Here is a 60,948-nt window from a genome sequence, read left to right on the forward strand (position 1 = left end):
GTACGGGCCACCACTTGTCGCTACCATCTCTGACCAGCAGAAAAGAAGAGACGAAACCGATGTCCTTCTCAAGGCAGTTTATTCAGGAACTTTACAATGTGCAGGAAAAAAGAATGCCCTGACCTCTCTCGACCATCTCCCTTTATCCCCTCTCGTTCACTCCCCATCACCCCAGTCTACGTAGGCACAGTTCACTGGCTCAGGACTACATTTGTCACATCCAATCTTGTCGTGGTGCATCTGCGCAATGCAGCTCAAGGTATGTGGCTATCTTGAGGGATATGAGGAAGTCAGGTGCCAGGCATAAGACTTGGCAGCAGTCCCAGGCGCCTTCTTGGGGCCGAGGCCACACCTGCTCCTCACACATTTCCCCCTTTTTCTTATACAAGCTCCAATCCTGGAACTATGCTCAGGAGTCTGGGTAACTAATTCTTCAGGTCCTGTCCTCAGGGTCTCATACTGTTGGCACAGGACCATCAGCTGTACTGTCCTTATTCTCCATTTGATCAAGGCTATAAACTTGTTCAATGTGCAGGGTCCAAGGGTCAACAATAACAGGAGAACAATTAGGGATCCTAACAAGGTGGATATGAGGGTGGTTAACCAAGAGGAGGAGTTAAACCAAGACTCAAACCTGCCTTGACTGTTCTCTTTCTCTCTTCTGCTTGGCTAACCCTTCTCTCACCTTGGCCATTGAATCTTTAACTACCCCCAGAATGGTCTCCAATATGTGCTTCCTGATGTTTCATAGCCCTGGGTAGCACAGAAAAAGTGGTTGGCCCCTAACACTGGACCTGCTGCTGGCTTCTCTCATCTCTGGGGCACACATATATGGGGGGTTCTCAAAGAATACTCCTTAATTTTGGGTGTCCACACCCTAAGCCCCACCCTCCAAGGCTGCTTCTGAGACACAGCTTAGATTTACAAGTCCCTCATTCTCAACATTTGGACAATCCCTCTCCCTGTGTCTCCAGGGCAGGGGCACCTTAGGAGCCAGGGCCCACCAATAAATCACAGAGATCAAAGACAAGGTCCAGCCACCAGATACAATGCAGGTATTCCTCTGTAGTGGACCAAGCCACATCCTCAGTGCCTGAAAGCACCTGCCAAGTCACCCTGATAAGTTTGTGGGAGCTGCTGAGTATCAGCATCGGAAGATACATCATAGTCATCTTGTAGTTTCTCTGGTCTTGCAGAAGGGGTTGCTTGGGTGTCTGGTTGCTATCTAGTTGACTTTAGGCATAGGTTTTGGTATGACATGAACCCAGACTTACTCCATCCACTTTAACAGAGGTTGAGATGGTCAACAACAGCAGGAATAGTCCTCTCCACTTTGCTTCCAAGTTTTTAGCATGTCTCTTAACACATACACAATCTCCAACTTGGTACTTGTGTGGAACCTCTGGGGTACCTGTGTTGTACAGGGCACTAAGTTTAGGCCACAATTCCTGATGGCTGATCTGGGAAGTTTGTAATCGAGTCATAAGACCCCTGTCAGCCTGAAAAGTCACTCTGGCGGGGTCAGTAGCTGGGGCTAAGGGAGGAGGTCCCATACAGGATTTCAAAGGAGGTCAGGTTAAAATGGTAGGGAGTGTTCCAAGCTCAGAACAGGGCCAGGGGAAGGAGCACCACCCAGTCAGTGTCAGTCTCCACAGACAAGTTAGTTAAGGTCTATTTTAGGGCTCTGTTCATTCCCTCTACCTACCCTGAGCTCTGGGGACAGTACGTACAATGGAGCTTCCAATTAGTCCCCAATATCTAATCCCTGACTTACCTTAGAGACAAAAGCAGAACTGTTGTCCAATCCAATTACCTTGGGCACTCTGAATCTCAGGAAAATTTCCACTAATATCTTCTTGGCTACCACATTAGCTGTTTCCTGCTTGGTGGGAAAAGCCTCAACCCATCCAGAGAAAGTATCCACAAACACTAGAAGGTATTTGTAACCATATTTTCCTGGCTTAACTTCTGTAAAATCAACCTCCCAATAAACCCCAGGCCGCTCTTCCCTAGGTCTCTTACCCTGTATGGCTGCATAAGCATTTACTTGCTGACATGCCTTACATGCCTTACAGGGTCCATTACATATACCTTAGATTCCTTGACTGCTTGGATGATCTTCTTATCCCCTATATGAGTCCATCTATGCATCTAGTCAAGTAAGTCCTCAGCTTGTTTTCTGGGGAGTACAGTTTTTCCTTCTTGTGTGGGCCATTGTCCTTCCTTCTCTAAGTAGTAGTCTGTAGGGTTCTAGCAATCTGAGTCCTTTCTTCTTCAGTATATTCTAAGAAAGGCCATCCCTTAGTCCAGTCCCATTTCCCAGCAGGTGTCTCTTGCAGGCCCATAACCAGGATAGGCTCCTGTATAGCCATTTCTTGAGCCACTTGATCTGCCTGGTTATTGCCTCAGGCCACTGAGTATCTTCCTTTCTGATGTCCTGGGCAGTGAATAATACAGTTTCCAGCTTCATCAGAGCATCCATGAGATCCAAGATTTCCTGTTTGTTTTTTATTTCTTTTCCCTCTGATATAAACAGACTTCTTTCTTGATATATAGCCCCATGGGTGTGGGCTGTGGCAAAGGCATACCTACTAGCCATGTAGATGTTAATTTTCTTGCAGGCCCCAAGTTCCAAGGCCTTAACGAGGGCAATTAGGTCCAGTTTCTATGTTGACATGCTGGGGTGTAGAGGTTCTAACAAGTTGACATTTGTGCCATCCCCCATGGCAGCACCCACTTGTCTCTGACCTTCATGGAGAACACTGCTCCCATCTGTAAAGCAGGAAGCCTCAGCTCCCAGCAGGGATCATTCAGAGAGGTCTTTCCTCCACCCATGGGATCTCCTTTTGGGCTAGCTAGTTGTGGTACAGCAGGCAGGAAGTGGACCTGGGTCCCCATTTGGAGGGGAAGTCTCGCTCCAACAGAGGGTAGGGATAGTCTGAGATGACAATAAATGAATGGGATATCTAGCCCATCCCTAGGTCCACTGTTCTTCAGGTAGTCCATGGTCACATTTTGATGCCAGTGACTCCTTGGACCCAAGATTTTTTTTTCTTGGGAATGAGGCCATTGACTTGCAAGAGGACCAAGTATTGAGACCATGTCCACCAAGATTTGAATGGGTTTCCCCTCCACTCTCAGAGTTACCCTGGGTTCAGGGAGGGGATCAGAACCCTGTCCTCTCTAGGTCACTATCTTCCTCCAGGGCTAACACCTTTGCCATTTGGGGACACTTTTCCCAAGGCCTGGGATTTCCCACCCCAACTTCCATTTGTTAGGACACTCTTGGGCCCAGTGACCCATTTCCTTGCAATCTGGACACTGGTCCTTTTCAAGGGGTTTTCTATCTCTCTTTGGTTGGAGTCTCTCTTCTCTGCTTTCCCTAACTACTGAAGCCAAGATTCTCTGTAAATTCCTTTCCTGTCACTTTCCTTTTTTCATCTCCCTTTCATCTTTTCTTTCTCTTTCTCTGTTCCTTCTCCTCCTCTGTCTCCCTGTTATGGTAGACTTTCTCAGCAACCTGCACTAAATCCCTCAATGACTTATCCTGTCCCTCTAGCCTCTGAAGCTTTTTCCTGATATCTCTACTAGCCTGGTCTATAAAAGCCATAGTCACAGTAGCCATGTACTCCTTACTGCTAGAGTCATTGGATGTGTACTGATGGAATGTCTCTATGAGTCACTCTAGAAAGGCAGCAAGCAACTCATCTGATCCCTGTCTAACCTCATGTACCCTGGTCAAATTTGTGGGTCGTCAAGCGCCGCCCCCCCCCCTTGAGACCTGCCAATGGAGTCTGCTGGTAAACTTTCAGGTGCCCCTTACCTTTTGCCATATTAAAGTCCCAGTCAGGTCTCGTCAGGAAAAACCCACTGTTGAGCACAGCCTGGTCAATCAATGGTGCCCCTTTGTCTGAGGGAGCATTCTTTCTGGCTTCCTGCATTATCCTCTCTTGCTCTTCGGTCATGAAGAGCACTATCATGAGTTTTTGGATATCATCTCAGGTAGGCTGATGAGTAAATAAAACAGTCTCAAAGAGATTAACTGGTCCCTTGGGGTTATCTGAAATGTGGTGGGTTGGGCCTTCTGGTTGCATAGCCTGATTGCCCTTATCTAGAGGTCCATATGCCCTCAGTGGGAGAGCCACCATGGTATTAGGAGAGGTAACACTCAGACTTTGGGTCCCTATGGCAGAACCAGGAAATTTGGGTCTCCTCCAGCTCCTCCCTCCAGTAAAATGGGGGGGTGTACAATGGCCCTGGTCCTGTATGGGCTGAGGACTTCAGGGCTGGTGCTGGCACTGGCGGGGAAAAGGGTAAGGGAATATGGAGGAGGAGGGTCTTGGAGCAACAGGTCCATTGTTGCAGGGTCTTGGGAGAATCAACTTTTTCTCAGGTCCAGATCCCTCCTCCCATGTTTCCTTTTTCCTGCCAGCCAGAATTTGTGAGGTGGATCTTGGGGAAAAGGTTTTTAATCTGGGGGTGGGGGGAGTCCTCCACTAGATTCTTCCAAGTAACTATGTAGGGCACTTGGTCTGAGTGACTAAGGGATCCTGGATAAAGACTCTTTCCTCTACTGCTTTGATCACCTGCAAGCTGAAGGTCGCTACAGGAAGCCACTCTACTCCGAAGGTGGGCCATTCAGAGAAGCAGAGAGTAACTAACTTGCCCTTCTTTGCTACTACTGACAAGTTTTCTCCTCCAGTGGTTAACAGGGATGTTTAACAGGGTAGATTCAATCTGTCCAATGTTCAAAAATGTTGTCAGTCCAAGTCCAAAAACACAGAATGAGATAACCAACACCAACAAACACAGAGAAAGACAATACACAGTTCACCCCTGCCACGGGCACACAGAAACCAAGTTATAGCAAGACTCAGTTGGCTCTCACCAATACTGTGTCTTGCCATTTCCAAAAGGAGCATAGCCCTCCTGACTCCCTCCAGGAGGGCCTGAAGTGTCCTCTAGGCTCCCCACAATCATGTCTATTCTCCACAATTGACTGCACCAGACCAGAGGCTTTCCAGCTGACACCGTGTTCATGAGCCAAAAAATAAAGCAAAAGACAGAGAGACAAACACTGACAAACACAAGATGGCACCTGTTGCTGAGCTCAGTCTTTTTCCCTCCAATCAGTAAAACTAGTGGTTACTGGGGAGTGGGGGGTAGGGGGTTCTCCTCGAATCCCAGACGAGCCCCCAAATGTAAGACACACACACCCCGACTCTCAGACAGTAGTACTTACTTTGAGATACCCCTGAGTGAAACACCAAGATACAGATCAATTCAAAAGTAAGATGTTTATTTTCCAGAGCATCAGGGTCAACCTTCAAATAGTCCCTCAAAACGAGTTACTAAGAAGGTGACACTGAATGACTATTAAAAAGAGGTTTTATAGTTTCTAGGGGCATAGGTTATATCAACAAGGTTACAGTTAAAACTTATTGGCTAAGCATATTGACCTTTAAATCTATTGGCTAGCAAGCATGACATACATTTTAACTCTACCTGAGACTTTCCAGAGGGCGGGGTAACTATCAGCCAGTATATTCTGAAAATTTTTTACTCAAGAATGTTCCTGTGGGTGGAGAATGGAACTTGGCCTAGCCTTGACCCCAGACAGGATGCAGAAGTTGGAAAGATGGTATGGAACTGGAAAAAGTCCTTAGGGTCCCTCACAGGCAAACTAATGGACATAGGAGAGAGAGTGAGAAGAGCCAACCAACCAGCTATGTGAGATCTCTGGTGGAGTGGCCATAGGCTACTTTTCCAGACAGTTGGAGGCACCCAACAATTAAGGAAAAAAGGGCAGGTTAAAATTGAACGTGTGTGTGTGTGTGTGTGTGTGTGTGTGTGTGTGTGTGTGCGCGCGCGCGCGTGTGGAGAGAGAGAGATTTTCATCCACAAATCCAACATTCTCTTGATGAGGCCTGGTAGCATAGCCCATTCTCAGAGTATTATCCAATAGCTGAAAACTAGAGATGACTCTAAAATGAAAGAATTCTATAAAAGATTATTAGTAAATAATGAATTGGAGTCTTCTTAAAACATTTTGGTCCCAGATCTATACTTCCTTTAGCTGTGACTGCAACCATATGAAAATAAAATTCTAGTATTCAACTAAACATAAACTGTTGGGGGAACTTGGAGGGTTGGCTTTTTTATGATGGGGATCTTGTTATGTTGTTCTAGCTGGTCTCGATCTAATAGACTAAAGGGATCCTCCCACCTCAGCCTGCCTAAGAGTTGGAACTACATGCAGAGCCCACCAGTTTAAAAACAAGTCTTAACAATTATCAGAAAAGCATAAGTTGTACTACTTAACATGCAAGTTGTAAAATTAAATGAGGATCCTTAAAAAAATGATACCTTTTTCTACAAAATGATAAATAAAACTATAAGTTCCTGTTTCTTTTTTATCTCCATCTTCATATTACTGTTTTATAGTATCACAACAGAGCCTCTATGTCACCTCACTCTATGTCACCTCTATATCACCTCACTGTCCATTCTCCTTAGCCATAATTGGGTGACTTCTTCCTCTATTACTTCATTCCCATCCAAGTGACCTTTTGAGAACTAATGTCACTCCAGAATTTTTACCTAGATGCTCCAAGTTAAGAGTACTATTGCTTTAACAAAACACCATGGCCAAAAAGCAAGTTGGAGATCAAAGAGCTTACATTTCTTCATTGTAGTCTATCACTGAAGGAAGCCAGAACAGGAACTCAAACAGGACAGGAATCTGGAGGCAGGAGCTAATAATGCAGATGCCATAGAGGGGTGCTACTTATTGACTGGCTCTGCATGGCTTGCTCAGCCTGTTTTCTTATAGAACCTAGGACCAGCCAAGGGATGGAACACTGCATAAGGGGCTGAGCTCTCCTCCATCAATCACTAAGAAAATACCTTGCAGCCAGATTTTACAGAGGTATTTTTCTTAATTGATATTTCCTCCTTTCAGAGAACTTTAGCTTATGTCAAGTTGACATAAAAATATCCAATATACTGTATTATGTTGAAAATGTTTAAGTCAAAATTACATTAATTATGTTGAGCCTACCAAACATCTTAGTACAGTCTGGTTTACTGCATGATTTTTTTTTACTACCCTACTTTTGGGCAAGATCATCTATCAATAACAAAGTGTTGACTAGTTATGCAGTTTTTCTTATGCTTCTCCCTTTATCAAGGCTTTGTTTTCTTTGCTGCCTTTAGTTTGGGTTTCCTATCATTGATCATGACCTTGAAAATATTAGCTGGAAAATTCCAGAAAGTTTTAAATTTGTGTGGGGTTTTTTTTTTTTTTTTGAGGACTGTGATGAAATCTTATACCATCCTGTTCCATCCTACTGAGTCTAGGAGTTGAATTACACATTTGCCTTGTGTAAACATGTATGCGTCATCACTAAGGTTAGAGAGGCACTGGCATGCATGTACATGTGTATGTGTGTGCATGCGTGCACATGCACGTGTGTACACTTTTGTAGCATGCATAAAAGCTTCTTAGCTGTTAGTAAAATTAGGTCCTGTAGGTTTTTGGTAATGGAGATCCAGTTAGTTGTGCCAATGTCCATTTTCATTTCATTTTGCTCATCAGCAACGTTGTTTTCTTCCACTCTACAAACATTTATCAAGTATTTACTATATGCCAGATGCTATACTTGGAGCTGAGAATACAAAGGTGAATAAAAACAAGTATTACCATTCCCCTTTGGTGTTCACATAGAGTGGACAAAGCAGCAAAAATCTAATAATCATAAAACAAATGGAAAGCATTAAGTATAAAATGCTACAAGGTGAGAGTACATGATGCTGTAAGAAAGCCAACTTACCAAAAAATCAATTTGCAGAAAGCTAATTTGCCGAAAGTCATTTTTCCAAATCACTAATTCACTGAATTCCCTAACAGACAACTCTCTGGAAACTAGTTTGCCAAATGCCAGTTTCTAGAAAATCAATTTGATGAAAAGTAGTCTGCCAGATTGTTGTTTCACCAAAAGATCAATTCATTGAATTGCTGGCAACTTTTGAAGTCTTCATTCCACACTTTTAATGCATTTGTGACAGCTCTTTAACCCTGAATTTGACTGTGTATCTGGGCTGCCTGTCAGTTTCACGTTTTCACACTTTAAATGCCAAGCCCTACTCTGCTACTGCATAGAGACATAGCATTCCAATGTAAACAGCTCCTTTAGTGTCCTAACTCTGGCTTCTGCCAGTCTCACACTGCCAGAAAGGCAGCTGCAGCAACCCTCCTGGATCAGAATGATGAACTAATCTGCAGATTGTCTGTTGCCAAACTGTTGTCAGCAGATTGGTCATTTGTAAAACTGACTCTGCATTGTTTCTCAGTAAAACTGCTTGAAGTCTATGTGCTGAGGGACTATAGCAGAAGTCTTCAGACACATGAAGAAGACTTCATTAAAGTACACACAAACAAACAAAAAACTTGAACTCAGATGTGAAGAATACATGAGGCTGGGCAGTGGTGGCACGTGTCTTTAATCCCAGCACTTGGGAGGCAGAGGGAGACAGATCTCTGAGTTCAAGGTCAGCCTAGTCTACAGAGTTCCAGGACAGTCAGGGCTAAACAGAGAAACCCTGCCTTGCAGAACAAAAAAGGATAAACGAATACATGAAAACAACCAGGAAGAAGGAACACAGGACAATGTCCAAGCAAAAGCAAGAACAAAATAGAAGACCATTTGGAAAGGAAAGTGCTGAAGCTGTAAGATCTATAAGAGCCAGTGGGTAGAGAAGAGTGCAAACCCGGGATAGATACAGCCAGGGATTGGGAAGATTCCTATCTTATTTTAAGGCTTGGAATCATTAATGCATTTTAAGTAGGAAAATTACACCAACAGTCTTGTGTTTTGAAAAGGTTGTTTTACAAATTCTATAGATTTTAAGTGGACTAGATTTTAAGCGCATTCTTAAATAGTCTAATCTTTTACCTACAATTTTTTATTTTGATAGTTTAGGGAAGAGATGATATTATTCAGACAAGAGAATGTGGAAGAGATGAAGCAAATTATAATAAATCACCTGCCAAGATAAGAGGTAGCAAAAATAGAATTTATTATGGAGGCATTGCACCTGTGAGTGAAGAAGAGCCATAGACAGTTCCTGTATTCTGTTTGCATAACTGTACTGAAGTGCTGTTGCTAAGAGAACACTAGGAGAAAACCAGGACTGCATGCTATTTTATCAATACATTGCCATATATGTTCTTATATTATATTATGCATCTTTTAGAATATCTTTTCAAATTTTAAGTTATTAATTGATTAAATGTTTGGTTAAAGATGTTTTGTAAAATGTAGTGCCTTAGATAATCAATAAATTATAATACTTTTTAGGGTATCTTTTATTTAATGGCAATTTCATATGCAAATATCTAGAAGACAGTTTGAAAAAAAAATGTCCATTTAACAAAACAGCAATAATAGCGTCCCCAAGAGCCTATGACCTCTTTTCCTCTGACAAAGTTTACAGTTTCATGCATGAGTTCCTTCCTATGAAACAGGCCTCAAATCCAATAAAAGACTTCTTGGTTAGTCCCCCATAATGCATGTGCCATTAGGTGCACCAGTGGGCCCTGCTTGCCTCGCAGGCTGGTATTGTAGCATACAAGGATCACCGTTAGGTAATATACCATTGATGACCTTTCCCACCCAGTAGCCAGCACAGCACCTTACATTACTGTGAAAGCTAGCCAACAGTAAGAAGTTTCAACTCTAGCTTGATTCTCTGTCTTGCAACCAAATTGTGTTGTGGCTTCAGCAATAAGGTCTTACCATCTAGTTATGGTAGACACCCATAAGCAATGGCTCTAGCCTGTTTTGTTTTGGAGATTTCTGGGGCCAAAAGTCCCACCCTGTTGTGTCCGGCCAGCAGATCACAGCCTGGGTTCTAGCCTGGAAAGGCATTTTGGAAACCTGGAAGAGAAGAGGGGCTAGGCGGCGAGAGAAAAGAATGAAGCTAAGACAAGATTCTGATCAAAGCTCCATTTTACTATTTTCAGACACTCAGTTATAAAGGAAGGGGGAGGGAACCCGATTTCCCGCCAAGTAACTCAGGGTCCAGTAGCAGGACGAACACGTGTGTGCCTCCTCCAAGCAGCAAAGGCAGGGTCCAGCAGTAGGCGTGGCAGGACGAATGAGCAGGAAGCTCCACCCTTGAGCAAGCAGGTTCAAGCAGGTGGGGGGAGACCACATATCCTCCCATTAGTTAACAAAAAAAATAATAAAAAAAGAAAAGGCTGGCCTGAGGCAGAAAAATTATCTATGTGCAATAGTTCTGCCTGAGTTCTTAGGGCTAAAGAAAAAACCTGTTTCCGTGGGATTCCCTAACTTTTATAATGGTAAACTGTATCTGGCTAAGACTGTCCTTATTATCCTAGTAAACCACTAACAGAATAGGCTCTGACTTTATAATGTTAATTAGTGCTGAATAGGTAACTACCTGGTTGCATTTTAAGTAGGGCGTTGGAACCCTGGCTAAGTTTGACAGAACAAATTTAGAATAACACTGAGCTGATATTCCTCCGCAATTTTGGATGACAGGCAGGGAAACAGGGAGAAGGGGTAAGACCAGCTCTTTAGTACAAGGCCAGTTGGCTTTTTTATTTGGGTGGGAGGCAGTGAAGGGCTTGCCCTTTCGACAGTAAGGTCTCCAACCTCTCTCCCCCCTAATAATTAAGTTAAAATAGGCAACGCTTAATTGAGGTGATCAAATGATTTTCTCATCCGTAGATGAGTGGGCCTTTAACCTTGACTTGGGTGGACATTGACCCGATTCCTCCCGTGAGCATTATAACAACTCACATCTGTGGCTCTTGGTATCTTTTGGGAAGGGGAGGCAGAGCCTTAGGTATTTTTGGTTTTTAGCTGGAATCGGATACCAACCTCCTTCAAATCAGGTGTGTCGCACAGGGAACTCAGAAACGGTCAAGCTGGACCTTCCCCCGCAGTAATCTCTTGCACCAAGCGGTACCCATACTGTATTCATATGATTATGAATCAGTATGCGCAGTTCTGAGCGATGCGCGGTCTCTATATGAGACTTGTCAACCTCAGATTTAGCAAGGCCTAGACAAGAATTATGTCATTATTAACACCATGGATTGTGGTTAAAATAGGAGCTGGAAGTCTTTCCTCTTCATCTCTGTTATTTCCTAGCCTGAGGAACTAAGGACACCTTGCAGTAACAGCAAGGGTGAAAAGCCAGAGGCCAGCTATGGGACTAAGCCCATCTCTATCAAAATAAGAACTAATCTCTGTAAATATATGAAATTTTTACTTTCCTAGCTCTCTTGGTAAATCTAAATCCTATCTCAGACTGAAAGCCACGTGCTGGAATGTCCTTGGAAGGGAGATTAGCAGTACCTCCTGTTTGCTCTTAGGGGAGGAGAAGGCACGCCTGCAGGTCCGGAGAACGGTAGATTGACCTGCTTGAGAAAAGAAAGAAATCTAGACAATGAGAGAGTAGCAATGTAAATTTTCTTTTTGGAGAAGTCAAGGTACTTTATTCAGTTGCAAATTGTAAGGCTAAAGCTAGTCTCCGGCCTCTTGTAGGGGATTTGGCTCAGAGGAAAACAGCGTTTCTGGGAGCTTCCACTCCCAGCTGAATTCTAAGCACAAGAGGAATTTTAGTCTTTAGAATGATACTTATGAGAAGAGACAGAATCTGTGTTTACCTGATGAATTAATCTCTCTGGTAGCCACCGTGCTCCATCTTTATCTCTTGAAAAAACACAAACCGAGCCCCTTCTCCAGATTAGAACCGGATCTTTTTATTCGTAGTTAGGGGGTTTTTCCAATTTATTAATCAATAAGAATTAGAAGTAACTGGATGTCAGTGGTGATCCGCTGCAGACTGACCTTTAATATCAGTTTGCAAGAAGTTTAGGACAAATAAGGCAAGATGAGCCTTTGGTGACCTTGGGGGATATGCTCTGAATTAACTTTGCTAGGTAATTTAGAATATAGGAATCTCTAATAATTGAACTGAATATTAAACCAGTCTAAAATTGAGTTAGAATGGCTGGTCACACTGAAGAAAAGTGAAAAATCATTATGACTCTATTAAATGACTAATTTTACTAAGTCTGAATATACAGTCTCTGATGTACTATTGTCATAAAGTTAAAAGGCTAGAAGCTAGTCTAAACTGGAAAAATGACAAGCAAAGATGGATCTAAAACATGAATTTAATCTTTTAGTCCTTTTAATCAGGACACTGAGTTAACTTACCTGTCAGCTCAGCACACGAATTACTAATATGCTTCTGTAGAGTTCTGTGGAGAGAACCTGTTTTTCCCTTTCCTAATAAGGTAGCTGTTTTAGGATCAATCTATAAGCCAATAAGTAGATCCTTTTAAGATACTAAAAAGCATTTATTAAATTTGACATTTTAATCTCAAATTTTGAAAATAAAGGTATGTTTTAAATAGTGTGCATGGAAATGCACTAAATAGTATATATGGGGATACAATTTCTCTCTTTTGTCCTTTAAGAGGTTAAAGTTTAAAATTTTACAATATCTAACCTTTTGAATTAATAACTTTTTGGACAAAACATTTAAATATTTGGCTGTAAAGGGGCAGTGACTAATTGCACTTTCAATCATTTTTCTTAAGGAACGGTTGTAACTAGAAAGCTTGAAAAGTTATTAAGAGTCACACGTGCATAATTTATTTATTTATTTATTTATTTATTAACTAGAAATATGTATAAGCAATTGTAAATTTGAGAATTAATAGTATCTGAGGGACGAACAATTTTAAGTAATTATGAGCTCAGAGATATAGCATTGACTATGATTGTTCAGCATTTTAAAACACCATCTACAGCACACAACTAGATTATTTGTGCTGGAATAGGGGCAACTGTGTGTCTTAAGACTCTGCCTCACAGCAGCTAGTTGGGCCCACGTGGGCCAATGATCGGCTGGGAGGATGAGAAAAAATGACTTTACAATAATGTTTTTTCTGGCCGAAGAATTGTCTTGGGCACAACTAATTTTTAATTACCAATTAACAACAATTATAAAAGCTTTCTTTATTTTTTGTAAAACCTTTTGTAGCAAACTAAAACACTAAGTAATAAAAGGATACTGTCTCTGAATCTTTTGGGTGAGAGCAAGGATTTAAGGTAAACTTCCCTTGAGAAGCATTAATTAATAAAATACTTTCCACTTAGGAAACAATATATACTGAAAGATTAAAACTTTTGGCTTCTTGTAAAGAAGCAGAAACAATAAACATTTTTCTTACATAATGTAAAGCTATATTAGCCATACATAGAGGCAAAATTTTCTAGTGATTACCAGTTTACTAGAAGCAAAAATCTTTGAATTTAAGCATTATTTTAAACATTTGAGTAGATCTGTAACATTGTTAAAAAGAAATTTTCTTGAACACAGGGAAAAACTTTTTTAGGCATTGTTTGTAAAACAAAAGAAAGTCCGCAAGCCCCTCTGGGGCTGCCCAGAGCCCTGAATTGACTCAAAGGTAAAATACTTTTTAATCTGAGCATCAATCTTAAATTTGCAATCAAACTGCAAGCTGTAGTCAATGGAACAATGGCAGTTTTAACCATAATTTTTAAGTTTTTTGTGCAAGGTTAGGATAATACCTATAACTTTGGGAAAGCAAAACCTAAGTTTAAAACAATTAATCACCTTTAAAATCAATATTAGAAGCATTACTATCATATTACGAAGTTTGGATGTCAATTAATACCTATGAATACCTATTAAAGCAAGCTTTAACGCTTTAATAAAGAGGCATTGCTTTAAATCTTATCTTAAATTTTACTATTTAGGATAGGAACCACTTTAATCATTATCTAAACTAGAAATATCTTTAGAGACCTAGCCTCTAGGGCTGCCTTAGGCCACGTGTCAGAAGGACTCTAAATTTGAGTTATCAAATTTAACATTAACCATCTGTAGCAATGTAACAATTATTAATCTTAACCAACAACTTATGAGCTGAATTCGAAAACATGCAGAACACATTTTCAATAAAAAAAGAACCAAATGAAGCAGTTAATTTTAGACCAATCAGAGAATATTAATTTTTGTAGCTACAATCATAGAATAAAAAAGCACTTTACCATTGTCAAACACATTAATCATGAACCATTTATCAGATTCGAAACTAAGAGGCTGTGCACTTGCTGCTTTTTCTTAAAAGGAACATTTTTTCCATCAGGGGCCCTCCTGCCACGTGTCTGGTTTTTGGCTGAAACACGTGGCAGCTCTTGGCTTTGCAGATAAAGTTTTTTATACCATCTTTATTATCCAACATAAAACATAGAACATTCATTCATACAGACTGGACACGAACATACATGAATTGAACACGAGAACAGATTGGTGCACCAGACATTAAACAAGACACAAAATGGGGCAGAGTACTCCTGCTATTTGGGACAATTTCCTCCCTCATGATGCAGTTTTTATAACTGCGGCAATCCGCCTGTATTAATTTCCTTTTAATCAACCCTTTCCTTTCTCACACCTAACAATGTAGCTTTTTCCAGCCATGGCCTACCGCCTGTGCCTAGCTCCTCTTAAGCTTCACTGCTGAACCTAAGTGAACCAGCGCTCGGGCTTAACGCTGTCTCAGCTTAGACCATACCTTCTCCGGTATGAATTTCCTTTATCCTTTAATTATTCCATGGAGCTCCAAACCAGCAGTGTCTCTTCCAAAAATCCTTTGCCGTTTCTCAGTCCCGCGTTGGTTCGCCAAATGTTGTGTCCGGCCAGCAGATCACAGCCTGGGTTCTAGCCTGGAAAGGCATTTTGGAAACCTGGAAGAGAAGAGGGGCTAGGCGGCGAGAGAAACGAATGAAGCTAAGACAAGATTCTGATCAAAGCTCCATTTTACTATTTTCAGACACTCAGTTATAAAGGAAGGGGGAGGGAACCCGATTTCCCGCCAAGTAACTCAGGGTCCAGTAGCAGGACGAACACGTGTGTGCCTCCTCCAAGCAGCAAAGGCAGGGTCCAGCAGTAGGCGTGGCAGGACGAATGAGCAGGAAGCTCCACCCTTGAGCAAGCAGGTTCAAGCAGGTGGGGGGAGACCACACCACCCAGCACTGCTATCTTTTCTTATTACACTTCTTATTTAAAGCCTTCATATCCATGCATGAATTTCTGACACAGTAAGAAGAGACATGAAGAACAGTATTGGTGGCCCTGGCACTCCCCCTGCTAAGCCTGAGCTGTGATGACTTGGAATGGATCTAATAAAGTTTGGCATGGGACAAGAGCTTTAACGTGTGTGTGTCCTTTTTATTAAGATCAGTGCTACAGTGAGTTGCTTTGTATTCAAAACCCCAAGTTCTGTTTGTGTGTAGCTGTTAACTTCAGATTGAAACATTGACTAATGGAGGGGGTGCAAGGCTTACAAAACTCATAAGTTACTCAGGGGCTGCAGAGATGGCTCAGTGGTTAAAAGCACTGGATGCTCTTCCGAAGGTCATCAGTTCAATTCCCAGCAACCACATAGTGGCTCACAACCATCTGTAATGAGATCTAATGCTCTCTTCTGGTGTGTCTAAAGACAGTGACAGTGACCTCATACATACATAAAATAAATAAATCTTAAAAAATAAAGTTACTCAGAGAATCACAAAACTTTCGCAAGACTCCAAAGGCTTCCCCTCAAGGTGGAGGAAGAAGAGACTTCAGTGCTGTATGGAACTTCCAGAATCAGCTTTTGAGTTGTCATGCACATTGGGTGGGGCTTTTTTTGGTGATACAACTGCTGAAGTCGCCCATGCTACAACCCTTAGCTGTCAATAACCCTAAGAGACTCATTGAATTGCCAAGCTGGACTTGGACAGAATCATAACTGCCCTTTCTGTGTTGGGTGAGTAGAAGCAGCCTCCCTAGGCAGCTGTGCAGTTACCCAGTCTGTGGTGTTAAAGGATTTGGCTCAGTTACATTCTATTGATCTTTTTCTCTGTCACACAAGCTACTACATCATTCTATACAAGGGATATGTGCTTGTCTGGGTTTTATAACCAGTTTCTCACCAATAAAAGGGGAAACTACACTCCCTGAGTGCCTATTAAGTCACATTATTCACGTTTCACTCTACAAAGCATTTCTGAGAATAGAGTGATACTAATATTCTGCCAATGTATAACTAAAGATCCATGCAGTTTACCCAAGGCTACAGTTCACTGGAAGTAAACCAAGTTTTGTCTGTTTTGGAAACAAGGATGTATCTTCATGAATCTATAACTCAAACTAGACAGAGTATCCAAGACCAAAAACAGAAAGATAGCTTGCTTGGTTCCCAGCCCTCAGAGTCTTTTCTTGGCACCCCCACAGCTGTATCTTAATAAGAAGAACACTTCAAGTAAGCATTCCCAAATACTCAGAACATGAAAGTGCTTCATCACTGAGGTCAACTCAGAAACCTTATCAGACAGACCTTCCTGTATCACTCTGACCCCAAACCCAACACTCTGACCTTTCCTTAGGAAAGGAAAGCTTTGTTTTGGCTTATGGTTTCAGATGACTGTAGTCCATCACCTCAGAGTAGTTGTCACAAAGCAGCTCAGATCACATTGGTGAGAGCTTGTGGCAAAGGTTCTCACATCACATTAGGAAGCTGGAACCAAAGAAAGAACCTAAGGCCAAGTGCAGCCTTCACAGCCCTGCCCCTCCTGGCCTAATCCCATTATCTAGGGCCTACCTTCCACTGTACCACCACCAGCTGGGCATGAGGACTGGAATGGAGTGGATGCTTTAAATTCAAATGTAACAAACACCCTTACCTAAAGGACAAGTATGTTCTTCTACATTGAAGTCTATAACAGACTAACATTTAATCTAAGAAACAAAAATTCCTAGTTAAGGCCTCAACTAATGTGGGGGAGGAGGGGAGCACTAATGGAGAAATGACTCAGTGGTTAAGAGCGCTGGCTACTATTCCAGAGGACCCAGGTTCAATTCCCAGCACCTACATGGTGGCTCACACCTATCTATAACTTCAGTTCATGCTTCTAACACCCTTACACAAATATACAGGCAGGCAAAACACCAATGAACATAAAATAAAAATAAATTAGAAAAAAGGGCAGTAACACATTGCACAGAATATTTATTATCCTCAAGTGGAGCAAGGTCTATTATCAATTTATGAAACTTTCATCAGAGATGTCCCTTCCCATGGGTCATGATGGGTAGCAAGAAGGTGTTGGCCAGCAGAGATACTCAGATAGTTAAGGTACACACTCTTCAACATGATTCTCTAAGAAATTATCCTAAACCCAGTACATGAGAAGCTCTTACATCAGCAGGGCTTCCATCTCATGCTTCTGGAATTTCCCAGCATTCTAAGGGAAGCTGGTCACCAGATCTCCTGAGACAATAGGATCCATTAGACACTGAAGAAATAACAAAACTATTACCTTCAAAATATATAGGGCAACATTTTGAGAAGAGGTGAAATATATACAATGTGGAAGTCCAAGTTAATAATTAGCATGGTCACTGTATGTCATTAGCTAAAATAACTGTCTTTACAAGGACTTTAATAAATAATCTAGAAAAGGTGAAACATGGAAAATTTAAGTAGATACTTGAATCTTACAATTTAAATATCTTGCTTAGCTTCTTCATATACTTACCCTAATTGTGCATATATTTTATATATATTAAAGTATAATTTAAATCCTAGTCCTATAATTTGATTATCAAGTGACAACAGAGATGTCTTTTTACAGACAACTGTAACAAGTACACACTATACAGCAAACTACCAGAGATTTCATCTTTCTGACATGAAAACAATTTATCAGGCATAAGATTATTTGTAATATATATTCAGGGGGGAAGTATCAAAGAGTAAAAATATAAAAAGAAATTTATTAGCATAGAAATAAGCTTTTCACTAAAAATTATAATTTATTGCTTTGGAAGTCTTTGAGAAGTTTTCCTGTTTGTTTTGTGTTTTATTGTTTGTGATTCTGTATATAAACCCCAATAATCATTACCTTGCTCAAACTTAATATCTGCATGCAATTTTTAAAATCAAACTAAATTTTTACCTTATTAAGACATGGGAGCTTTAATAGGATCTTCCTCTAACAAGGATATGTGTGTTATGTGAATTAACCCTTAGAAACATATATATATAATACTTATATATTTTATAAAAACATATGATACTAAAATCTTGGCAAATATTTCCTTGAAAATATACATATGAGCACACACCCCAAAGGACTTTTGTTACAACAAAGATCATATTTTAAATAATCTTTGAGTGCTGAGTGCTAGGAGATACTATGGGGCCACTGGGTAGGACAAGATGAGCCCTGCCTATAAGGAGCTGGTATCCTAGTGCATACTAAAGACAGATATGAATTATAAAATACAATTGTGGTAAATGCTAGAAATATAGGACATTATGAAGATGTTGGATAGAATAACTGGCTACTGCCTAAGTTTGATAAAGTGTCCCTGGAGGCTGGTGAGATGGTTAATTTTAGTTGTCAGCTTGAATGGATTAAGAAACTCCTAAAAGGGTTGGGCATGTTGAGGCGCACTCCCAGCACTTGGGAGGCAGAGGCAGGCAGACCTCAGTGAGCTTTACATAGTTAATTTCAGGACAGCTAGGGCTATGTAGAAAGACCTGGTCTCAAAATAAATAAATAAAATTTTTTTTTAAAAAACAGATTAGTAGTACAGCTCTGACATATCTGTGAGGCATTTCTAGAGACAATTAGATGTTGCAGGCTCTGAACTAATGAAGGGATTGCTGAATGGTAGGATTAGTGATGTCACTAAAGAGTTGGAGAAAGGTAGAGAATGAGCTTAGATGAAGTGGGTCATTGGGCATGTCCCTGGGGGCTTTATCTTACACCTCCCTGTGCTCCCTTTCTCTAGTTCTTACATCATTCTCCCACTTCCATGATATTCTGACTGAGCACACAGGTCCAAGTGACCACAAACCGAAACCTCAAACTGTGAGATAATGAATCTTTCATCCTTTGACAAAAGATTTATATTAGATATTCTGTCACAATGACAAATAAGCTTAAAACACAGAGATATCTGAGCTGACACCCACAGGATGAACAAGGCCAGAAGAAAGAAACCAGGACAGGGCAGATCTGAGGTGAGTTACAAAGGAAATGACTGCTTAATGTTCCCCAGTGTTGAAGGGCTCATCTGAACAGCCAAAGCCAATACTTTATTTCCGTTGCATTTGAATAACAAATCTCATCATTTTGTTTAAAAGCTTTTTTACATCAACACAGGTTGTAATGAGTTTCATGTGGCATTTTCATACATGAGTGTCATTATACTTTACTCCAATTTGCTCCCTCCCCCTGCTGGTTTTGCTTGTCCCTTAGCCAACCACCCCCCACCCCAGCCCCATTTCTGGTCTTCCATCAAATAGTCCCATATTTTCTGCTTTCAAGTCACAAGGATTCCATCATACTCATCTTTTCACTCGATTCTTAGGGTCCCTTTTCTATTACATTTCTCTCTCTCTCTCTCTCTCTCTCTCTCTCTCTCTCTCTCTCTCTCACACACACACACACACACACACACACACACACACACAGAGCGGGGGTAGGCAAGCAGGCAGAGGCTTAAAACTAGCTTCTTTATATAAGAGAAACGCAGTGCTTGTCCTTCTGAGACTAGCTCACTTCTCTTGACACAATTACCAGTTCTATGTACATCCATGCTAATGTCCACCCCTACTTCCAGCCACTGACTCTGGAGGCCAAAACATAATCCTTGTCATTCCCTGTGACATCACATGAAGGTGGATACCCCATTTTCTCACCACTTTGCATCTTTCCAGTTTACTCTCTCTAATGGAAAGTAGAGCATTTGGCCTTCTGGCCCCAAGACCTTACAATTCCTTAATCCCAGCACGCGCACACACACGCGCGCGCGCACACACACACACACACACACACACACCATTTTTCCCCACTGTATCTCACTCCCTCACAGTCTCAATAATACCTTTTCCAAGTTAGATCCTATGGTCACTTATAATTATCCCTTGCACTTACATAGCCTTTTTGCTGCTTTCATCTTGTGTGGGGAAATCACGGAGTTGGCCTGGTCTAGCTCCATTGAGAGGCCTGTGCCAAAGGTTTTTCAAAGAGTCTAATTCCTAGGGTAGTATGCCTTTGAGATCCTGAGAAACAGGGGCACTCCCTCAGGTTGTGAAGCAGTCGAGTTACCTCTGTGTTTCTCTGTGTCCCTTAGAAGTCAACAAAGCATAGAGAAATTTGATAAGACAGTTGGTCTTAGACAATCTTGCGTACCCTGTATAGCTTGGAAATGTCATTGTATCCTGGCAACTACCTTCTATTCTTCCTCACAACAGCGAGTACATTCTTTTTCTGATAAAGGTATAAAAAGTCTGATTGCTTACAACAAACTTGTCACACCCTCAGTCTAGCTGTGAAAAGCCCCTCCCCCCAACCTGTGCCCGGTCAGGAATTATTTCTCACCAGCCTGATCAGGTAATCTTTGGTCTGCAAAGTAGTGGTGTTTACAATCCTGCTTCCCTGGACTTGGCTACATCATAAGTAATTCTGACCCACTTTCTACTTTATCCTCTGCTTAGATTTGTAAAAATGAATAAGGCTATATGCAAAAAAAACCCTCACTGAACCATGTGAAATTCCATTTTTCATTTCTTTCCTTTAAAAATATAACTTATGATGTCAGGTGGTAGTGGTGGTGGTGGTGTACACCTTTAATCCTAGAACTTGGGAGGCAGAGGCAGGTGGATAGATCTCTGATTTTGAAGCCAACCTGGTCTACAGAGTGAGTTCCAGGACAGCCAAAGCTACACTGAGAAACCCTGACTCTAAATAAATAAATAAATAAATAAATAAATAAATAAATAACTTCTTTATGGGGCAGGTACCACAAGAACATGTTGGGAGAGGTAAAAAGAACAACTTTAGGAGTCAGTTCTCTCATTCCACCATGTAAGTTCAAGGATGTTGGGTCTTTGATTCAGAGTTGCATATAGCTCAGGGTGGGATCAAATTTACTATGTAGCAGAGAATTATTCTGAATTCTTGATCCTTTCTGCCTCAACCTCCCAAGTGTTAACACCACGTGTGTCTCACAACACAAGCCTATTTGCTTCTCAGTCTGGAATTTTAAGATGTCTTCAATTTCTAAATCTTTCAAAGTGAGTTTCTATCTTTACTATTTTACACACACACACACCACTTTATTGCAGTTATACACCAAGGAGTATAAAACCTGCAGCTATGTCAATAATTGACTTAACCTGTTATACTTTTTTCTGATCTATAATATAGTCCAAGAAGATCCTTAAATTAATGTACTCAGGCCTGCTTATGAGTTAGCATCAAGAGTACTAAATTTTCAGATTTCTGAGCTCTACCACAACTTAAAATGTAATATCACTGATGATACATTGATCTGATTTAATATGAGCAAAGTTAGGCCACACAGTTGGGAAAACTGATTTCCATTATGGACTACATTTTGCCCACCAAAAGCTAACTCCCAAATCTGTATGTTGAGTTCCTACTCTCCATGTGATCATATTTGGAGATAAAGCCTTTAAAATATAATTAAAGGTAGTACTTAATCTAGTAAAACTGGTGTGCTTTTGGATTTGTCATTATTATTTATTTTACTAAGCCTTTTAAATTAATTTTAACATACAGAATGGGTTTCATCATGATATTTTCATATATACATGAAAATACATGCACTCATATTTAACCCCCATGCCCTCTCTTGGCCCTCCTCCTTCCCATAGCCCTCTTCCTTCCCACAGTTAGTTGCACTGCTGGTTTCACACATATACACACACACACACACACACACACACACATGTATATACATATATATGTGAACTATATATGTGATATATATACATATGTTTATATATATACATACATATATATGTATATGTGTATATATGTATGTGTGTGTGTATATATATATATATATAATCTAGTTTCCACACGTTAAGAGATAACGTGATATTTGTTTTTATTCTCCCTCTCAATATCCTTTCCTGATCTCACCTCTCATCTCTCTCTGGATCCCGTACTCTTGTTCTATTTTTATAAGACAAGAAAGAAGTGGAGTGGAAAAGATACAGCAGAAAATTTTCTTTCTCCTTGCACACAAAGAAGAATGTCCACATGAAGACATAGCAAGGTGAAAACAGAAAAAGGTCTGCTGCAACCTGATTTTAAACATCCAGCACCCAGAGTTGGAGAAGAATGCATTTCAGTTGTTTAAGCTTCCCAGCCTGTGGTACATTATCATGGCATCTCAAGTAACCTAAGACATGTTCCTTACAATCAGAAATTCCATATTACAGGGAGTAAGGCCCAGACACTTGAGAATCTTTATTACAAAAAACTCTTAGCTCTTTTTTAATGATGAGTAGAAATAACTAGGTAAGGGGGAAAATTCAGTCCACCAGTGGGGAATATAAGCACAGTCTTGTTTACATTTGCTCTTGAAAAATGATTTGGGAAGCTCCAGCGTCACCATTTCTATATATTACAGGCTGGGTTTTTTTCCCCTTAGAAAATAATAGAGGGTGCAGCAGGATCACCTAACCATAAGCTCTGGCTGCTTACCTACTAAGATTAGATATGAGAGTGAGAGGTCATTTGTCTCAATTTTTAAGAGGATTACAGAGTTACAAATATGGAGATCCTTTTAACCCTTCATTCCAGTTCCCCCAGTGTTACACATCTGTAATTTCAGTATTTCTCAACCCTAATTTTAATAATGGCTCTTAAATCCTTCTAGCCCACTACACACTGGAGGAAGTATAAAAGAAAGGTTATTAAGACATAGAAGTGGACCTGTTTAGAAATTGCTCTTTGGAGCAAATCCCATCTGCACTGTCAAGAAATCAACAGTTCAGTTCAGAGGAGTCAGCAGCTCAATCCACTCACAAACACTTAACAGATACACCAGCAATCCAGTTGAGTAGTGTCTGGATAGCAAACACCAATCAGCAGTGGTGGCACAACTTAGCAGAAAGAGCCAGGCCTCCACCAAATCAGCACCAGTCAGCAGGAGCAATTAAGTCAGGAGAAGTTCTTTGCCATACCTCCCTCAGCAAGAGACTTGAGACCAAGAAGCACTGTAGAGCTTTCGAGCCTCGGGTCACTGTCTGTTAAGTCCATTTAATACTCCCTCTAAACATGTGTCCTCCACAGGTCTTGTCTCACCATGTGTTGTGCCTCAGCACGTGAGTCTGTTTCAACTGACATCACTCTATCAAGTCCGTGGAAGTGGCAAGAAGCCGCCAGAACACGACCAGAGGTTTTTTTTGTGCATTTCTCTCTATGGAATCACGACAAATGAAGCTCAGCTATGCAATATAAGGCACCAATACATGTGTGCCATTGTGAAAAATCCTTCATCACACACCCTTTTCATGTGCTTGCTTTAGCAAAGCATCCTGTGTCTGCTTCAGAAAAACACTCCATGTTTGTGTAGGCCGCCTGTAGCCACACTAACTGGGTTCCTGAGTGGGAGGCCAGAGCTGTATGGGAGAGAATGATGAGAGAAATAATGGAGGCCAAAACATGTTTCTGTTCAAGGCCCCCAAAGTTTACTGATAGTCTGTGCTTATAAAGAGGGTAGGCCCATCCCCTGCCAGCCCATTCTTGGTGCCTGGAGCCAGCCCATAGGCGATCTACAGGGTGTGTCTCCGGAAGGTCTCAAGGACCTTTCAGCAGGAAGCAGAGTCTTGGAGAAGAGCAAACAGAGCCATCAAGGTCAGAAGGCTCTACTCTAGGTAATCTCCTTCTTAGTGGCAATAAGGTCAAAGTCTGGATCAGCCTGCTTCAAGGCTGAGGGAGGCTACATGTTTGCTCCAGCAAAACACCATCTGACACAACTGACTTTCTGAAGAAACCATAATTTTCACTTCACACACTTCCTACATATAGCACAATATAAAATTCAGGAAGCTGACATCGGTGGATGTATGTATGTATATTATAGTTATATGCCATTTTATCAAGGTGAAGAACCTGCTCATCACAATGAATTAATCTACTCCTTCATACTTATACCCACTCTCCTCTACCATCCTAAATAAACCCTAATAATCACATCTTTCATCTCTAAAAATTTTATTTTTGACAATACTATATAAAGGGACTTTAGGAGTATGCCATTGGAGGCTGCCTCTTTTAACTTGGAATAATGCCCCTGAGATCTGGTAAGTGGGTATGCCTATCAAGCCTGTTGCATTTTCTTGTTGATATTGTTTTCAATGAACCGGTTTATTCATCCAATTTAACCATTCCATTGATTACCATTACTGTTGACTATTACACATAAACCTCCTGTAAACATCTGTGGATGAGTATTTTTGTTTTACTCAAGTTCTCATTTCTTCTGGGTTCCTCCAAAGGGTTGCCATCACTTCTCCAGTTCTGCCCTCTGTAGCACTCTAAACTCAGGTTGATGCATTCCACTGCTACTGCTCTTCTTGGCGTTCATCCCATGATACTACATCTACAATACACTGGGGTCTTCTGCTGCAACTAGGCTTCACCAATAGCCTCTCAGGCTCTCTTCATGGTTCAACTTCTTTGCATGACTCTTTCAGTCCTGGGCCATCAACTACAACTGAGGTGGCACCTTCACCAATGGCAATCCATGGCCTTGCACAGTGCTAAGCCTCAGCTGCTCTTTCTGACCACTTCTTGCCTTCAAAACCACCTGGGTGACCCTTTACCATTTACCCATTACCACGTAGAGCTGCAGCTCAAGATCCAGCCTTGGCTATCTCTGGAACACAGTTTCTTTGTGCTCTCGGAAAACACATCCCAGAAGATTTCACTTCAGTGATACTGATCTCTTCGTAATCACCACTAATTTCTTAGCTCCAGCTACCAGCATCAATTGTCCCAGTAGTCCTTTCTTTAAAGCAAGAGCCACATGGCCAAAGCTGCCAAGTTCTGCTGCTTGCTTAAGCTGGAATATGTCCTCCCACTCCCACCATGTTCTATTATCAGCTTTCTGTTTTCCAACTCCCTCTCTGCCTAAGCTTGGGTTTCCTGAAACTTGCTCTGTAGATTGACTTTGAACTCAGAGACCTATTTGGCTGTCTCTTGTAATGCTGGAACTAAAAGCATGTACCACCATGCCTTGAGTTAAGCTCTTCACCTAGAACCTGCTTGTCCCAGGCTGGCCTTGAACTCAGAGATCTGCTTGGCCTTATCTCCATGGATTAAAGGTGGATGCCACCATGCCTGGATCTAAATTTAGCTGAGAAGGCTCTTGCTTATACACTGAACACTGAATACAAAAGCTCACTATTTTTATTTTTTTAGTTTTTCCAGACAGGGTTTCTCTGTGTAGCCCTGACTGTCCTGGAACTCACTCTGTAGACCAGGCTGGCTTCAAACTCAGAAATCCATTTGCCTCTGCCTCCCAAGTGCTGGGATTAAAGGCATGTACTAACACCACCCACTAAAAAAAAATCTATTTTTACAACCTTGTTTTGAATCACCACTAAATATATGAGCCACCAGTACTCTACATTAGCAATCGTTTCAGAAGAAAATCCCAGCCATTTAAGACATTGGAGTTTGTCTGGGCCTAACAAGGTCTTTAGAAAGATTTTCCCCAAAGCTTGGTTGTTTTTTTTTTTCCTTATACTTTCTTCACTTCCTAAACTAGTGCTCTTCTCGCGTTTCCAAAATTTTCTCAGACACAAGATCTTAAACAATTAATAGCACTTCCTCGAATTGTCTTCATAAGCAACATGTCTCAGACTATGACATAGTTAAAAAAAAGGAGTTCCTCCATTTTGTCTCAGCTGGAGCCATCTTTGGTTTACCTGGAAACTGACACATCATTCCCTGATGAAAGTGAAAAGTCCTGTACCCCAACCCTGCCCTAGAAACTCGGGGAAATGCCTCAGGCAACTGCACGTTTTGGGCTTCTAGTAAGCAGCTTGCTTACTTTATTCCCCCTGCCAAGGGCAAACAAGGAAGTAGTGTTTCCGTGTTCTCTGCCTTTTACAGCTCCCTGTACAGTGCGTTCTCCCGGCTGCTCTGGGAGAAGGGTTCCCCCACCCCCCGGCAGTCGCCAGCGGTTCAGTATAGACTCTCGGTTCGCTCGCGCTGAGTGGTCTCTGAGTTTCTAACCCGTAACACTGACGGAATCCACGTCCGGCGACAAGAACCTCAGAGTACAGACATGCCCTCTAGGCTCCCTGAGCAGCGCCTCCGGAAGTCCGCCAGTGACATACCACACAGTCTCCAGTGACGCGAGAGTGGCCGCGCGACTCACTCCGTGTCTCCGCGCCTGCGCGCCAGGGAAGGGGGCGCGGCCTGTCGGGGGAGGAGCTACATGGAGAAGGGGGAGGGGCGGGGCCAGCAGGAAATGGGTCGAACGTAGCCAGGAAGGACCGGAAGAAAGTGGGCGGGGCGAGGGCGGACCTATCCGCTGTACCTCGGAGCTTCACTTCCTATTCGCCAGTATTTCTGCTTCCGGGTTCAGGGTGTTCCGCGCCTCCGGCTCCTCTCCTTGGCAGATCGAGGTATTCGCGTTGACAGCGCCTCCAGACTCAACCTAGGGCGGCTTTTAACTGCCCACCCGCGGGAGCCGGGGCTCCGCACTGACCCGGGACACGAAGGTGCTCCTCACCTTCCAGCTCAGCCTGGAGGGTCCCTGCGCCCCGAGCTGAGAGAGGTCGCGGGCCCAGCGAGGCAGCCGTGTGCGGACCTCCGGCCCCTGAGGCGGACCGCGGGGACCCGCAGCCTTTCGGCGTCCCAGAATCGCTCGCTCCCGTCCCGGCTCGGATGGGCCTTCCCACTCGATAAATGTGGCTGCTGAGGCGGCGGTGGCGGTGGCCGGTCCTGCTGCTGGTTGGCTCCAAGTTCCTCCCCGCCGCGGCGCTTTGCTGCCCCCCGGGGCTGCCGCCGCCAGCTCCTTATCCCCTGGGCCTGGCCTTGCAGAGTGGCGACGATGGACAAGATCCTGGAAGGCCTGGTGAGCTCCTCGCACCCGCTGCCGCTCAAGCGGATGATTGTGCGGAAGGTGGTGGAGTTCGCGGAGCATTGGCTCGACGAGGCGCAGTGCGAGGCCATGTTTGACCTAACGACCCGCCTCATCCTGGAGGGCCAGGACCCTTTCCAGCGACAAGTGGGCCACCAGGTGCTGGAGGCCTACGCGCGGTACCACCGGCCGGAGTTCGAGTCCTTCTTCAACAAGACTTTCGTGTTGGGCCTCCTTCAGCAGGGCTACCACTCAGTGGACAGGAAGGACGTCGCCATCCTGGACTACATTCACAACGGCCTGAAGCTGATTATGAGCTGCCCGTCGGTGCTGGATCTCTTCAGCCTGCTCCAGGTGGAGGTCCTGCGAATGGTTTGCGAGAGGCCGGAGCCAGTGCTCTGTGCCCGGCTGAGCGACCTTCTGACCGATTTCGTGCAGTGCGTCCCCAAAGGGAAACTGTCAGTTACCTTCTGTCAACAGCTGGTTCGAACGATAGGTCATTTCCAGTGCGTGTCCACTCATGAGAAGGAGCTACGGGAGTATGTCTCCCAGGTAACGAAAGTGAGTACCTTACTACAGAATATTTGGAAGGCTGAGCCCTCCACGCTGCTACCTTCTCTGCAAGAAGTTTTTGCAAGCATCTCTTCCACAGGTAAGTAAGGGTCATTATTTCAGGAAAGTGTGTCTTGGAAATTCAACACGTGTGTCTCATAAACACAGTGCACTTTTTTCCCAGAAGCATTCTCTTTTGGGGTACTGAAAGAGGCCAGCCAGCCTATTTTATTAGAGTAACTCCTCCAGTAAGAGACGTTCTTGACGGAGAGCAAAACTAAATACCCTTATGCAAAATGTTACTCTTCACTGCCTTGTTCAGAATGGTACGCTGGAGCCAAAACGTTGAGGATGCCTAAGTCCAAACACCTTTGTCACTGAACAAGTCATTTAATTACACCACCTCTGCTCCAGTTTTGGAATTCTTACAGGCTGACAGCCAGGATGAAACGCTTCTAGTCATTACTGACTAATGGTCATATATGATGCTTGCCGCAGGGGGTTATAGTTACTGTGTGTAACCCATCATCTTATTGAAGGGTATTTTGTTGGGTTTGGTTTTTTTTTTTTTTTTTTTTTTTTTCTGTTTTCTGGTGTTCTCATTTTTAAAATATTCATGAGTCGTGCACAATCTATTATAAGATTGTCCCGGTATACCATATAGTGGTTTTTAAATGTCAGCATTTCACTCCACAACAGTGTATGTGACAGGAGATCCAGGGAGCATGAAGACAAGTGTGACAGCTTAGGTAGTAAGTAGTCTGTCTTATCTTTATCATGAACTGCATCCTCAAAAACTAGGGAAAGGTCTTAGAAAACCTCAGCTAGAATCTTGTCTGTGTCTGTCCTTGAAGGTGCTTTAAAGTCTGGCAGTTGTGAAGCAGTAGGTTCACAACCAGAGTCAGAGTGAACTTTGTGGAGCTGCCCCTTTTTACCTTAGCCAGAAATGAGGGTTGAGCTTTAAAGGCTCCCATAGTCTGACGGGGTTAAGAAATACCAGGGGCATTTGCTTCCCCTTCCTATCATCGGACTTGTAGTTTGTCATAGCTGTTAGAAGTTTTTTCCAAGTCTTTCATTGTACTACTGAAGCAGACCATCTTGATGCCTTACATTTTATATAAGCAAAGCCAACCCTTCGCCTTAATTTCTACTCTTAAGATTTTTTTCAAGTATCACAGGAGTGTAATGACAACTATAATATGAGCCTCTGACATGGAAATTAGAATATTTGACTGGTTCTTACCCACCCCTGATTACTGCTTTCTAAAGTATTATCTAAACCCATAAATGTACTATTAACAACAAAGTAGCTTATTGAAAAAACTTAACAATAGTTTTTCTAATTTAGTGATGTGGCTATAGAATGAGTGATTATTGCTATTTCCTCTTAACCTCTCTTTTATGGTTTAACTTTCGATTTAGAGTCTACCCATGATGTACTTCACTTTTAATCTCCATGCCATATTTGTCTGTCTTTTCAACTTAACAACTAGATGCATCCTTTGAGCCCTCGGTTGCCTTGGCAAGCCTGGTGCAGCATATTCCTCTGCAGATGATCACAGTCCTCATCAGGAGCCTAACCACTGACCCAAATGTAAAAGATGCGAGTATGACCCAAGCTCTCTGCAGGTACTTTGATGTTTACATACCAGGACATAGTCTGGGTTTTTGGATAGTGAAAAACTTGGAGAAATTTCTAAAACTAAAATCTAGAAGTAAATTTGTAGTTTCTCCAGATTAGTTAGAATGATTCACCTTCCTATAGTCTCATTTGAAGTTGTGTGGGTGGGTTGTTTTTCTAGACAATCTATTCCTTACTGTTTCCTGTAGCCTTCTTGCGGGGGAGGGAGGGGTGTTATCCTCGTATTATTCTGGGTTTGGTTTTGTTTCTCTTAACGAGGTAGGGGTTTTATTTTTCTCTTTCAGCCGGACTCAATAGGTGACACTTCTGCCCCTGTCTCTTTGGATTTATTTATTTTATTTTATGTGTTTTGCTTTTGAATGTGTATGTGTACTGTGTGCACGCATGGTGTCAGAGGTCAGCTCCTGCAACTAGAATTATGGATGTTTATGAACCACTAGGTGTGTGCTGAAAATCAAACTTGGATCCTCTGTAAGACCAAGTGGCTCCTATCTGCCGAGCCATCTCTCCAGCCCCTACCTTTGCCTCATGAAATCTATTTTCTTTCCCTTATTCTAGCTGTTTTCTTTTTGTTCGTTTGTTTGTTTGTTTGTGATTTGGGGGGGGTTGTTTTGCTTTTTAAAGATTGATTTATTTTTTATGCATATGAGTACACTGTAGCTGTCTTCAGATACACCAGATCCCATTACAGATGGGTATGAGCCACCGTGTGGTTGCTGGGAATTAAACTCAGGATCTCTTGAAGAGCAGTCAGTGCTCTTAACCACTGAGCCATCTCTCCAGCCCTAGCTGTTTTCTTTTAACCATTTGAAAGTAATAGCACACTGTCACTGGACATCTACAGGTGCTGCCAGCCTGATTGTCAGCTGTTTCTGATAACATATCCTTACTCTCCATATCTAAATAGAAACTAATTTGCCCTTTGCAGCACTTTTATGCTTGAACTAAGTTATTCATTCAAAGTGACTTACTGAGTGCTTAACAAGAGTGTCAGGCCGCTCAAAATTCCCTGAGCAAACTGTTAAAAATAGCTGCTTTCTAGTCAGAGAGACCAATGGTAATGTAATAGCACTTCACTGACTCCAGCCTTTATCCTGATTTTTAAGATGTTAAAATGTATAGAAATGGGTGCCCTAGTTAAACAGGCCTGGCTTTCTTGCCATACTGCTACATAATCACATTGCTTTTGTTTTGGATTTAGATTTTGTTTTAGAACATACAGTGGATGACTTAGTATGTTAAATGATGAGTTTGTTGGAAACGATAGACAAGAAGAGGGGTGGGCTGTGACTAGGTAGTTTGCAGTTGTCAGTAAGATGGCTAAGGAAGGGTTCATTGAGGTGCCCATAGCACTAAAGTAAAAGAGGAAGCAGTGCTGTGGTTCTATATTACAAGCACAGGTGGGGTCTGACATTAGGGTGGCTCAGTATGATTTTTCAACTTTCTGATGCTTCCAAAACAAGCATTTCTTAGAAGCCGTGCTTTGATTTCTGAGTTCTGCTTTTCCTGGGCTACCATATAAATTTGAGACTTTATTAAAATGCCAAGTAGATACAGTGAGTCAACAGCTCTAAGTCAGTCACACAAACAGAGTAGGTGCCCAGTATTCTCAAGTGGAATATATGGCTAAATCAGGGTGTTTGGTAGGTTGTTATATTGGAAGTTTTACTCCTTATGGTATTTTTCATCTACAATAGATATCCAGTGCTGTCATAAGTCGGGGAGTACCTGCCTTGTCTTAAAACCTGCTCAGTTTTCTTTATGATGGTGCCCATCCATAGTGCTTGTCCCAGATGCTGAGTTTCTGCATTTCGGTGACAGAATTTTCATATTGAGGTTGAGCTTTATTTAGCTGCTTAATTTTTGTTTCTTAAGTCTTTCTGTCTGTGTATTTAGTCTGTTTAAGCAGGTAAGGATTACAGTGGCTTCTGTGTCTCTTATTACAGTTACATGAACTGAAGTATTCTATGTTGGGCTCTCAGAAAGTGCCATGTGCACTGACACCACCCAATACAAACTCATACTAGCTGCTGCTTTGTGGTGCTCTGTTAATGGAGCCAATTCATCTGTAACTTGTGCTTCATCTGTAACTTGTGCTTCTAATTTCTCAGATCACAAACCTAGAAGCAGTAACTCCATCCTTTCTCTTATGTTGATTAATATCACTAGTCCTTTGAATTCTATCTTTAAAAATACTGGAGAGATGGCTCGGTGGTTAAGAGCTGCTCTTTCAGAGGTCCTGAGTTCAATCCCCAGCAACCACATGGTGGCTCACAACCATCTGTATTGGAATCTGATGACCTCTTTTGGCACACAGGTGTAAGGTATAAATATAGATAGAGCTCTCATATATAAAAATAAATATTTTTTTTAAAGAATAATTCTTAGAATGTCATTTTTCTGTCTCTACCATTTGTGAGATCACATCTGTACTGTTACAATAGTCTGTTTACTCATATGTAAATATATTCCAAGAACAGGTATAACATTCAAGTAGGAAACAGGCCAGGAACAGTGAAATGACGTGGACTACACTATATAAGCAGCTTCTGAGAGAGGAAGATGGCCCTCAGCCCCAGGGGTCTCTTGATACTTAAATCTGGTTTTTCTGCGTCAGAATTTTCAAAAGAACGCTCAAGTCAAATTATCTGTATAAAATATCCTATCTATAAAACAGTAGGCCAGATAAGACTGAAAGCTGGAGTCCTCAAGCTGCCTTGGAAAGTAAAAGTTGGTTTTATATTATGTTCCATAATTTATGGTTAACTCATTTTGTTGCTTTTCAGAATATTGCGTGGTGGTGGTGGTGGTGGTGGTTGTTTTTGTTTTAGTGAGGTTTTTTGAGGGAATGGGGGTTGGTTTTGGTTTTTCTTTAAAAAAAAAAAAAAGATTTATCTATTTTTATGTATATGAGTACACTGAGTACAGATGGTTGTGAGCCATCATGTGGTTGCTGGGAATTGAACTTAGGACCTCTGCTTGCTCCGGCCCTGCTCGCTCAGGCCCAAAGATTCATTCACTATTATATAAGTACACTGTAGCTGTCCTCTGACACTCCAGAAGGGGGCGTCAGGTCTCATTACAGATGGTTGAGAGCCACCATGTGGTTGCTGGGAATTGAACTCAGGACCTTCAGAAGAGCAGTCAGTGTTCTTAACCATCTCTCCAGCCCAGTTTTGGTTTTTCAGAGCAGGGTTTCTCTGTATAACCCAGGCTGTCCTGGCTGACCTCAAACTCACAGAGATCCGCCTGCCTCTGCCTTCCAAGTGCTGGAATTAAAGGCCTGCACCACCACCCAGCTACCTGCCTGTTTTAATGTAATGTTATGGTTTTAAAGCTGTGTGTATTTCTTTGAGCTGTAGGAATAAATGGCCTTACTTACAAACACTGGAATCCAAAGTATTAGATGAAAGAACACAATCCCTGTAAGACTGAAATACACAAAGGACGGCCACTGTTAAAACTGAAGTACATCCCAAAGTGCATTATAACATCTAGAGCATACATAGTGCAAACAGCAGTAACACTGCCAGATGAGTCTTGGACAGTTGACAGCTTTCCTAACTTCTTCCAAATCACAGGCAGGACGTATATCGGTCCATAACACTCTCTAGTACTTTCTAGCTATAGAGTAAACACTCAGGTATTTGTCTCATGAATGACTTCTGTCTGGGCTGCTGTTAAAAACAAATCACGACAACAGAAAAAAAAAAAAAAAAAAAACCTTAGACTGGCTAATTTATAAGCAGACGTACAATTCTTATAGTTCTGATGGTTGAAAATCTGAGCTCAAGACACCATAGAACTTCTCTCGTGTTCTTGGATAGTGGAAGGTGCAGGGTCAGTCATCCTTAGCACCTTTATCAGAGTACTAATCCCAGTCATATGGGCCTTGCTCGTGGCATTGTACCTCCCAGGGGCCTCATTTCTCCATTCAGGATTAGATTCCAGTACATGAGTGTAAGGTAGAATGGAGACTTATAAAATGAGAAGCTTGAAGAGGACACACCAGGAAAGGCAAATAAGATGATTATTAGTAGTAAAGACGCATTGTGAGTGTACATTACTCCTCCTTCCATTCAATTCTCTCTTTAAAGTGAGGTGAAGGTCCTGGCCTTGCATGCACTTGATCTACTCTGACATGAGTCCAAAATCTCAGATCTTTTATTTGGGGGGAGGGTAGGAGGAGACTCTAGTCTACCCCAGGCTGGCTTAGATCTCACTTTCTGATTCAGGCTATTCTCTAATTTATAGCAGCCCTCCTTCCTTGGGCTCATAAGTAAGATTACAAGTGAGCCACCATGCCCTACTCTTCTTACCTTTCCATCTTACAGTGTCCTCATACCTCCATGGTATTCTGCATTGTCAGGACTACAGTGTACCTTTCTTTCCTTTACGGGTGGCAGGTTACTTTTTTTTTTAATTTTACCATATCATAAACAATGCTTGGGTATACATTTAGGGGAGGAGGTTGCAATGCTATGGATCAAACCCAAGGCATACACTAGGCAAGAGTTCTACCTCTAAGGTATCATCCCAGCATGAGAATACAACATACTGCTATAGGTTTTATTTTGCTTTTTTTTTCCTTGAGACAGTCTTATTATATATACTTTTCTGACCTCTATATTAACAGAGATCTGCCTCTGCCTATCTGCCTGTCTGCCTGTCTGCCTCCCAAGTGCTGTAATTAAAGTAGCATGTACCACCATACTAAGTTTGCATTTACCTTTTGAAACAGCATCTCCTACATCACAGACTGCCCACCCCCAAACTTGATAGTAGCCAAGGATGACCTTTAGTTTCTGACCCTCATCTCAAGAGCTGGAATTTGTAGCAGTGTCAACTTTCAAAGTGTTGATGATCCATCCCAAGGCTCTGTACATGGCCAACTAAAAAGCACTCTACCAGCTCAACTCAGTACCTGCCCCGACGTGAATGTACTCTTCAGAAATACATGTATCTTCCTTAGTCTCTGTATAATGCCTACAGATTTTTCTGACAAGCAGCCCTGCAATAGTTGGAAGATAGCTAATAGCAACTGTGCCAATGACTTAGAACCATTACTGTTATGGTGAGAAGTCAGGAAAAAAGAAAACAAAATTTGTGTAGAGAATGGAGGGCACCCAGATAACAGCAGTTAGTGTACATTGTACTTGGGATCCTCATACTTTTTAAAACATTTAAATCTTAAAAGCAAAAAAAAAAAGTTGTGCACTACTAGAAACCCAACACTTGGGGGCCTACAATAGAATATTGCCACAAGTTTAAGGCTAGCTTGGGCAACACTGTGAGACCCTGTCTTGAAAGACTGACAGAGACGGTACTCCAGCCCTAAGGTAAATGGCTGGGCAGCGCTGATGTCGTGGTGGTGTTCTCTCGGTCACTGGCTTATGTCCTCAGTATTTATGTTTTCGTTTGTAGTCATTGAGATGAGATGGCTCAGATGTATATTCTCCACGAGTCTGGCAACCTAAGCTCACTCCTCAGATCCCACATACACATATATACATGCTCACACATTAATATAAATAAACTTTTTAGAAGGATGCAAATTGCTCCTTGTGTTAATATTTGATGGAGGGTTACAGCCATGATGAGTATTTCCAATGTTAGATTCCCCCAACTAATGAATCATGAATTGAGATTTTTTAAGCCTTCAGAAACCTAAGAATTTTCCTTACTCTTATATTAGTATGTAATCCATCTAAATAGATTGCTTCACCGGGTTTCATAAACATGTAGCCTGGCTGCTTTCCAAAGAGTTGTACTGGTCTTCAGTGTGCTACACAGCTAGCTTTAGAAAGCGGCTTCATCAGAACCCAGATTCCTTTGTCTTTTTTCCATTGAAGTGACTTGATATTTACTAAAGGAAATAGATGGTAATGTAAAACAGATCATTAGAATATTTGCATAGTGAGTGTCTGTTATGATCGGGGGTTTCCTTGTGTTGCCATTGTGTATACGATTTTAAAGAAGCATAGGCACGGCACCTACCTGCTTCAGGGTTCAGAATGTAGCCTCTTTAAATGGTGTCTTTCATATTACATTGCTTACCAAAAAGCAAAATCTTCATTGCAGACATCAGATGTCTGATTTTTAAACTCCTCTTATAACATTTACTGTTGAACAAATTTTTGATATCCCTATATCAAGCATCCATTAGAAATTTGGCAGCCTGGCGTGGTGGCGCACGCCTTTAATCCCAGCACTCGGGAGGCAGAGGCAGGTGGATTTCTGAGTTCGAGGCCAGCCTGGTCTACAAAGTGAGTTCCAGGACAGCCAGGGCTATACAGAGAAACCCTGTCTCGAAAAACCAAAAAAAAAAAAAAAAAAAAAAAAAAAAGAAATTTGGCATTGGGCTGGTGAGATGGCTCAGTGGGTAAGAGCACCTGACTGCTCTTCCGAAGGTCCAAAGTTCAAATCCCAGCAACCACATGGTGGCTCACAACCATCCGTAACGAGATCTGGCGCCCTCTTCTGGAGTGTCTGAAGACAGCTACAGTGTACTTACATATAATAAATAAATCTTTAAAAAAAAAAAAAAAGAAATTTGGCATTTATGAGAAGTGATCATTTATCATAAAGTCTTATGGGAATATATTGCTTACAAGACCAGAAAGTGCTTCAAGACAGGCCACAGTTACATTCATTTCTGTATATTTCTTTTACTAGAGAAGCTCAGTAAACAGAGTCACAAACTGAATGGTTGCTTACTGTAACTCTTGCTACTCCTAACTAATGTTGAAAGTACTTTAAATACTGATAATTGTGTTTTGTTTTGGTTTTTTTCAGAATGATTGACTGGCTGTCCTGGCCATTGGCTCAGCATGTAGATACGTGGGTAATTGCTCTCCTGAAAGGACTGGCAGCTGTTCAGAAGTTTACTATTTTGATAGATGTTACTTTGCTGAAAATAGAACTGGTGAGTAGAAGTAGACGAGCCCATTGGAGTGCATAGAATTCTGAGTATGTTCCTAGTTTTGGTTTTGTTTTAAATAGGTTTGGGGGGCAAAAGCCAGTGAAACAGAGATAGTCAATTGAAACTAGTTTGCAGTTTTCAAACAGTTTTCATTCACTTTAGTTGTTTCTCTGTTCTTGTTAGTGTTGGTTTGATGATGTTTGTTTTCCATCTTCTGGTTTTTAGAGACAGTCTCACTATGGAGCCCAGACTGACCTCAAATTCACAATCCTCATGTCTTAACCACACAAATAGAAAGGCACCATGCTTGGCTCCAAGAGCTCTTAAATGCAAAATGTCAGACTTCTAGCACTACGCCCCACCTAACTGCCTTGAGACTCTGCACTCTGTGTTGCCAATGCAGGACACAATTGATCACAATTTTTCTTTTGAGTTTTGGTTTTTCCCAGTGCTAGGAATCCAGCCCAGAGTTAGGCAAGCTTCACCCCTGATCTACATCCTCAGCCAAGTCACTCCCTCATTAAAACACTGTCTTTGTTTAATTCCCAGGACTTTATGCCCTCTTGACTCTTGTCTTTTGCTGACATTACCAGGCTCTGTTTTAACTTATCTTTGGTCCACTTTCTTCTTAATCCATACTTACTGCAAGTGTTCTATACCATACAGTAACCATAGATGCTGCATGGATTTAAATAAGGTGTCTAACTTAAGGCATAACAGATTTATATTTTAGTTTACTATTTACCCTTAAATTAGGTATTCATTTTGTCTTAGTTACTATTGTATTACTGTGAAGAGACACCATGACTATGGTGATTTGAATAGAATGGCTTCCATAGACTCATATATGTATGGGAGTGGCACTATTAGAAGGTGTGGCCTTGTTAGAGGAAGTGTGTGCTGGAGGGGAGGGGGCTTTGAGGTCTCCTATGCTCATGCTCTGCCCAGACACAGTCCCCTTCTGCTGTCTGCAGATGAAGATGTAGAACTCTCAGCTCCAGCATTATATCTTCCTGGTCTCTGTTCCCGCCATTACAAACCAGCCCCAATTAAATGTTTGTTTGGTTTTTTTGTTTTGTTTTGTTTTGCTTTGTTTTGTTTTAATAAGAGTTGCTTCATGGGGATGGAGAGGTGGCTCAGCAGTTAGGAACACTGACTGTACTTCCAGAGGTCCTGAGTTCAATTCCCAGCACATCGTAGCTCACAACCATCTGTAATGGGACCAGATGCCCTCTTCTGGTGTGTCTGAATTCAGCTATAATGTAATTATATACATAAAATAAATAATTCTTTTTAAAAAAAGAGAGTTGCTTCAATCATTGTGTCTGTTCACAACAATGAAGCCCTAACTAAGGCAGTGACCAAGAAAAGCTCTTATAAGAGAAAGCATTTAATTGCGGCTGACTTACAATTTCAGAGGATTGGCCCATGATCCTCCTGGCTGGAAGCAGACAGACATAGCTCTGGAGCAGTAGTTGAGAGCTTTGAATCCTGATCTTCAGACAGCAGACAGACAGAACCTGGACTTGGCATGGAAACCTCAAAGCCCACCCCCAGTGACACACCTCCTAGTCCTTCTAATCCTCAAATAGCTCTACTCCCTGCTGACTACGCATTCAAATATGGCTTTGGGGGCCACTCTTAACTCAAACCATCACACATTGATTCAGTTATCTAAACTCAGATCTTTCTCTTTTGCTTTTCTTCTTTTCTTAGTGGGAAGGGGGACTAGTAGAGATATTTTAGATTTTGTTTGTGTTTTTTTCCATAAAAAGTTATTACAGCAAAAGAAAGATAGAATACATTACACAGACACATGTTCTGACTGACTAACTCAGGAAGTGAGTAGCCTATACTCGAGAATACTAAATTCATATAAATCCACACTCTGACTACTGATTTCTACTCCCAAACCTGGTGCTCTCCCTCATGATAAATAGCTATTTGAATAGCTTCCACTCACTTGGGCCATAGTCTTTGGAGTAACCCTTCTCTTTTTACTGTCTATCAAACACTGTCCTATAAAATTTACTAACTTTAAATGCCCAGAATCCTACTACTCCTTTAACCCATTTCATCCCTGTTGCTGGTGTAAAGTCATCATCTCTTGTTACATTGATTTCAGCAGCTTCCTTAGTCCTGCCTTTAGTTCCTTACATATGTTACACAAGAGCTCCCGTTGCTGTCTTCTGTCATCCTATCTCCAGATGTTTTCACCTTCATCTCTTACTTCAGTGACATTGCCCTTAGTTGTCTGGTGCACCAGTCTGGATGGTCTGGGGCCTTTGCAATACTGTCTTGTCTGTTCATAAATGCTCTTGTCCTGTCTGTGGAGCTGATATCCCTCAGTTTACACTCAGCTGTCACATTTTTCTGGGTCATTTTTAACACCCTCTTTAAAATGGCAGACTCCTTTGCTGCCCAGTGTTTGCTGGTCACTGTGTTCTACTTTGTATTTGTAGCATGTATTGCTATTTATTTCTTTTTATTATCTTGTACATGTCCTCTTAGCCATAAGCCATGGATGGCCTATAGTAACTGGAGCAGTGCCAAATAATAGTAGGTGTTCAGTAAATACTGATCGAGTAAACTGAATGATAGCGACCTAGGGAACCGTAAGCTCATTTGCATAATTTTAATTAGTGTGGGAATTTTGAGAATTGTTTAGACCACTAAATTCTCTTTAATTTCAATCCTTTGTTCTTTCATTTTCTTCTAATAATATGTTAGGATAGGACACTGGCATAATGAGCTGTCAGCTATAGAGAAGGGTTAATAAATCTTTAGCTGTGAACTCTGAGGATGGTGTCTCCTTCCGCAGGTTTTTAACCGACTTTGGTTTCCTCTCGTGAGACCTGGTGCTCTTGCAGTCCTCTCTCATATGCTGCTTAGTTTTCAGCATTCTCCCGAGGCATTCCATGTGGTAAGTACGGTGGAAGCTCTCTGAACCAGAAATGCTTGTTCTCAAAGTATAGCTCATAGTGGATGCTTAATGAAAAGACTGTAGGTTAGCTTTATAGTATGTCATGTAACTACAAATTCTTAACAGATTGAGTTTGTAGAATATCCTCACAAAGACAGTATTTTGAGAAAGTTTGTACTTCACCAAAACAACCCCACTCAACAACCATTGCCAGCAACTGAAGTTACCGCTATAGGGAGCTGTCATCGCAGGGTGCCTTTACACAGCAGCAGTGTAGAATCAAAGTGGCAGAAACTACAGAAACAAGTTAGCCCTAGGTGTAGGGCTTTTTCTTCTTTCTCAGCCCCCTAACCCCATCTTAATGATAGTCACAGTCTACCAACCACCCAAAGCCAATTGCTTGCTGGCTTTGATTTGATTGCAGTTGTGGGTTACTACATGTGAAGAATGACAGAATGTTATTGGAAATCTGTTTGTTTCAGGAAACTGTCATGTGGTTATCTGCATTCTCCAAGGTCTGACCATGTTTTACAGGAGTAGAAACTCAGCAGCAGCCCCTCCCAACCTGAGGGACACTAATACACCATGACAAGTCAGGAGACATGACGAAGAGCAGAGCTAATTCCTCTTGGTTGTGCGCAGCTAGCAAGGTAGCCTCAGCACCCTAGGCTCACATGGGCTAGCCAGTACCTTGTCCTTGGGGGAAATTCACAGACTTTGTTTCAGGGAAACCTTGGCAATAAGTCACTTCATTTCATATTTTGGATGAGTGATTTCTGTAGTCATTGCTCTCATAGTAGTGAAATTGATAGTGAAACCATAAGATTCTTTCTTTACCAAATGACTCAATTTTGAGCTAGTTTACTTAAATATACAAACAAACTGTCTTGTAAAATGTCTACAAAATGTCCTGTCTTCTGACATCATCATGTACAGGATATTTGAATGAAGGCTTCTTTTCTTTTCAAAAGTTGTGGGAAAGGAATTACAACATATGGCCTTGCACACTGGTGCCACTCCTTAACCTCTGTGGAGAATCACATAGGCTCTGCTGAAATCTTACTCCCTTTTCTTACAGTTTGTTAAAAGAAGATACTTCCTTACCTTTTGTATTGTGTTTTTCCTCTATCTCTTTCTGAAAAAGGAAGTTGAAATAACAAAGTTGAAATGTTTGGCTGAAATTTTAGCTATTGGATTAAAGCAGTTTTAAATCACCTATTTAAGAACTATCTAGGTTTGAAATGTGAAGTTTTTGACCTAAGTAAAGCCTGAAAATCAAGACCTAGTACTGTGTGAATACTCTGCAAAACTCAACTAAAGCTAGCTTGGAAACCCAGTATGAAGCTCCATGTGGGGAGGGTTTTATGTGATGTAGGTACATCTGAGCAGTAGCCTGGGATGAACAGCGTACTCGTTCATTACATTTCCTGTTTAGAAATCTGAGAATAGCCGGGCATGGTGGTGCAAGCCTTTAATCCCAGCACTTGGGAGGCAGAGGCAAGCGGATTTCTGAGTTCGAGGCCAGCCTGGTCTACAGAGTGAGTTCCAGGACAGCCAGGACTATACAGAGAAACCCTGTCTCGAAAAACCAAAAAAAAAAAGAAAGAAAAAGAAATCTAAGAATAATCCAGGAAGTTCTGATATGTGTTGTTACAGGCCCAGCTGCTTTTCATATATGTGTTTTAGGGGTTTTTTTTCCCCGAAACAGGGTTTCTCTGTGTAACCCTGGCTGTCCTGGAACTCACTCTGTACACCAGGCTGGCCTCGAACTCAGAAATCCGCCTGCCTCTGCCTCCCAAGTGCTGGGATTAAAGGCATACGCCACCACCGCCCAGCTTCATATACTTCTTATAAAAAGGAAAATTTATTTTAGACAGATCTGTGGTGCATAGTTAAAATGGAAAAAAAAAGCAAAATTAGTAATTATATGTATTTCCTCAAGTAGTTGAATGAGTATTGCAGTAATTTCTAAATGCATTTAATTTCATACATTAAAATATTTAAATTTGGGAGCTAGACATATAGCTCAGTGTTTAAGAGCACTTGTTGAACAACCCAGGCTCAGTTTGCAACACCCACACTGTGATTCATAACCGTCTGTAACTACAGTTTCCGGGGCTCTGACACTGTCTTCTGACCTCTCTGGGTATTCACCTTTGTTTCAGGTAACACTCATACACATGAAATCTAACTTGGAAGCGTTTAGAAGGCATCAGCCTGCTTGTGTGGCAGTCTGCACTGCTGGGAAAGGACTGCATCTCATTTCCTTGTTGGTGATGAGAGTGGCCATTGACAATGTGATAGGAGACAAGACTGCAGCCTGGTTGTGAAGGCCATTTCTCAACTGGAAGAGCTTTGGAAGACTTGAAACTATGAAATTCACTTTTAGAGTCCTTTTCTTTCATCTTTCTCCCTTTACCTCTGAGAAAACAAAATAATTTTGGATTTCGGTCTAGTTTAGCAAGAAAGTGACAGATTTTAGTTTTATGAGATTATCACTGAGATGTGTAGGAAACGTAGAAATGAGAGCCAGGGATATTCTCAGTGATAGAGCACTCTTCTAAGATGCAGGAGTACCTGGGTGGTATCTTCGAGGTGAGGAGAAGGGAGGGAGGAAAACCAGCCAAAAGAACAAACTCATTAGAATCTGGTAGCTGGCATGTCCACACCCCAGGCAGCCACAGGTAACTGAGGAAAGCTGATGAGAACACAGCACAAAATCATAAACTGAGAAAGGGGTACTAGGATCATTGGATCCAAGGGAGGTGTGTTATACCTCAGCAGTTAAGAGCTTGGCTACTGTGCCTGTGGATCTGCACTTAATTCCCAGGACACAAATAGTACTCCACGTGACTGGAACTCTACTTCCGGGGAACCTGATGCCCACTTATGATCTCTGTGAGCACTAGGCCAGGCACACATGTGGCACATGGATATATGTGCAGGGGAAATATCCAAATGCATAAAGTTAAAATATAGAGAGAGGGTAGGGAATGAAAGTAAGTAGAGTGTGTATGTGTGTGTATGAGTTATCCAAGAAAGCTTTAACTAATGAAAGATTAAAATTTTAAATCATAAATTTAAATTGTGCACTTTTTGTGCCAACTCCTTTCCAACCACCCAATTCTGGAACACAAACCTAAAAGTTGACAATGTGGTACTACACACACCTGCTATAGTATGACCACATCAGTTAACTGCCATAGAATTCAGGTTTTAAAAGATGGCATAAAAGGTACAATGTGACTTAATGCATTGACACAGAATAAATCCAGACAGTGCAGGACAGCAATTAACAGTGGTTAATTGCAGAATCTGACCACTGATTGGGGGCCGCAAGAAAGGGAGCTGATTGGGTCAGTACCAGCTGTTCTTAGTACTGTTTGGTGAGACAACCCTGATAGAGTAGTGAATACAGTTTATCGGGATTTGGAGCTGCAAAGATATTATGCATACAGAACCTGGGACACCTTTAGTTCAGAAGTATACTTATTATATGGTATCAGATTATGATTAATAATTAGTTGAAAAAATATTCTATCTTGATGTCAGCCGTTTCTGTAAAATAGAATTTTCATTTTGGCTATCTCTTAAATCTTTGATTGTATAAGAGTTGGTATTTAGACTAATTTTAAGTGAAAGAGCATTATTTTACCGTTTACCAGTATTAAATATTTTAATAATGAGCATTATTTTTGGAGCAGCTGTTTTGTTAATAAGGATATGATCTATCTAAGGTATTATTCCTGTTATTATCAAACAATATATTCTTATTACCTGAGCACAATTTTAGTTACATACAGAGACTTTTGAAGTACACATTGCTATGTACTTTTTTCAGTTTTTTTTCTGTTGAAATTTTTAAGCTTAACACTAGATGGAGCTCTTTCACTAATTTCAGTTGTGGGATGTTCATTGTATTGTTTTTTGTTTTTTGTTTTTTTCCCCGGGAGTTTTAACATTGTTCTGTTAAATAATCTGGTTGGGTTGTGGTGTAACTCATTAATAGAGCACTTGCCTGGCATACACAAGGGTAAGGCTTGAGCCATGGTACTCAAAAGAGGTTTTTAAAAAACAATTTATCTATTCAATAGAATGACCATCACACTTTTACCTGAAAGTGTTTTTTTTTTTAATGCAACAATGACTGAAACTCCTTTGTACATGTAGTTTGTATTTTAGGTGGATTGTGTGCATAATTCATACAGAGATCAAAAGACAATTTACGGGGGTCAGTTCTCTGGATCAAATTCAGGTCCCTAGCATTTGGTAGCAAGGACCTTACCTGTTAAGCATCCCACAATCTTTAATTGTATTAAGTAAAAGCATTTTATTTAATATAATTACAGTGTGTGTGGAAGTCAGAGGACAATTTGACAGTGAGTTCTTCCACCATCTAGGTTCTAGAGATTTAACTGAGCTTGTCGGGCTTGGTGAGAAATAGATGCTTTTTACTGCTGAGCTGAAGGAAGGACAAGCATATTAAATGCAATTACAGAAGCTGGAGAGAGAGCTCAACATTAAGAGTGCTTGCTAGAGGACCTGAGTTCAGTTCTCAGCACCCAGGCCTATGTGGTTCACAAGCACCTGTAACTCCAGCTCTAGGGGAGTTCAAAACCCCCTTCTGTTCTCTGTGGGCATGCGCGCACGGGCACACACACACACACACACACTTAGACATACACATGTAAATAAAAAATAAAATTTTAATGCAATTACAGTTATATAACTTAAAAAATTAGATTTAGCTTGCCAATTGAACAGTGTATGACTTTAAGGAAAAAAGTGATGAAACGTATAGAAGAGTATGTGTTTATCATGCAGTGATTGCATTCTGCTGTCAACTTGTGTGAATTATAAGTGCTTATCCCGGTTCTCTCTTCAGATTGTCCCTCATATAGTTAACTTGGTTCACTCCTTCAGAAGTGATGGCCTGCCTTCCAGCACAGCCTTCCTAGTGCAGTTAACAGAGTTGGTTCACTGTATGATGTACCATTATTCCGGATTCCCAGATCTCTATGAGCCTATTCTGGAGGCAGTAAAGGTATGACAGCTTTGTACCAGGCTTGGTGAGCGACGACATATGATATAAGGAACAGATTTGGTAAAATGTATTCCTTTACTGTAATGAGCTGTTTTTAAGATGGTGGTTTCATTAATGTCAGGGCATAATCTCTTATTTGCTATCGTCATGCTAGATCAATAACCACATTTCTTAATTATGTTGTGTCATCAAGAAAAAGGTGTCACTTTAAATTTATGAGCTGTTAAAGAAATTGGTTGGTGAGGGAATTCTGCACTAGATGCATGCAGACATCAGTTCTGCTTCAGTGTCAGACATGGGCAACAATTAGTCCATCTTCTTAGAAGCAAGGCAATACTCGATTCCCTCCTGTTTTGATTGTTCTGTGTTGTACACTTTATGAATGTCTATATTTTTTAGAATTTCTATTTAAATTATGTTACCTTGATTTTCAAGTTTATAAAAGATAGGTTCTAAAAAGGTGGTAAATCTGTTTGTGTTGAGGAGTGGATGACTGCAAATTCAGAGCCTGGCCAAGAACTTGGAGAGCTAAACTCAGGCTTAGTCAGAAGTTATTAGATATCAATTCTAATCATGATATTAATATAGCAAATACAATATATAGGCCTCATTGCCTTACTAATGTATATAAGATAAATTAAGGACATGCTGTTTTTGCATCTGTTCAGCTAACTGAGACTAAGAACTAGGTCTGGGTCACAAGGCAGTTAGGCCTGTGTGTAACTGGTATGACACTGCCCTTTCAGAAGTAAATGGTACACAGAAGCATTTGCTATGGACTTGAGAGATTGTTACTGCCTTCCCTCATTGCTGCCATGTCTATTGACTGGTATTCTTCCGTCTTCCAGTACTCAGAAACAAAGGGCTTACTCTTAGCCCAAGGAAAGTATTTTCAAGTAGCTGTCAGCAGTAAAAACAAACAAGACAAAAGCAGCTGAAAATGCCATCTCAAAGTGTCAGTCCTCTGTGGGGTCAACAGTAGATGATGACCTTGGTGACCTAGGGTTCTGTTGCTGTGAAGAGACACCATGACTACAGCAACTATCCTAAAGGAAAATATTTAATTGGGAGTGGCATACAGATCAGAGGTCTATTTCATTATCATCCTAGTGGGAAACAGGTGGGACATAGTGCTGGAAAAGGAGCTGGGAGTTCTACATCTGGATCAGCAGGCAGCAAAAAGAGACCTGTCTTGAGCATGAGACTTCAGAACCTACCTCTAGTGACATACCTCCAAAGCCACGTCTATTCCAACAAGGCCACACCTAACAGTCCCCCTTCCTATGGTCCAAGGGGGTAGGGGTGGCATTTTCTTTCAAACCACCACACTTGGTCTAGAAAAGCTAATCATTTAAGCATAAATGATTTTTCCAGCATCTCTTATTGCCCATTGTTCTGCTGGGGCATGAAATCATTTGCACTTAGATTTTTATTTCCTTATTCCCTGCTTTACTAAGTGAGAGGACTGTGTGTAGTAGTAATTTTCTAGATGGCAACCATGAGATTGAGTTTTACTTTTCACAGTCGGATCTTTATGTACTCCCTTTTCATCCTTACTGTAGGCTGCCATTTCTAAGGGCTGATACTGGGTACACCAGAGTCATACTCTGTTTTCATCATAGAATTTGAATACAAGTAATTGACATGCGACTTGAACTCATTGTTCCATTGACTTTTAAAGTATTTTAAGACAAGCATGATATTCCGTGCCTGTGATCTCAGCACTTGGGATACTGGGGCAGGAGAATTACTGTGAGTTCGTGGCCAGCTTAGGCTATTGAGATTTTTGTCTCAAAAAAATTAAATCCCTTAAGATTCTGGGAGGCATTTGTCCCCAAGTCTATTTTGTGGATGCTGTGATAAGTGACTCAGAGGAAGGGTTTCTGTGGCTTACAATCCAAGGGCCTTTTCCATCACTGTATGGAGTCATGGTAACAGGAGCAGCTCTCAGCTGTAATGAGAGCTGTCCATCCCTGAGCAGAGAAGGACAGACAGCCCACATTCAGGGTGAGTCTACTTCTAGTTAACCCTCTCTAGAGACAACCTCACACACATACCCAAAATGACCTCCTTGTTTTTAATTCAGTAAAGTCAACAATTGAAATTAGCTATCTCCTGTAGTGTGATGTTTTAAAGGCTGACTGTATGTTCTCTGTCATGCACAGAATGAGTGAGAGCAAAGACAGCTCAAATGTCAGTAGGGAAGTCCCACATTGTGTTGTTGAGTTGTTTACTAAAAAAATAGTTTTCTCTTTACTTTTTAAACTTTTTTTTTCTTTATGATCTAGGATTTTCCTAAGCCCAGTGAAGAGAAGATTAAGTTGATTCTCAATCAAAGTGCCTGGACTTCTCAATCCAATGCTTTGGCATCTTGCTTCTCTAGACTTTCTGGAAAATCTGAAACTGGGAAAACTGGTCTTATTAACCTGGGAAACACGTGTTACATGAACAGTGTTTTACAAGCATTGTTTATGGCTACAGAGTAAGTTCAAATGTGAACTTTCTGATTTGAAGTAGAAGTAAGTAGGTGCTGAGGAGATGGGAAGAGGAGAGAATGGTCCCTGCTCCCATGTAAGCAGCATAAGTGTTCACAGTGCCATCAGTTGCCTCAGTTAAAAAATGAAACTGTTCTTAATGCCTAGGGACATTGAAATGCCAGCATGTAGATTCTGACCAATTAGATTGTACATTGTACTTAAAATGCCACTGTTTGATTTGTAATCAGTATGACTTGATGTTTTTGTAATGTAACCAAAGGGATTGACTGAGCCTACTCCAAAAAGTTTATATGCCCTACACTACTGGTGACTGGTGCGTTTTACCCTGTTTCCTTGCCTCTACTGTCCTACTGTTTTTTTTTTTTTTTAATTCATATATCATAATTTTTTTTTTTGCTTTTAGGAAACCTAAGCTTTGATTCCATGCCAAGATGTTAGTTCCTGAACAGATTATGCATTCGTGTGAATTTTCTTTCAAGCTCATTTTCTTTTGAATGCAAAAAACCTGAAATCAGTCCTTAGCTGAGTGATATCCTTGTGCTGGAGACACAGCTGCTAGGGTGCCTGTTGCTAGTGCAGCACCTGCCTGTGCATGACCCCAGCACCTCATAAATAAAGCCAGGCTTGCTGTTGTGCATCTGTAATCCCAGCACTTGGGATAAAGCAGAAAGACCTTTATGGTGATTCGTGTCTACATGATGTGTGTAAGGCTAGCATAGACTACATGAGGCTCTGTCATCCCCCCCCAAAAAAAAATTGTCCTTGAAGATACAAAATAATTTTCAACTTTTCCTTAAATAGTTCCAATTGAGCTGACCCAAAGATGGAAGCTGTTAGTAAGTACTTAAACACTGTTAGGTGTGGGCTCAGCTTTAGGGTTTTGTTGTTTGTCCCAGACTATGAAACCCAAGTGCCTGGGCTTCCATTCAGTTTTCTTGTTGGTTAGTTTGTATTTGACAACTTGTTTTAAGACAAAGGGATACTCTTAGACACACATGGTATTAAATGTAAGACTGAAGAGTCCATAGCTCACCACCAGAGGTCACCTTGCTAGCCATGTCATCTTATGGAAAGTAGTGACCTAAAGCACTTGTAACTACAAAGTGTTGTGGCAGCCAGTAATGCTATCTCAAAACAGGAAGATCTCTTAAGAAATACATGAATTATTTTCCTTGGTTTAAAAAAAATCAAACTTGTAAAAACCAAGATGCATACATTCTCAAAAATATCTGCTATGTGCATTGTTTTAGAACTTTTTTGTATAGTTATCTAATGCAGAACAGTTGCATTTAATTAATGTATGTGTGTGCACATCTGGAAGTAGCCCTGTTGAAATTTTCCTTGTCAGTCACTTGACATGGTTTTTATCTTTTTTCTTTAAATGTGTTTATTAGTGTTGGGTGGAGACATGCATGCATCCTATGACATGTGTGTAGAAGCCAGAAGAAAACTGTAGAGTCAGTTCTCTCCTTCCACCTTGCCATGGGTTCCTGGACTAGAACTCAGATCATCAGGCTCGCGTGGCAAGCACCTTTCCCAGCAAGCCATCTTGCCAGCCTGACATTTCCTTATCTATATTTTTGGTAAATATCAGAGTGTTTTGCTCATAGTTAACATTTCTCTAACCATGCACAGATGAGATTTTCCTTAACTAGGCTATGCCAAATTATTTTCCCTTAAAACACTACGGGGGGTGGGGGGTGCTCGGAGTGCGCAGATGTTCACCCTTGTAGATGCGCTTAGAGTGCACAGGCTGATACCAGGATAGCTTCCTCAATCACTTCTTGACCTTATGGCTCCTCGTGGAGCCTGGAGTGACAGGAAAAGCACCTTGCCCAGCTTTCACATGAGTGCTGGAGACATGAGGTTACCCAGGGACCATCTTTCTAACCCAAATTTGACCTTTTATACCAATACATGCTTGTACCTGTGACCCTATACCTCTGACAGCACTTGATTCAATCAATCAGTCTTAGATTTTTCACAATTTAGCAAATGTTATTCCTGTTTTCTTATTTTAGGAAAATTAGGTCTTAACCATAGTGGCCTCAAATTCATGATCCTCCTGCCACAGCGCTCTGAGTATTACAGACTACAGATTCACCCCAGATTACAGGCATATGCCACCAGACCTGGCTTGTAGCACACCCCTTTTATCTGAGAAAGAGAAAGAAATTCAAGTGCTTACTGAGGCTGTAGGATCCCCTAGAACTGGAGTTACAGGTGGCTGTGACATGGGTGACATGGGTGCTGGGAACCAAACTCTGAGCCTTCTCTCTGGCACCATGACTTTATTTTTACTTTGTCTATGCTGGTGTTTTTTTTTCCTGCGTGTCTGTCTGTACCCCCACTTTAGGGCCTGGTGCTGTAGAAGCCACAAGAGGGTGTCCAAGCCACTAAAACTAGAGTTACAGCAGACACTTGTGTCTTGTGGGTGCAAGAGCAGCCAGTACTCTTAACTGCTGACCACCTCAAATCATCCTAACTTCATGATGTGTTTTGATGGAAGAATATTTTTTACTTTTGAAATAATCAACTTTAAGTTGATTTTTATAAGTTAAATTAATATTTAGCCAATTTATATTTGCTGACCCAGAAAATAGAACTATGACAGCATCCATACCAGGCCATGTAACAAGAGCCCATTCATTTATTGTCACCCTGCCATCTTTATAAGTCTACAGACAGACACATAGGTAAACATCAGCATAGACAGATGTAAAAGCGAAGTCATGGTGCCAGAGAGAAGGCTGGGAGTTTGGTTCCCAGCACCCATGATAGGCAGCCCACTCCAGCTCCAGAGGACCCTATAGCCTCTAGAAGCATTTGAAGTAAAAGGAGTATGCTAGAAGCCAGGTGTGGTGGCATACACCTGTGATCCAGCACTCAGGAAGTGGAGGGAGAATATGAGTACTCAACAAAGTGTGATAGTAACTTTGTTAGTAAGGGGCTGCCCTATACATCAGGTAACACCGAGGATAACCATTCTTAAACTAGCTTCCTTTGTGCTGCTTTATAAAAAGTGCATGAGTGTATAGATAACATTATATTCTTTTATATTCTTTTTCAGGTTCAGAAGACAAGTATTATCTTTGAATCTAAATGGGTGTAATTCGTTAATGAAAAAATTACAACATCTTTTTGCTTTTTTGGCTCATACACAAGTGAGTATTTATGTGTATAATATGTACATATTAACTGCATGATCATGTTCTTTAAACTATATATCATCATGAGTCTTTTTAACTGATGGAGTTGTGTGTCATGTGTCTTGTCTAAAATAAAGACAGGTGCAAGTGCTCAGGGACTCTGCCTGGACACCTAGAACTCTTGTCTCTTCTCCCTGCTTCCCTTCCCGGCAGAGGATTATCTTGCTAACCAGCTACACATCAAGTCTACTTTCCTGATAATAAAGAATTTCCTTCATGAAAAAATTTTAAAGCTAGGCTTAATGTCATACACCTGTCACTCCAGCATTCAAAAGACGGAGGCAGGACTCTGAGTTGTAGCATGCTCCTATCTCAAAGAGACAAGAGGGGAGGGGTGGAAGAAAGGACTGAAAAGAATGGACTGTGGCTGGGATTTTGTTTTGTTTTGTTTTGTTGGTTTACAGAGACTGAATATATTGATATAATAGTGAACACAAAATAATTATGGTCTAGGCTTTTTTTCTCTGTGGTCCTTTTGTTAATGGTTTTGTTTTACAAGACAATGTTTCTCTGTGTAGCCCTGGCTGTCTTATAACTCCATTTGTAGACCAAGCTGACCTCGAACTCACAGAGATTTGCCTGCCCCTGCCTCCCAGGTGTTGGGATTAAAGGTGTGTGCTACCACACTCAGCTTTTCTTTATTTTCTTTTAGGTATTCTTTTATTGTAATTACATATCTTTGTAGATCATTGTTCATCTCTTAAGCTCTTGAACTTAAAACTTTGTGTTTTGTTCTTTTATATCCACAAATTAATTCAGTAAAGTCAACTTGAGGCAGGGTCTATAGGTCCTTTAGTTAAATTCATTGAACAGACATATTCAGAGGTTCTGTGTATTGTCTGGTAATAATCAAGCGGGGATCTTGCTCTCAAAGAACTTCTAGTTAAGGCTCAAACATACATAAAATGTAGGTATGTTGCTCACATAAAGCATACATCATTATTTTTCTGGTTCACTCTAATTGCCACTGTCTCACAGTCTGACCATGGTTGGGAAATGACAGTCTTTAGAACTGAAATAAATTTCTTAAATGGAAAGAATTGAGAGCAAGTTTGAGATGACTGTAGTGGCTTAGAGTTGGTGATACACTCAGAGGATATGATTCACCTGGAGAAATATGTTAACAAATTAACATCAGGACCCAGGGAAATAAAAACAGCCTCTGAGCCAGGTGTGGTGGCACACTTCTGTATTGCCAGTATTCCAGAGGTGATGGGGGCAAGAGGCTCAGACACAAGTCTCAAGCCAGTCATAATACTACAAAAGCAGCATTAGACCATAACCAAAACCAAGCAACACTAAAACCTCTCTCCCTTTTCCTGTTGTTTTCTACTAATTTACTGAATTAATTTTTATTCTATACTTCGTACATAAACATGTGTGTGCATCTGTGTAGATATGTACACTTTATTTATTTACTAAATCAGAGCTATTAGGAAAGAAACCCTTCAGGAGGTTTCCATGCTTTCAAGAACCAAGAAAGGCACTGTCACTTTATGCCACAAATATTTCAAATACAGAAAGAATCCACATTTTCAGTTTAACCAGGTCTTTTTTTATGTCTGTTCATTTTCGTTTTGTGAGAATACCTGAGATTTGAGCCTGCATGACCCAGGTTCATTATCAACTGCCTTTAAATTTCTGAAAGAAAGGGGCATGGAGAAGAAAGAAGATGGAAAGTAAAGAAAGCAAGCAAGCAGAGCGAAATAAAGAGAATGAGAGATTATCAAAGTCCTTACCAGCATGCTCCCATCCACACATGTATGACATATGACAGAAATTTTCAGCAAAGTAAATATGTGTGGTTCCTATTGCACACACAATACACACATCATTTGCATTCATTAACATCATTCTAACACCGTTTTTTAAAAAAGATTTAGGGACTCAAAGCCATGTGTGTCAACGAGGGATAAAAGCAGGGACCCTATAGCAGGAGTTAGAGACACCTGAGTCCTGCGGTAATCACCCCTGTGTCCACTTGGTGGTTCCATCTGAGCAGGTCCCATGGCTATGACTAATCTAATGGTTGCTTAATGTAAAAGTTGCCTTGGCTTTGTACCCATGCCTGACATACTTTGGTAAAAATGGAGTATGGGAGTAATCTTTATGAGGTTCAGTCACTGGTTTGTGCTGTAAGAGTCACTTTCTCAAATTTCCTTTCCACAATCAAGAGGGAAGCTTACGCACCTCGGATATTTTTTGAGGCTTCCAGACCTCCGTGGTTCACTCCCAGGTCACAACAGGACTGCTCTGAGTACCTCAGGTTTCTGCTGGACAGGTACAAATAGTTTAAAGTTCATTAAGCTGCCTTCTCTTAGTACCTGATTTCTCTTAATACTGACTTCAGACTTGATCTTTAAAGCACCATGTGTGCCTGTGTGTTTATAAAGTTGTCTCTGTTCTTAGTTTGGCTTTTGTTTTGGATGCTTTCTCTTTAGAGTACCTGTTATCAAAATAGAGCAACAGGATTCCTAAGGGGCAGCTAAAACTTCAGAACTCTTGTCAAATCCCCTCTTAACTACATATCTGTGGGAGCTCAGGCTCTTCTTTGCCTATTTCATCTTGTAAAAATAGATATCAATAAGGAAGGATGCAGTGCAGATACGGAACCCAGCTGTCTTCTGTGGTGCCACATGCTTAGAATACTTAAAAAGTATGAAGCAACGATGCTTACTTAAAAATGCTGGAAATTAATTTGTGATGGTTCATTCTAGGTATATTGTTTTATATATTTTATTGTTTTTAATATAGTAAATATCTTTATGTATGTATGTACATACATATGTTGCTTTTCTGTTGCTTGATAAAATACCATGGCTAGAAACAACACAGAGGAAAAAAGTTTATTTTGGTTCACAGTTTGAGAGAGCATATAGTATGTCATGGCAGAGAATGCCTGGCAGCAGGAATTTGAGACCTGCCTGGCTGTTGGGAAGCAGAGAGAGAAAGGAAAGTGGGACCAGGCTATAAAATTTTCAGAGCCTACCCTCAGCAGTGTATATCAGCAAGGCTAGCTTCATGATCCTTGAGAACAGCACCACCCACTAGGGATGCTGGTTCTATAGGGTTTAGTGGGTTGGGGTTTCTTGTTTGTTTGTTGGGTTGTTTTGTTTTTAATGAATATTAAGCGGTCCTGAGACCAAAATCTTTTAAGAGCCAATTGGTAAACTCTTTAAGAGCTTGGTATTTTGTGGTCTCCTTTAACCAATTCATTAACAATAAGACCTATTTTACCTGCATATTTCTGTGTCCACTCCTTTCTCTGGGATGAATAATTAGTAAAGGTAGTCAGCCTGCACAGCCTGCCTTCCTTCCTGCCTGCCTGCCTGCCTTCCTTCCTGCCTGCCTGCCTTCCTGCCTGCCTTCCTTCCTTCCTGCCTGCCTGCCTGCCTGCCTGCCTGCCTTCTTTCCTGCCTGCCTTCCTGCCTTCCTCAGTGTAGTATTGGTTTCTTGGTGCTAGGCTGCTGAGATGTCAAGCACAGGGAGCTATGTGAGGCAGACTGTGCGTGTGGCTGACTGCAGCTTGGTGTGTGTGTGCTGTATAGCAGCACAGGGGATGTGAGCTGAGTGTGTGTGGAAAGCGAGCATGCTCTTTATGACCTTTCCTATAACTGTTCACACTCTTGCATAAAGGAGGAGAAAACGACTTTAAGCCTTTTACTTGATTGAATTAACATGTTTATAAGCTACCAAGATCTCAAACATAAATACCATTAATCTTGGCTGTGTAATAATATACCCTCTTGCAGACTCCATGAAGAAGAAAAGATCTTGCGAGTTCAGTCCTCACAGAAGCCTTCTGAAGGTCTGGACTGTGCTGAAACTTGTTTACAAGAAGTAACCAGTAAGGTAGCAGTGCCCACAGAGTCTCCCGGTACAGGTGACAGTGAGAAGACTCTAATAGAGAAAATGTTTGGAGGGAAGCTACGGACTCACATCTGCTGCCTAAACTGCGGGAGTACCTCACACAAAGTGGAAGCCTTCACAGATCTTTCGCTAGCCTTTTGTCCTAGCCCTTCTGTGGAAGACCTGTCTTTCCAAGATACAGCTTCGTTACCCAGTGCTCAAGACGATGGGCTAATGCAAACCAGTGTCGCTGACCCAGAAGAAGAGCCAGTAGTTTATAATCCAGCAACAGCTGCCTTTGTCTGTGACTCAGTTGTGAATCAAAGAGTATTAGGCAGTCCTCCTGTTGAGTTTCACTGTGCTGAAAACTCCTCTGTCCCTGAAGAATCTGCAAAGATTCTCATCAGTAAAGATGTACCTCAGAACCCAGGAGGTGAAAGCACAACTTCAGTGACTGACTTACTAAACTACTTTCTGGCTCCAGAGGTTCTTACTGGGGAGAACCAATACTACTGTGAAAGTTGTGCCTCTCTACAGAACGCAGAGAAAACTATGCAAATCACGGAGGAGCCTGAGTATCTTATCCTTACGCTCCTGAGATTCTCCTATGATCAGAAGTACCATGTGAGAAGAAAAATTTTAGACAATGTGTCACTGCCTCTGGTTTTAGAGTTGCCAGTTAAAAGAACTGCTTCCTTCTCTTCCTTGTCGCAGAGTTGGTCTGTAGATGTTGACTTCACTGATATTAATGAGAACCTACCTAAAAAATTAAAACCTTCTGGGACTGAAGAAGCTTTCTGCCCCAAATTAGTGCCCTACCTATTAAGTTCGGTTGTTGTGCACTCTGGTGTGTCCTCTGAGAGTGGCCATTACTACTCTTATGCCAGAAACATCACAGGTACAGAGTCTTCATACCAGATGTGCCCCCAGTCTGAAAGTCTGGCATTAGCACCCTCCCAGAGTTGTTTACTCGGGGTAGAAAGCCCCAATACAGTCATTGAACAGGACTTGGAAAATAAGGAAATGTCACAAGAGTGGTTTTTATTTAATGACAGCAGGGTGACATTTACTTCATTTCAGTCAGTTCAGAAAATCACAAGTAGGTTTCCAAAAGACACAGCTTATGTGCTTTTGTACAAAAAACAAAGCAGAGCTAATGGCGTAGGCAGTGACAGTCCAGCCAGTGGTGTCTGGGTCAATGGAGATCCACCCCTACAGAAAGAGCTGATGGATGCCATAACAAAGGACAACAAGCTGTATTTGCAGGTGAGTTGCAAGCACAGATAGCATTTCTGAACAGTACTGAGTAACAGACTTAATCCAATGGTCTAACTTTAAAGTTGACACATTTTCCAGGGATACTGAAGCCTAAGATTGGATGTATGTAATTCCACTCATCATACATGTAGTATGAAATATTGCCAGCTATCTGCAATACACAAGACTTTATTTTTAATTGCAGAGCTGTGCCTCAGTTGTTTATAACTGCAAATGATGTCATGTTAGTTACAAAGTATTATCAAATCATGCCATACAGAAACAGAAACTTGATACAATGTTCTGTTTCCTCCTGCCGGGAAGAGAGTTTTTTTTGGTTTTTGTTTGGTTGGTTTTTTTTTTTTTTCTGTTTTTATTTATTGTGGGGCGTGGTACAGCCGTGGAGGTCAGAGGCAACTGTACAGTCAGTTTTCTCCATCCACCTCCATGGGTTCTATTGTACACAGACCCTTAGGCCTGCACAGCAAACAGGCTGAACCACAACACCAACTTTAACTCCTGCAGGCTCTTTTTGTCTGTATTTTAAGGAAAATGTATTAACATTCAGATGAATCAGATAAAGAATTTAATGAATATGTGAAGGATGTTTGTGTTCTTCAAAGATTTACCACAGAGCCAAGGAATAAAGAATAAATAAAGAATAAAATTTACTGAGGAAAAGCTATGGAGCAAAAGTTTCATGAGAGGGGTTTGTCAAGAGTATGTCCTTTTCAGCCGGGCGTGGTGGCGCACGCCTTTAATCCCAGCACTCGGGAGGCAGAGGCAGGCGGATTTCTGAGTTCGAGGCCAGCCTGGTCTACAAAGTGAGTGCCAGGACAGCCAGGGCTACACAGAGAAACCCTGTCTCAAAAACCAAAAAAAAAAAAGAGTATGTCCTTTTCAAGAAACTACTTCCTTTGATGTTAATTGGTCCTCAAATTTGTTTGGTTTTGTGTGTATGTATGAGAGAGAGAGAGAAATTTCTCAACTTTCTATCAACAAAAAGAGCCACCAGAAGCTAGGTGTGGTGAGGCCTGCCAGCAAGTCAAACAGGAAGGGACTGGAGGCAGGAAGATTGAGTGCCAGTTGGAGTCTGGCATGTGACACCTAAGGAGACCTTATCCACAAAACAGAAAAGGAACCACAGTAAATTATAAATGAAATTACAGGGCTATTCAAAGGCTTTCACATTTAGTGAATTACAAACTATCTAAAGGATGATACATGATACATTTTAAAGGTGGTATGGCAGTGTTCTAGAGTGTTACAGAAATTAACTTTGCAAAATAATGAGAATGTTAGAACTAGACTGACTTACCATTAACACTTATGCAGATGGCTTAATATCCAGATAAAAGAAATAGAATGTATCCGGTCATCTCTTCCTTGCCTGTGTCACTCAGCCTTACAGATCACAGTATTTGAAGGTTGGAGGTTGCGAGAAGAGACTAAGACAAAATAGGAAGATGTATAAAATAAAATGTATACTACAAGGCCCGGTATGCCCTTCCTTCTGAAGAAAACAGATTATCAATGTTACAATGTTTATCAGATGAGAAGCTGGCTGGTTTCCACGATTGAGCTGGCAGGCATGTTTTATAGCCACAGCTACTCCTCCTTGGATACAGTCCAAGTCCGCAGATTGCTCTGGCTTACCCATTTCTTCGAGCCATGTGGCATTTGACCATGAGCAGCCATTCTTCTCATTGTTGATTTAGGGCCAGTTTTGCACCCTACCTTGTGATTCTGCCGTTATTTATTCACAGATGCGCTTTTGTAAAACTGTATAATGATTTTAACTATACATTTTTTTGAATGAGTATGTGTGTGCATACATGTTGTTCACATGTAGAAGAAAGAGAAGTTTGTGGGAGTCAGTTCTTCTACCATGTGGGCTCCAAATATGGAACTCATATCATTAGGCCATCTCAGATTCCCAGTAACTAATAATGTTCTAAAATAAGAGCAAAATAGTGTTTTATTAAGCATCTGACATGTACTTGACACATAGGCAAACATCATTGATTTCCTGGGAAACTTTCAAATAAATTAGTGGGGAGAGTTCTGTACAGAGATAGGCCTCACTTACTTACTGCTGTTCCTCCAAATCTGCCTGACTCTTTAACCTCGGGAAGCAGTAGAGGGGAAACTCAGACATCATTTCCAACCTGTCATACTCACACACTAATAAAATGGGTTATAGATGTTGAAGAATTCCGTTCCTTTTGTACTAGAGGGTTCGCAGGAGTTGACCCTCCTCTGTTGTAAAGTATTGTTACTACAGTTACCTGAGGAATTTGTCCTCTCTGCCTTGTTTTCTCCAAAGGTAACTATGTACTTTAGTGGGAGATAGCAAAGATAGATGTCAGTTTTTATTTTATTCTATCTTATTTTGTTTAGTTTTTTTCAAACAGGGTTTCTCTGTGTAGCCCTAGCTGTCCTAGAAATCTCTGTTGACGAGGCTGTCCTCCAAGATTGCCTGTCTCTTCCTCCTGAGTACTAGGATTAAAGACGTGTGCATGTCTTGGTGTCAGAGTTTTTAAATGAAGTGTGCCTGCTTGGTAGAGACTAACACAGTCTGAGAAGGTGCGTGTATGTGCCATACTCCTCCGTTCTACTTAGCTAATTAATTTTATAAACATTACTTTTAATTTTAGGAACAAGAATTGAATGCTCGAGCCCGGGCCCTGCAAGCTGCATCTGCTTCCTGTTCGTTTCGACCCAATGGATTTGATGACAATGACCCACCAGGAAGCTGTGGGCCAACTGGTGGAGGGGGTGGAGGAGGATTCAATACAGTGGGCAGACTCGTATTCTGACCCTGAGGAACTGAAAATGTATCTGGTCACAAAACATCAATACTGTGGCTGTTAAAATGTCAGGCTGTAACCTATAGCATATCTATCTTTTATTTTTCTTTTCATTAGACCCGAATACTTTGAGAAAATACACTCAGTGGTTGTTTTTATTTTCTTAACAAAAATACATCATGGAAAAAAAAATCTACCTCTTAAACTTCCATTTGCAGTTATGGTTAGACATGCTTGGCCACAAGTATTGAGAGGAAAAGGCATACCTGCTCCCTAATTAAGCTGCATTAAATTTGGTAGAAGGATTTAAATGGTGTATTTTCAGTTGTACTGAACAAAATAATTCACTTATCATTCTTTATACAAGAATTGATGCTAGATATATCTTAAGAAAAATGAAATTCTTATTTCTGGTATAATTACCCCAATATTAAATTCAAGTCTTTGAAAATAGTAGAGATGGTGAGTCTCTGGAGGCGATGCCACCTTCCACCCCAGCTGCCAGTCTCTGAGCTGCTGTCTCTGCTGTCCTCCGAGTTGCACTCCAGATTCAGGAACAAGTGTCATTTACACACTGGCAAGTGAATTCACACAAGGTGCATGACGCCGGAGGGCAGGGTTTTTAACTGAACTTTGTAGGATTTCCAGTTGTCCAAGGACTTTAAAATCCTGTTTCAGGGAGTGTATCTCCTGTGTGTTTTAAAGGAGGTGAGTCTCTGTATGTGCCTTGCAGTACTGTAATTCAAAAATAGGTTCTCTTTGGCTGCGGCGGAAAGTTTTCTAAAACAAAGCGTTAGGAAGGAATTTTGTGCTAACATTAAAATTATAATTTTTTAAGGTATTAGATTTTTCAGAAGTAAAATCTGGTGGTTCTAAACTAGTAAGTGTAATGGTAAATTTCTAACTCTTAGAAAAATTCGGAGGAAATGAAGCTAGTTTAAGTAAAAAATCTTTAATTGATTTGTTACTTAATCTTCACATTAAACATTGATAACATTTTTAGAGTTGTATATTTGGATTTTTTTCCTTTGAGACACATGCCTTACACATAAAATATAATCTGCTTCATGAAATATTAAAATGCCACACCCCACATCCCTACTGTCCTGTTTTGGTTTTCCTTTTTGGTCCTGGGGTGTTTGCTGTTTAGTGGGAGTGTAGGTGGGAGTTTAGGTGTTTAGGTGGAAGGTGTGTGTGTGTGTGTGTGTGTGTGTGTGTGTGTGTGTGTGTGTGTATTGTGGCAGGAAATTGGAAACATGTCAGTCCTCCTGGGACTTGATTATATAGTACTCAAGCATTGTCCCAGAGATCCGTCTTCCTGGCCATTTTAGCATAGCCATGCCCATGTATTGTTCTGAAGATCAGTCACATTTATTTTGAAAACACTTTAAGGAAATAATGGTCTTTGGTGGCTTAAGGTTTATCTTTTTCCCAAGCATTTGTGGCAGTGATTAAAAACAGCTCCTCATCTTCATCCTGCTGCCCCCAGACCTGTCTCCAGTTACCAGGAGGATTCAGAAAGTAGGCTTTTCAGAGCTGGGAATACTTTACTGATGAATGCCAGTTGCTCTTCCCTGTGAGTGAGTGAGCCTGTGGGCCTCTGCCAGTCCTGAGGGTGCTTTCCTGAATTACCACAGTAAACCACAGGCAGAATGGTAACCAAATTGAGTCAGTCTTAGCATTTGCTGAAATTGATAATTCAGTCAACACTTGGTGCTTCTAGAGCATCCACAAAGGCAGTAAGCCCCCAGCTTTACCTGGGACTATCAAATATTTCAAGGGCTTTATGTGTCAATCAGTATTGAATTGCATATGAGAAAGTTTAAATTTTAGTGATAATGCTAGGATTGTTCAAATTTTCATTGACTAACCAATACCAAAGTTAAGGGCTTTCTTTTAAGATCAGAAATGTAGTACACTAATGGCTTGCTGGGTTTACTATGTTTGGCACTGGAGGGAGCCCCATTGAGAAGTCCACCCAGCTGAACTGCTCTGCCCTCATATCTGGTACTTACTGCTACCTTATTTACACTAACACAAGGCGGCGTCTTCTCCTGTGCCACCATGTCAGTCCCATGCTTCTTACAACTCTTGCTAACGTTTCACGTTAAGGGTGACCAGAGGATCATTGTTATTTCTGTTGAAGACAATCAGCTCAAATGAAAGTGCCCATTACTGCTAAAGAGAACAGGCTTCACTAGAAACCAAAAGGTAAAACTGCACATGTAGATCCGTGCCTCTAAAAGATGTCTCTTGATACATTGCAAAAAGTTAGATATTTTCCCTAATGATAATAATATGCAAGGAAGAAAAAAAATATATGTAGGGCTGGCAAGTCTATCTAATAGGTCCACTAGTGGGTGGGATAATGTCTGACTCCTAGGAATGGTCCCGGCTCACTCATCAAGCTCATTTGAATAGCCAGAAACTATGACTTCAGATGTCATTAGAATCATTGGGTAGAGACACAATACTCACTCATTGTGTCTTAGAGGTACTGAGATCCTTCTGACAGTTTCAAGCAGCTCATTAAATCACACCTGAGAAGAAAAAAATGATTCTTAAATCTGTAATTTGGAGAACCAATGAGATAAGTCTATGTAAAAACAGTGCTTGATGTGAGTGAGGCTTGAGGGCCTAACTTCAGTCCTTAGGAGCCACATGGTGGAGAGAGAACCAGCTTCTACAAGCTGTGTGCTGGGCTCCACACACAGGCTGTGCGTGGCACAAGCACACCCGCCCACACGCATTCGCGCGGCAGGAGGAAAAGTGTGGTTTTCTCTGCTCATGTAACTGTTCTTTTATGATGGTGTTATCTACAGAAATATTTTCTTTTCACATACTAGCCCTTAAGTGCTGTCCTACTATACATGAGGATTGGATGCTTTTTCTGTGCCCAGCACCATTTAAAAAAATAAAAAATGGTACAACTTGTCCAGTTACCTGAAGTCACCATTTCGATATTTCTTTTGTTCAAGATGTATACGTTACATAGTATAGTCTATATATATACTCTAGAGCACTTTTAAGGAAGTGTTTCAAAGGCAATAAGATTTGTATGTAGCGTCTTTTCTCAAAAATGCTATTCTGTAGGGCCTGAGGTCTATAGTTCAGCTTGCAGAGTGCTTTGTCTAGCAGGCACAAATCCCTGGGTTTTATTCCCAGCACCCATCTTTAAAAGAGTCTTTAATGGTCCACAT

General features: G+C 41.2%; 1 protein-coding gene and 1 long non-coding RNA gene across 3 annotated transcripts; one reads left to right on the top strand and one right to left on the bottom strand.

The window, feature by feature from the left end:
- The first annotated feature begins 26,531 nt into the window (after positions 1-26,531).
- Usp38 (ubiquitin specific peptidase 38) lies at positions 26,532-58,747 on the top strand. The gene is made up of 10 exons (XM_021170325.3): positions 26,532-27,694; positions 29,088-29,223; positions 36,032-36,161; positions 38,980-39,081; positions 43,967-44,125; positions 46,414-46,607; positions 49,694-49,787; positions 52,007-52,113; positions 53,585-54,947; positions 57,596-58,747. Exons 1-10 carry the CDS (start codon positions 27,013-27,015, stop codon positions 57,755-57,757), a joined length of 3,129 nt encoding a protein of 1,042 aa, XP_021025984.1. The 5' UTR covers positions 26,532-27,012; the 3' UTR covers positions 57,758-58,747.
- On the bottom strand, positions 39,088-56,324 carry LOC110300239 (uncharacterized). Of its 2 annotated transcripts, none has more exons than XR_003837397.1 (4): positions 56,257-56,324; positions 52,023-52,102; positions 40,186-40,216; positions 39,088-39,146 (listed from the first exon to the last, which is right to left on the bottom strand). It is a non-coding gene; the product is annotated as an uncharacterized LOC110300239 (long non-coding RNA). The 2 variants fall into 2 exon arrangements; XR_003837396.1 differs by having other exon boundaries at positions 52,023-52,105; positions 56,257-56,316.
- Positions 58,748-60,948: the final 2,201 nt, after the last annotated feature.

Source organism: Mus caroli, unplaced genomic scaffold (assembly GCF_978045245.1).
Source record: "Mus caroli unplaced genomic scaffold, Mus_caroli_1 scaffold_10, whole genome shotgun sequence".
Lineage (NCBI taxonomy): Eukaryota > Metazoa > Chordata > Mammalia > Rodentia > Muridae > Mus > Mus caroli.

What these genes read in the sequence shown, in the direction of transcription:
- Usp38 (XM_021170325.3), top strand. Translation starts at nt 27,013, where the DNA reads ATGGACAAGATCCTGGAAGGCCTGGTGAGCTCCTCGCACCCGCTGCCG. An exon ending in ATGACCCAAGCTCTCTGCAG is followed by an intron (nt 29,224 to 36,031) that starts GTACTTTGATGT and finishes GGTTTTTTTCAG; the next exon opens with AATGATTGACTGGCTGTCCT. An exon ending in CTATTCTGGAGGCAGTAAAG is followed by an intron (nt 44,126 to 46,413) that starts GTATGACAGCTT and finishes TTTATGATCTAG; the next exon opens with GATTTTCCTAAGCCCAGTGA.